Genomic DNA, 72,089 nt, shown 5'->3' on the forward strand with positions numbered 1-72,089 from the left:
TATTCACATAGCAAGGGGTGGCAAAAGCCACACACACTCTGGCTAGGCTGATAAATGCCCTAGGGCAGATAGCCCAGTATGAACCTATGAACCTATGGAGATACAAATTGTACAGGACACTAAGGATAATCACAAGGCTGTCTTAACTGATGGTTGGAACCTTGTTGGGAATTCACAGATATGCTCTGAATTACCAAATATTACAAACAATACACCAAACCCACACACATTGCCAACATCCAACCTGACAGGTTCAGTGCAAACTCCCCCCCGCCAAAAAAAAATGACAAATATCTATCCCAGCAGAGTGCTGGCACCCTGATATTGCAGATGCTGGGGTAACAGGCAGCATCTTCAAAGCAAAACACACAGCATCAATGGTAAGAGATGGTGTCCTGGGCTGTGTCCAACATGAACTCCAAGAAGAATGGAATGCCAAATAACACTACTGCTCAGTTTCAGCCTTACCACAGGATATGTACCCAAAGAGCAGTGTACAGCAACAGTGGTCCCTCTCCACAAAGGTGGTGCCCGAATGGATACTGCAAACCATCACCCCAGAATCCTGACAAGCTGGGTCTGCAAAGCTATGGAAAGGATCATCATGGACCTCAGAAATAAAGATATTGGGAACCTACAGTCACTGGACCCTACCCAGCGTGGCTTTCTTAAGGGCAGATCCTGCCCCTTAAACATGTCTGACTCATTTGAAACAGTCATCAAGGCCATTGATGAGGGGAACGTGGTCCACGCAGCCTATCTGGACCTTGCAAAAGCCTTCCATACAATACCCCACGTGTTCATTATAGATAATCTCACCAGCTTAAATATAAAACCCTATGTCAGTAGATGGGTTGCAAACCAGCCCAAGGACAGAAATTACATGGTCAGACATGCTGCAGCCATGTCAGACTACAAACCAGCTACAACTGGCATCCCACAAGGCTCAGTCCTGGGACCTCCCTTGTATGGTATTTATTTCCCATAGGTACAGGCCAACATGGATGGACTGTGTCTGAACAAGTTTGCAGAGGACTACAAACTGGGCACCTTATCTGACCCTCCAGCTGACACAAGCATCCTACAAAAGGGCCACATAGAATCAGACAACTGGTGCCAGAGCCATGTCATCAAGCTAATTGCAGAAAAGTGTATAGTCATCCCCTGTGGATAAACAGTAAATGCCCACCAATTACCACATAGGTGTTAACCCATTAAGTACTTTAGAAGCAATAAGAGACCTGTGGACACAATTTGATAGATATCTTGCATTTGACAACCATGTGACAGTAGTGGTTAAAGAAACATACCATATACCCACCTAATCATGAAGGTAGTCAGATCTAGATCAGAGGAGGTCATCTTGCCTCTTCAGTCATCCTTCATCAGCCTCACAATTGAGGACAATGGCCCCTGTGGGATGTACCTCAGCAGACACCTCCAGCAACTGGAAATACCCCAAAAGTACCCCACCAGGAGGATCAAAGAGCTCAAATAGATGTCATGTGTTGCCTGATTAAACAAACTGCAGCTCCACACAGTGCCATACTGCCTGCCCAGAGGCAATCTGCGCCTGATGTATAAAGTCATGTCCAAGCTGGAATCAATGAACATGCTGCACCTTGTACAATCTGAATGCCAGTGAGCTATGCACATGAGAGACCTGAACCCCAGCACTGACATACATAGGACATGCTGTAGTGATTGATCCATAACCCAGAAGCTCACTCTACTCTTGAGTAAACTCCCAGTACAGGTTAGCCAGAGAGTCGCTCATTGACTCTCCTCAACAGGAATCATGATGAGTGGATGGGAGATGGTAGGTTTACCCTGGGTATCACTGTTATGTCATGGGTAGACAGAGGCACAGTATACTAACCTTGAAATATGTCATGTCAAATTCCAGTTACAATGTGTTGAAGGACAAACACACTCTCTGACTAGCAGTAGAAATGGCCTAGGGCACATCGCTAGTGTTTGTCAATGTCCACCCAAGTTGTGGAATACACTACCAATGTTGGACAAGCCTGGTGTAAGTAGTCCATATCCGAACAAAATGCAGCATGGTCATATGTGCACAACTGGCCCTTAACCAGTCTGGTGTGCTCACTATGAATATTTAAAGCAGTGATAGGACTGAAACCCAGGATACTGTCCACCACGGTGAAAGTACTGGACCAGTACACTATACAATATTACAGTGTATGGTCACTATGAAAGGATGTTGACAACTGTATGCAAACTATCCCATGGAAACCCTGCAGGCACAGTATAATCCCTGTCGGGTTCAGACACAAAGCAGTTGGGCAGTATGTACACAACATGACTCCCAACACACAACTATAAATGTGAAATATTGTTGAAGTTCACACACACCCACAAATGTGGTTGACTGAAGATCTCAACATATGGAAAGCACACACTGGGCATGCTCGCACACTTTGATAAATGAGACATATGTCAGGCAACAAGCCATGGAATATGCCTGAACTGGGCATGCTCACACAATTAGGCCATGTCTCAATTTAGCAGTTGGCCACATATATCTGGTATTTGTATGTGTTAAACCAGGAACCAACCACAATACAGCAATCTGCCCAGTGCACACAGTTAAATGACTACAGAGACATAAGTTAAATAGTGGATCCCACACATATTCAAACATCTTCCACAGATACACAAGTTGTACATAGAAACAGGGAAAGCTATGGCAATAAAGACCTGCAAACAGCTTATCAGCAACAAATATTGTGCATCTGAAAATTAAACATATGGGTGTAGAGGTCAATACTAGGCTGTTTGCCCTAGGGAATACAAGCTTAGCCAGAGTGTGCTTGGCATCTGCCTCCCCAGTACAGTAGGCTACTGTGCCTCTGTAAAGTAGGCCACAGAAGGCACCATGTAAGGCTAGTGTGCTGTGCCTCCATTAAGCAGGGACACAGTGGAGATCCCAGGGGTTGAATTTGCAATGTCACATCCATGTTTGAATCCTACAAATGCTCAGTGTGTGTTTGGGTGAGGTGGGTTAGTGTGTGTTCAATTCTGTGTGAAAGAAATGTCCCTTTTGCCAACTAGAAGAACACACTGCATGATGCACACTCCTCTTTCTAAACACTGATGATCTCAGTACCCTATAAGTACAGCAGGAGAAGAGAAACCTCCCAGTAATTCGGAGAGCGCGCTCCGCTAATGTGTCTCTCACAAGTGTTATAACATAGTTAGGTAGGCGTTTGAATCCTGCAAATGCTCAGTGTGCGTGTGTTTGGGTGAGGGGGGTTAGTGTGTGTGCAATTCTGTGTGAAAGAAATGTCCCTTTTGCCAACTACAAGAACACACTGCATGATGCACATTCCTCTTTCTAAACACTGATGATGTCAGCACCCATAAGTACAGCAGGAAAAGGGAAACCTCCCAGTAATGCAAATAGCATGCTTTGCTAATGCATCTCTCTCAAGTGTCATAGCATAGCTAGGTAGGGGTTTGAATCCTGCAAATGCTCAGGGCGTGTGTTTGGGTGAGGGGGTTAGTGTGTGTGCAATTCTGTGTGAAAGAAATGTCCTTTTGCCAACTACAAGAATATACTGCATGATGCACATTCCTCATTCTAAACACTGATGATGTCAGCACCCTATAAGTACAGCAGGAGAAGGAAAAGCTCCCAGTAATGCGAATAGTGTGCTCCGCTAATGTGGCTCACTCAAGTGTCATAGCAGAGTTAGATAGGGGTTTGAACCCTGCAAATGTTCTGTGTGTGTGTGTGTTTGGGTGAGGGGGGGTAGTGTGTGTGCAGTTCTGGATGAAAGAAATATCCGTTTTGTCAACTACAAGAACACACTGCATGATGCACATTCCTCATTCTAAACACTGATGATGTCAGCACCCTATAAGTACAGCAGGAGAAGGGAAACCTCCCAGTAATGTGAATAGTGTGCTCTGCTAATGCGTCTCTCTCAACTGTCATAACATAGTTAGGTAGGGGTTTAAATCTTACAAATGCCATGTGTGTTTTTGTCACACAGTTTGTCCATGTGTGTGGGGTGTTGCTCTTAATATTGTAAGACATAGATCATATCAGTAATGTCAATGCACACATGAGGTATGTGTGTGCCACATAGACATATGCACCTGTGACCTGAAATAGTTCCCATGTGTGAAGCCTACCTCATGTGAATACATGTAATTTGCATTACACAACTTTATGACTGTGGTTTTCTGTGCAGGGGCTGCTTTTGGTATGTTTATATACAGTGAGAGTAGTCTATGGTGTCATCTTACCAGCGAGAGATACACTTCTGGTCTGGAGCATATAGTCCACATGTTGGTGATGAACAGGTGCAGCATGTATTCCCCACTTGTGGGAGTGGTAACAAGTCATTCCATAGCAATTGAGTGTATGGCTTCTAGGAACTTTACACCTAGGGTGTTGGAGCTACAGTAATGCTCACAGTCTATGTGAGGGTAAATGAAGCTGCCCAATATATTGTTGTTTGGAGACACCTGCAGATATACATGTATTCTTAAGTAGGCCAAGTGGGTTACCTGGGTTTGGGAGTGTGGTGTGTGCCAGGCTATGAACTGGAAGGCAGTCTTACCCACTGTTAGTTGCACATGGATAGTCTCTGATGCTTCGTGCTGTGCCACCAACCTGGAGGTGTGTGTATCTTTGATGAATATTGATACTCCCCCTCCTGTTCTGTTTCGGTGTAAGTTATGTGGCCGACAAGCATGGTATGAGGTATAACCTGCCAGTGCTGGGGTGCTTTTGGGGGCCTTGAACCAGGATTCTGTTACTGCACAGATATTGATGTTCTCCATGCTAAGGACAGTTTCCAGTGCATGCATCTTGAGGTTTACACTGCTGGCGTTGAGTAGCATTACTATTAGTTTCCTATCCCTTGTGATAGCTATGGAGGTGGTCTTGTCTGTTGAGCCTTGCCTAAAAAAGGCACTATGGGTGTATCAAGAGCCTTTGCCAATATCCAAAAGCCCATGGGTGACAGGTGCAAGCTGTCCCTAGCAAAGCAGTGTGGCTTGTTGAACATGTCATCCCAGGCTGACAGGCATTGGATCCCCTTTGAATGACACTGAAACATAAGCCAATTGTCTGAATTGATCAGCTTGTCTACATATTGTGGCATCATTCTTGGTGAGGGTAAAATGCTACTCAAGGTCAGGGTCATACCAGTCTGGGCCACATGCTCAGGGAGCTCCTCTATGTCTCTCATCATGTAGTCCAGGGAGGTATGTCTCAGGTCATTCACACTGGCATGGACACTGACTGAGTCATATTTGTACATGCCTTGGAGTGACCTGTGTGCTTGTGTTATGTGGCAGATCATAGCACCCGACAGGCATCTCACCGTGACCTTCTCCTTGTTCAGCCTGGTGAGCAGGACGTCAGTGTACCTGACAATTGAGGCACCCATCACAAGTGTAGCAGGTGTGTTGTTTAGCCTTACATGCTGTGACTGTTCGGCACACTGGCTTTGTGAGCTATGTGTTGCACTCGTTCTATTCTGGGGTAGCGGTTGCTTGTGTGTCTGCTTTGGAGGTGTCTGCTGTGTAGGCAGACCTTTATTTAGAGACTCCGAGTATAGTTGTGTGTGTTTATTTGTTTGGATTGCTGTCATGGTAGGTCTATGTGAGACTGGAATTGTAGTAACCGTGGTTTCCTTCTCCTCCTGACAAGTTTTGCCAGTACTGAGTTGAGAGAGCTTAGCCTGCAGTTTGGATATATGGTTGCATCTCTCACATGTGGTGGAATTTGTTGGGAGGAGGAGAGGGCTGACTGTGTAAATGAGGCAGTTGTAACATTGCCTCTAGATTCCCAGATTCACCAGCTGGACCATGGAGGAGATTGACAACTGACATTTGAACATGCTAGGATAGTATTGGGAATTCCTTTATAATTAACAACAAAAAGGGCCAATGGGGAACAAGGTACGCAAGGTGAGTTTGTGAGGGTGTAGTACTTTTAATTTGTTAGTGCTGGCATATATAAATGCTTTAGTGAGCAAGTGCCAGGTATTTCATAGGCTTGTAAATGCCCTCGGGCAGATAGCCTAGTATGAACCTATGAACCTATGTATTACAGGTAACTTAATTGCATAAATGACAAACACTAACTTTCTGTCAAGTGAAACAAGGACATACATACAGTAAGCAATGCACATGTCACTAGGGATCCACAGAGGCACTGTAAAGCTGCATTTCAGATGGAATTAGTGTTTCAGGGAAATAGCAAGCAAACAAGCATACAAACAAAGCTACAATCAGCAGGCATGGATCTAGTATATGCTACAGCAAACAAGGTGTACCAATTTCAGAAAGAAACAGTTCAAATATGCAGGCACTATAAGCCTTTAGCCAGAAATTCCCAGCTCAGATGGGCAGAGTCCAGCCTCTCCTCCCACATGAGTGCAGACCATGAACCTTTGTAATGTCAAATAACTGGCTTGAAGCCCAACTGCTTAAACCAGAACTAATACACTGAGTCCTCAATCAGCATTCCCCAACTTAGTAGGCTGTATGCTACCTGTCCTGCCACCACAGTATCCCTGACATTTAATGAGACTCACCTCCTGTCATAGTTAGTTGTGTGTTTTGGGGCTGTCAAGCATGGTATGAGGTGTAACCTGGTAGTGCTAGGGTGCTCTTGGGAGTCTTGAATCTGTTGTCTATTACTGCACAGATATCAACATTCTTCATGCAGAGTAGAGGTTGTACTGCATCCATCTTGCGGTTTACATGTCCACCATTGAGTATCATAACTTCCATTTACTTATCCCCTGTGCTACCTATGTAGGTGACCTTCTGTTTACAGCCTTACCAGCAGAATGCAAAGATGTGCAGATCTTACACTATGGTAATTAATAGGGGTGTACCAAACAATACAATGACAATCATACTGTTAATGCATTAGGCATGCTGGGATATACCCACAATGATATCATTACACTGTACAGTTGACAACATGATAATATTACTACACATCTATGTGGTCACCCTGTGCATCAGCACCATGTTAACCCATCCTGCATCGATGTTACAGATTGCAGGAGGTGGCACAGTTTCATCATATGCACAGGGTGTGTGCTTGGTATGCCTGAGTCTGCCACTGATACAACCAATCGACATATATGTGTGTGTGTTAGTGAGGGACAACAGTAGAAGATGGGGTAATGTTGATGCAGTGTGTGCGTGTATGTGTTAGCCCTAGGTGTTAGCATTATGCATGTGTGTATGCATGCACACAGTTCCACCTTGTGGCCATCATATACAGGTGTTTGTGGACAGCCACAGACTGTACCTGCCAGGTCGTACAGATCACTGTCTCTGGCCACGGACATGGTACCTGTGCCTGGCAGGGGTGCTACGGACAGTATCAGGTACTAAGCCAGACTGGGTACTGTCATCAGAAGCAGGTGGTTGTTGACTGGAGACATGTCCCTGCTGGGACTGTCCAGAGCCATGTGCACGTGGTCTCCTAGGGCGGTCTGATGACAGCACAGACCCAGCATTGCTCGGGCTGGTACTGGCACTATGGGAGCAGCCGCAGGTTTGTTGTCATCCGAGATGACTGCCAGCTGCTGCTGTTGCTGGCATTCGTCCACGTCGACACCTCAACCGCCCTGCATTGCCCTGGCTCATGGACATGTAGTTGTGGAACAGATCTAATGTGTTCCCCCAACGTCTGTCAATGACTTCGGTGAAATTACGGATGGCAGCCTCAACGTCACGCATAGTGTCATTCATAGCAGTGTAATGTGTTCTCAGCTCCCTCAGACCCTGTCTGGTGTACCGTTTCATATGTGGCTGTGCCTGCATTACAGCCCGGAACATAGCTGAGTTGAAAGACCTCTGTGGGCACGTCTGACAGGGGCAGTATGACCACGGATGCTCCCATGAGAACGCCTGGACATCTGCCTGTGTGGTACCATGTCAGGACTCTGGCCATGGATGCTTTGAGGGGATGCATGTGACACTGATACCACATTATCCTGGTCAATGCCCACTGTATGCTGTCCATCACCTAGGGATATTGGTGACAATGGATGTATTGGCAGGATGACTGTGCGCATTGATGGGGTTGTCAGCTGTGCACTGTCGATTGGCTGACCAACAACGGACCCTGGCACACCTCCCTGTGCCATTACACAGGTATCATCATTATCACTATCCCCAGAAGCAGATTCAGGTTCCCTGCTGCACACCACCAGAGCAGCACCAGAACCTGTGAGAAGAAGACAGGAAACACAGTTTACAATGTGCGCACAATGTTACCACACATGCACACATGCACACATGGGCACATGCACACATGAACACATGGGCATATGCACACATGGGCACATGCACACATGGGCACATGCACACATGCACACATGCGCACATGCACACATGGGCACATGCACACATGCACATATGCACACATGCGCACATGGGCACATGCACACATGGGCACATGCACACATGCACACATGCACACATGGGCACATGCACATATGCATACATGCACACATGCACACATGCACACTCCTCAGTACATGAGATACAAACAAACAGACACACCTGCAATCACACACATAGCAATACCATGTTAGGGTATTATAACTATTACTATCATAAGTATTAAAGGAATGTTATTACACGCTCACCAGCATGGATTGGCCGCCTTGCTGATTTACCAGTGGGACCTGCACAAATAAGACATTCATTGTCAGTGGGCACAACTGTGCCATTAATACTGTGAGTATGATACAGTTCAGTAGTACAACAGTAGGCTTTCACAGGTCTACAGCCGATATTGAGAATATCACTCTTGCACAATAATTACCAGGATAATAGCTACAAACACAGTACACACCTCACACATGCATAAACTACCAGTGTAGAGAACAGTCAACTATAGATATGGCATGCTACCTGCACGCTCCAAGTCCTCCTGCTGGGTGGCTCCAGCCTCCATCATTACACATGTGTGTGGATGTTGTTGTTGTTGGGCTGGAGCCACAACACTTAGGAGGAGCCCCTCCAGTCTGGTGAGTGGGGGGTGTATAGCCACCCCACCAACTGTGGCAAGCTGTTGCCTGTGGATATCAGACGCACACTGACGGACATTTCTAATTAAATCACTGCAGTGATGGCGTACCTGCTCATATGTCCGGTTGTGCATGCCTATGTCATTTACCCGACGGACAATGTCTTTCCACAGTGCAACCCTCTCCTGCTGGTTCTGGCTGGTGCAGGAAAAGAGTGTGGCAAAATCCCGCACCAGGCTCTGGTGTATCTCCTCTTCCTCTGCAGCAGAGTATGTGGGATTGCGCTGGTGCACCATTGCCCTGGAAGGAAAAGAAAAATATGTGAGCAAGTGATATGGCACACATAAAACTCTACTGTAGTGATATCACTGAACTGCCATATATAGCATCTGTCTGTCTATTGGGGGATACACATGTGAATGACAACATATCAGTGCTCAGCCAACAACTCTGTGACAGTGCCTGGCACACTCCATACAACAAACAAGTATACTCCAGCAGTCGGCACACTGTTTGAGGTCCAATGCACAGCCTCACACTGGGGGTATGTATCAAGGTAATGTATGAGGAACATTGTCAACCCATACAATGCATGCAATTCACAGTACAAATGTCACTGATAATGCACCATAGTCTTTGTTGCCATAACCATACCTGCACCACAGTCACATACAGGGAACCACAGCACAACATATGGCAATGTAGTATGTTTGCATCCCAATACCTGACACATCTTTCTCTGGCCTCACACCAAGGACACACACTACCATGACAGACACAAAGTCATGCTGAGCAATCACACCATTACAGACCTTGCACACAGTCAGTGGCACACGCATTCCACCTCACATAGTTGGTATTGCAATGAGTACATGTGTGTGTGCATTGTGTCATAGGCAGGTAGTATGCTATTGGGCCTGGGCCTACAGCAGCATACTGTTATGCTACCCTGCCCCTTAGGACACATGTAATGTGGTTGTACTTGTTCCTGTCAAACAGTCACACAGGGTGACTCATATGGCATACTACCTATCTGCATAACATTCAACAGGGGTATGTCTGACATCTACTAATGGGGATCCTTGATTCATAATGCTGGGTGGTTTATTCCAGGGTATGGCCTATTTGTGGGTAGGAACCTGTACCTCCACCATGTGCTCTTTACTGCGGTGCCAAGGATGACAGACATAGGTCATTTATGCTGAGGATATTGTGAGGTGTTACTATGGTTTTGGACAACTGTTATGGGTGTGACTTAACTATGTATATCCAGCAGTGGTATGCTCTGTGTCAGTAGTTTTAGAGGCACTCTATCTGTGGTTTTGTCAGTCACTCTGCATAGGTAATGTGTTTGAGGGCATTATCACTGTTTGTTAGGTATGACTGTATCCTTCTCCCTTTCTGTAGTTGTCATGGGTGGTACATACCATGATGGACATTGTGAGGTGTAGAGGGGTACAGTGACCTACATTTCACTAGCTGACACACCATTTCTGCTGACATGTACCATGTACAGGTATTACAAGACTGGTGTGCCACTGTGAATATCACAGGGGAGGCTATTGTACACTTGTTTCCCATGTTCCCTCCTGACACATCCAGTAGTAGGCAGGCAACCACATATGTGGTGGTTAGTGGTGTAAGTGTTTTGGAATGGGGTATGGTACTCCTGTATATGCACTGGTGTTCAGTACATGCGTTTGTCACCAGGCACCTATTGCAATACATCTGCACACATGTGCCTCTCTCAGTATATATATATATATATATATATATATATATATATATATATATATATATATATATATATATATATATGTGTGTATAGAGAGAGGGGGGGGGTGAGAGATAGAGAGAGAGATATTCATATACATACATATTTGTACACATTCATATCTGTCTGTATATGTGTATGTATCTGTATATATCTATATATGTATGTGTCTATTACATAATATGTGTATATACATATTCTATCCATCTATCTATATATGTTCATAGGTTCATAGGTAGGTACTAGGCTATCGGCCCTAGGACCCATACAAGCCTAGCCAATAAATGTACCCTGGCTTTCACCACCCAAGAAAGGTATTTTCCTATGCCCCTGTCGGGCAGAGCCACAGACATGATCCCCTGGGTGAATTCCCCATTTCCCATCCAATCATCAAGATCTTTCTTGAAGAGTGCTAATGAGGAGCTCTGTTTGACATAGATAGGTAGTCTGTTCCAGAGTATGGGAAGTGTCTGGGACAGGACTCTATCCCTCCAGCATGTTCTGTTTATTGTGGTGACAAGGTTAAGGTCCCTAGAGCGTGTAGCTCAGAGGGATTGGGATTTCTTTAAGTGGAGCATGTCCAACAGCTGTAGGTTTGACATAGCTGTGTATGTTAGGCAGAGATCACCCCTGAGTAGGCGATATGCCATGGAGTCAAGCTGTAGTTTTTTGAGACGGTCTGCATAGGGCATCTGTTTGAGGCCAGTAATCCTCTTTGTGAGGTATTTCTGTGGTCTTTCCAGTTGTTGTAGTTGTCCTGTGAGGTACATACTAAAAGGGGCATTGTACTGTATTATGGGTCTAATAAGTGATGAGTTGAGGGGAACAATGACCTCTTTTTTCTGGATGGGAATCCTTTTGTGATGAGATGAGCCACGTAGAAGGATTTCCCGACCACTGTGGTGATGTGATTATCAAAGGAGAGACTACTGTGCACCTGTGTCCCAAGGTCTATTATCACATTTTCAGCATTAATAGACTACCAGCTATGTGGTTGTTCATGGGTACAGAGTTTATACCACGGGGATGACAATACAGATTTTGGCATTGAGCTTCAGGCCATGGCTTTGACATCAGGTATCTGTCTCAGTGAGGGCCTTTTGTAGTTTGCCCACATTGTTAGGAGTTGCGATTATGGCTCCTAGTTTGCAGTCATCTGCAAACTTTGTTAGCCACAGACCTTCTGTGTTAGCCTGCACTTCAGAGAAGTAGATACCAAACAGGGGAGGACCCAGGACTGAACCCTGTGGTACTCCACTTGTCACTGGTCTGATGTCGGATTTGGAATACGCTACTTTCACAGTGTGGGTTCTGTCCGTGAGCCAGTTGGCAACCCATCTTATGACATAGGGATTTATACCTAGTTTAGTGTGCTTATCTATAATTCCAGAATGGGGGATGATGTTGAAAGCCTTGGTGAGGTCTACATAAGCTGTGTGAACCATTTTACCATCATCTATGGCATTGGTGACTGCTTCAAAGAAGTCAATCAGGTTTAGGAGACATGATCTGCCTTTTACAAATCCAAACTGAGTAGGGTCCAGAGTTTGGAGATTACCAATGTCTTTGTTTATGAGTTCCATGATGGTACATTCCCTGGCCTTGCAGACCAGGCTCGTCAGGCTAATGGGGCGGTGGTTACCGTGGTCCATCGTGGCTCCCCCTTTGTGGAGTGGGATGTGTTGTGGTGCACCATTCAGTGGCTACAAAGCCTGAGGTAAGGCTATGATTGAACATGGTACTGCGGTAGGGTGCCAGTTCATTCAGTGGTTCATGTAGAATGCAGCCTGGGATATTATCAGGTCCCATGGATGCTGTGTTCTTGGCTTTGGAGAGTGTGTATTTTACCTGTGCAGCCATGATTATAGGGACTTTGCATTCTTCCAGTATAGAGATGGGCCCTCTAGGGGGTGAGAGGGGTGTAAAGTTAGCACTGAACCTATCTGCCAGGATGTTGGCAATATCAGTTGGATCTGTATATTTAGTGCGATTATGCTGTACCTCAGAGCAGATCTGACTGTTCCCATTTAGATTCTTGACATAGCTATAGAATGCTTTGTGGTTGTCTTTAGAGTCAGTAGCAATTGTGTTTTCGTAACTAGCTTTGGGGGATTTTATGAGGGATCTCAGCTTCTTACTGAGGTTGACCAGGGAGTTCCTCCAGTCATGGGAATTTACTTATTTTTGCAACAGTTTCTTTCTTCTGATGTAAAGTTTGTTTATGGCAGAGGACCACCAGACTGGCTTCCTTTGTCTGGGGGATAACATCTTGGTTCTATTAGGGATAGCATGATCCATGCACTCGTGTAAGTGCTTATAAAGTGCATTTGTGTAGGATTCAGCAGTCATACCTCTATTGTCTGTCTGCATGGGTGTCATGCAGTTTGCCACTTCTGTCTTAAGAAGTGTGACATTGGCTTTTGAGAAGTTTGTTACAATGGTGTCCTTAATTGGGGCTGTGGGTGGGATGTGGATGTCTAGGCTGATTACCTTGTGGTCGGATCTGACCAACAAGGAATTGACCTCTGGTGTGGAACACCGGTTTCCCATGTTGGTGATGACCAAGTCTGGGATATTGCTGCCCCTGGTGGGGGTGTGAATAAGTTGATCCAAGGCACTGGTATTTATGAATTCTAGAAAACGTTGAGCAATAGAGTTGGTACAGGAGTAGTTTTTCCAGTTAATGGTGGGGTAGGTGAAATCAGCCATTATTAGGGTGTTGGGTTGTACCCAAATACTTTCCAGTGTATCATGAAATGAGGGTCCTGGGACATGATGGGGGGTCTGTAGCAAGCTACGATTTGGATTGTGGTCTTGCCCAGAGTTAGTTGCAATTGGATACCTCAGATGCATTATGTTGTGCAACTAGCCTGGAGGTGTGGATATCCTTAATGAATATGGACACGCCTCCGCCTTTAGTACTTCTTTCTGGGTTAGGTGGCCAAAAGGTGGGGTGTGAATTGAAGCCTGGTAATGCAGGGGTGCTCTCTGGAGCTTTGAACCAGGACTCTGTCACTGCACAGATGTCACAGATGTCACCATTTACAGTGGTGAATTTGTCATTTGAACCTTGCCTGACAAAGGCAGTATAGGGGTGGCATGAGTCTTAGCCAGTATCCAGAATCCTGAGGGCGACAGGTGCAGGCCATCTCTGGCAAAGCATCATGGACTGTCGATCATGTCGTCCCAGGCAGACAAATGCTCGATCCCCTTAGAATGACACCAGAAGCTTAGCCAATTGTTAAGGTCAATCATTTTGTCCTTGTACTGTGGTATCATTCTGGGTCTATCTATTTCTACATCCCTCTCTATCTATGTATACATATATGCATATTATATATAGATACATATATAAATATACATATAATATATATATATATATATATATATATATATATATATATATATATATATATATATATATATATATACCTTTTTATTTACACATACGAATACACACACTAACATACTGCTAAACATTCATTACTGTACAACCTACATTGTACGTTGCACTACAACCTACATTGATATGTGCACATAGCATCCTTCACATACATATGTATGCCCAGCCTTCACTAACAGTTGTAGTATGTCCCCTGCCCTATGCACATCTATATATATATATATATATATATATATATATATATATATATAGATATATATACAGACTGCTAACACATATGGAGGGTTCACAGTATGTAGACTATTACATTATTAGTTTACATTACCTTTGTTGGACACTGCTATTTTTGATGGCTTGCTGCTTGGTAGCCTGCTGTTCTATAATGTTGTAGTTTCGGCAGTCTGTGTCTCTTATTCGTTTTTTTATTTTTATTTCTTTGTTTTTATTTATTCTCTCTCTCTCTCTCTCTCTCTCTCTCTCTATCTCACCCTCCGGCTGTTGCAATGAATGTATTGCATGTGTGGACTGGGAGTACAGGCTGCTTTTGTAAGTATATGCAGATGTGCATGTGATGGCCTCTGCACCAATTGTTAGCCAGCATTTGCTAATTGCATGCAGCCTGCTGTGTGGTAATTGCAGTTCTCACTGTGATTACAGGACAGTGCTATAAAATGTTAGGTGAGGTAGGCGTAGCCCTTTCAGATTTTCAAGGTGGGGACCATGCTGGTATGCTGTGGACACTGTTGTGTGAGCGTAAAGGTCGGTATGTCTCTCATATCAGGCTGTGTTGTAGGCACTGACATGCATGTTCTACTGACACCTGACTATTGCTTCCTCCAGTTTATTCTTCTCAGTGTGTATGTTAACTGACACCTAATAATACTAATACTGTTTAAATGGGAGTATGTGCTTTCCTGTGGGACTTGTGGAGTAACTGGTTTACAGCAGTGGCTCTTGCAATTTGTTGCTATGGCTTCACTATTTAGCCTTTACATTCACTCCTTGGAGGCCTGCTAGGTGTCTTTACTGGAATGTGTTGCTATGGCTTTCCTATTTTCCATTCCCATTCACTCCTTGTAATGCTTGCTATATTTCTTTCAGCAGCTATTCATTATATGTTTGTTGTGGTTTGGTGGTACTGCATGCAGTCTGGTCTGGCCAAAGTGTGGGGCTTGACACCTACAAGGGTATTTTATTTTGCTGCTGAGCAGTAGTGGCACCTTGTACTTTGTACTAACAGTTATGGATAGCAGGCACATGAAGTGCTTGTAAACTGCTATACTGTCCTTCTGTTATTAGTTGGATACCTCCTTTGATATTTGTGGGTTGTACACCTACATGTGGGTGTGTTTGTGGAAGCTATTCTACTGCTATTCACAAAGTGTGTGACAGCAGACAGAATGATATGCCTGTGAGTTTGTGACACTTGCAGGCCTCAGATGCTCACTCTCAGGTGTATCTTTTATCAGCCTCAGGGAATGGTCCATATCAGTGGGATACACCCGTGATATATTTCAGATATTCTGCAGTTGTGACTGTGGGGTATTTTGAACATGTGTATTAATACACCATTTCTGACATGCACGTAGTGCATACTTTCAGTAGTTGACAGTCACCATTACGTGGGACAAAACACCTTTCTGCCTACTGTTAGCACATTTCACAGGGAGTCAGTGGGGCAAAGTTAACATTTGTTTTCAAATCAGGGGCATCCCTGTAAATCAGTCCCAGTTGCGGGGTCTGGCCTCTTACCTGTTCAAATATGGCAGTGTTTATCCTGCTCTGACAGTGTGTGTGGTTTGCAAGATGCTACTGTCACATTATTACCTACTTGCTACTGACTAGCATGGCTGTTTCTCTTCTCAAACTAATGTTATACAAATCCACAAGAATTGCCAGTAAAGATACAAGAAAAGCTTTGTGTAATAGCCTTCCTATATTCCCTTTACATTCAGTCCTACTATTTCATGATATATTGCTTTCAGCACAAAGTTCTTATATATCAGTTATGGCTTAGTGATAAGTCATGCAGACTAGTGTTTCCTGGGTTTGAGACTGACAGAGGAATTTTATTTTGCTGCTGAGCAGACTACAGGCCTTGTCATTCAGAGTGACTAAGGCACTTTTAAGCAGTTGTAAGCAGGTTAGCGCTGGTTCGCGTGGAACTCACCCATGCGCACTGTCGCTTAGCTTCGCGCACACATGCTTAGCTAAGCACACACAAGCACACTCCCGCTTACAACTGCTTAAAAGTGCTAACTCTCGTGCACACCTGCACTAATTTCTTTGAAAGAAAAGAAAATGGGAAGATAGGACAGTGGTGAAAAAGGGGGCACAAAGATGGTAGGACAGTAGAAAAACAAGCTCGGGATTTGCAGGAAGGATGTAGGAAAGGCCCATAGCTGCCCATTTCTTTATCAGCAACAGCTGTGCATATGTCTGTAATTTGGTGTGACATTTGAAACCTTCCACCCCTGAGAGAGGGATGAGGACAACAAAATATGTTGTACAGCCAATTGTAATTACCACTTCACATTGTCCAGCAGACATGTCTGCAAAATGGGCAGCTATGTATGGGGCGTAATTTTTTTGTGGGAACAGAGTGCCCTTTTTTTTTTTTTCAGGTGAGAGTGGAATGTGAGGTACAGGAAGTAGGTATACTTGGGGAGGTAGGTAGGGGAGGTTAACAGACAAGACAAACAAGATGCATACAGGGGTGGAGTATGACACATGTGGGGGGGAAACACAATTGATGGGGAAGGATGTTGGGATATCGCGAGCCCATGAGCCCACAGATGGCAACAGTGGAACTGAGATCCCCACCCATGGGCAGTTGCCACTGTGCCTTCACAGCCCAGGACGGGGCTATGCTGGGGGCTGTGTAGGATGGGCAGCAGGGACACCCGTGAGTTGTGCCACCCAAGCCTCAAGCTGGCATAGGGGTTCAAGCACAGAATGCCTGATCTCACTACGCACCACAGACCGGACACTTTGGAGGGTGAGTGGATGGTCTCCTCCATCCACACTTGCAGAGGGGGGACGAGCCCCATCCCCTGCAGCTCTTCCACCTGAAGGTGGCACAGGGCCACCAGAGGAGGTTCCGGCCTGGGCACTAGTGCCAGGTGCACTCGCCAGCTGAGGTGGGAGAGGTGGGTGTGCTGGAACCCGCCTTCCCTGTTGTCCTATGTTTAGAAATATTTTATGACATTTTGGGTTAGTAACAAACAATACCATTCAAAATTAGTTGTAACAGCATGCAGCAGTATTCCCATTAACCAAACACCCATGAATTCCAAACATTGAACAGCAAGCATAACACATGCATATTTTGAACAACAGTACACAATCCAACAGCATGCAGGGTCAATTGATGGCAACAGGCCATCAGGTTTGGATATGTGAACAGGGCACATGCAGCAACGTACATGCAAATATGTTTGAACCAACAGAACAAATGTCCATAGGAATTGATTGTGAATACACATACCCAGTTTGTTGTGGAATGGCATTATTTGTGAATACAGGGTAGGGTGAAGAAATATTTCATTAACAACTTCAACTACATATACATATGCTGTACATCTCTAGTAGCTGCAGATATATATACCCTACAGGTCTTAGTACAGTTTCCTATATGTAACCTTAGGAATGTTGGTGATGGGACTGTTACTGATACATTAATATACATTGCATTTTTATTCATACACATTTCATATCTGGCTATGTTCAGGTACAGTATCCTGCTACATTTCATGTATATGGCTCTAGACAACTGTGGATGTTCATTATTTCAAACAACCATACTATCTCCATATTGCAAGGGTACAGCAACATATACAAATTGTGGGACAGACACATTCCAGCTTCAGTACTTTATTTCAAACATTTCACTTTTTGGTTGTGGCTGTCTCATTCATTTCATTATGTACTGACTGCAGTATACTTTATTCAGAAGCTATAACAGCTTTCTTGGTCGATTCATACCTCTTTCTCACACTCACTTGTTTTATTTTTACAATTCAAGTTGGTACTTTATTCTAGGCGTTATTAACATGTCATACCTAATTACAACAATCTTTTCCAACAGACTCACTTGTTTCATATGGCAGATTTTCTAAGGGGATGTGTTTGACACATGTCTATTATCTTTAGCTTGTTTACCACTGATTTTCAGGCTGCTGCAGGTTATCTGATATTACACTTCAGGTGGGTAATCACTATTTCAGACTTGTTTACTTTTTATTTCTGAATTACAGGCTGCATCACTTATCTAATCATACAGTACTAGCAGAATCTTTCTTCTAGTATTATTTGAACTTTATTAATATGTGACTACACTGACCTCTTTTACAAGCTGTCTCACTTATATTGTATAACAATTACAGGAATATAATTACTAACCTGCCTGGTGGTGCAACCACTCCAGCCTATCACCATAGGCTCACCGATTCATGGAACGCACACCTGCAGCTGTAATATAAATGAAGTAATATTGGAACATACATCTCCATAATATCAGCTAGGATAATTCTTTACATACATAATTACATGGATAATTACTCAGTAGTGGGGCATTGGGCATTTGCCGGGCCTCCTGGATCCAATGGTTAGGTTGGTCCTGCTTCCATCTCTTCAGGTCCGCATGGTGGTGACGGACTTGTTCACCAGTCCTTGGTATGCCTGTGACACTGGTGAGATCATGTGCCAACCGGTTTCACGCCTCTGCCTTATATGCACCCCACAGAACCTGGCCCTGCATGAGTTGAGCCTCATGATCATGGACTAGGAGCCAAACCATGTATTTGGACTCCTCAACACCCCACCTCTGTGCTCGAAAGTGACTACCCTCTCCTACACCTGCCATCCTGACTGCAAATAGGTTCCACAATCAGTTATGCTGTGTATTCCCGCCTATGGGGCTTATATATGCCATTTTTCCCACACTTATCTGTGATTGGCCATTTTGGAAATGTATCAGCTTCACAAACCTGCTTTGTCATGCTTCTATTTCCATTCATTCCTATATATATATGCTAATACTGCATTTTTCAGTACAGCTGTCATGGCTTAGTTGTTCAGTACTTTGACTATGATGCACAGTATCCTGGGTTCGATCCTGGACATTGCTTTTTTTTTTTATTTTACTACTGTCTAGACAGGCTAGGAGGTGTGTCTGTTTAAAGGCGGCATTGATACAGGTTGCTCAACGTTGCCCGCCGGTTGGCGCACTGGGCAGCTCTGTGCAAACAGGTTATGCTGGTTAACACGTTATTTGGCTGTGAGCATGCATATTACGCTGTGAGAAATTTTGCGCAACTACGGGCACACACTTTCAGCGTGTTAAAGCACTGCTCGACTCTGAGCACTCCTATTACACCTGTTAAACCACTGGTCACCTGCGGGCAAACATACTCAGCTTGTTAGAGCACTGCTCAGCTATGGGCACTTATAAAATATTTTATTTTTTTATTGTGTCAGAGTTCTTCATAAAACATGACCCATTTCATTGCATTTTACTTAAATTATAATTGTATATATATATATATATATATATATATATATACATATATGTCAGGGGATTGTTTCATGCTTATTTCACTAAAAATAAAAAATGATGTTGTTGGGGCTCGAACCGTGACTGCCTTCTCTTTTGCCGATGTCTCTACCGCTACGCTATTGCTACTTGGCTTATTTTGCATATTTAGACCTTATATGCTTTTTCAATGACTGTTAACTGTGGCTGAGCGAAGGGCACACCCGCTCAAACGAGCGCAATTACGGGCAAACATTTTTGAAATAAAAAAAAGATTAAACTGTTCATTTTTACATTTTACATTTCAGTTGGGTTAATAGTCTGTAGGGGCATGTGTGCTGTTGTGTTTCTTGACATTTCCGTGGACTTGCTCATGGGAGTTTCCTTTTGGGATTGTGATTCTTCTGGGGGCATGTCCCTTTGCAGGTCTTGCCATGCGGACACGCCCCCAACATTGCTACATGGACCATGTTAGACTAGGGTGTGATTCAGCATGCCCTCATGAATATGCATGGCATGCTGACATCACCCGTTTAACTGCAGCCTCCGTGTAAGACTTGCTAGCTCTTACACGGAGGCTTCGTGAATCCTGCAGATAGTCACAATTATTGCCAATGGTCTAGGTGTAGACACAGATATTTATGACACACGATAATGGAATTGTTGTATGGTCAGTGTGTAAACATATGGCTCATTAATGTGTGTAATGGCATTATTGGAGGGTTGGTGTGTAAATATGTGGCTCATGGATGATTCAAGAGTACATGACAACACAGTAATGAACATCAGCAGCAAATCAGTCATATCCAGTGGTGCATCAGTATAGCTTTTATCACAAATGCTGAACCTATAAATGAAGTCATGCCAACACAAAGGAAAAGTTTTCAGAAGTCAGTGTGTGTGTCACTGTATTTCTGAAAATGTGGTAAAAGTGTCCATAAGAATAGTGATGATCACAAGTAAAATGTCACATTCATATATGACATGGGTGACTTGAGAGTATCATTTTAACACTGTTATCTGTGTAAAGTATCATTTTTTGTGGGAAAGGTATATAGCAAAATGTAGTACTGCTATACATACAGAAACAGTAAACAACAATACAGTAACACAGCACTGTATTGGGATGTGATAGTGAACATTATGCAGATGTCATCACCTCATGTACACATGTACCACAGAAGCACAGCTCATAAGGGCTTAACATGGGAACAGGCAGGCATACTTGTGATTCGAGTACACGCATTGTGCATGTCACAATATCTATAACACATAACATGTGAAGAATATTTCAAACAGCAATGCTGTCTGACACACATGGACATTTAAACTCAGATAATGCACATGCATGGTCTGTACTCAAGGGTTTATGTGAGTGTGAGTGTGATGACATTGTGCAACCTGTCACAATTGGCTAGAAAACTGTACTTGGCACAATAGTAGGAAGTCATCTTGATGTACATGAGATTGAGATACACTATTATGTGATCATCTAGCCTATGAGATTCAGTGTATTTGTGGACCACATATGCACATCACTTCATCAGCAATGTCATCATTTCATCAATAATGTCATGATGCCGTTCTCTGTGCTGACAATGTTTCACATGAAGTACATGTGATTATCTGGCATACAACAAGGTATGTTAGGAATGGTATGGCATACTGTGATGAAAGGCGATACTGCCAGCACAGCTCGCTGGAATTTTGTAAAATTATTATATGTCATTGGTGAATATTGAACTGATTTATACAAGATGTTTGTGTTACAAATGTATTAGAACTGTATGTTATGTGTATATAAAACTGCTTGTACGGACATGTGTTGAAAATGTATTTGTAGAGTACTGCATTTGAAATGTTACCACAGTGTGCCCTACTGGAAGAGAACAGAAATGCACATGCAGTATTGTAACTTTTAAATGTATATATTTTAACAGTGAAAACTAGAATACAGGAGGTTAACCTCAGTCCAGCAAACTTTAAAAAAAGCTGAAATTAAGCAACTTTATAAGCTACACAATAAAAGAGGATTCTCTTAAGTTTTCAGTGCAGTTAGAGACACAAAGTTTATACTAGAAAGCTTTCTGTATTGTCTTTGGAGTGAATGAATTGCTACTTTAGAAGCATGAAGGAATATAATTGTTTTATGACTTCCAGCATCTGCCAAATATCTGAGCAAAAGTTCTTGTCTGTATATTTTTAGAGGTAGATGCTAAATGTTGCCAGCTTCTAGCAATGGGAGTTTTGGCCTGGGAACTAGAAGTCAGATGACCAGAAATGGTGTAATTCTGCAAGATATCTCAATAGTAATATTTTAGATATTAACCTGAGAAGTCTCTCTTGGTGTTGCAGCGGTTAGCGTTGTCGCCTCACAGCAAGAGGTTTTCCGGTTCGATTTTCAGCTGGGGTGCATTCTGTGCAGAGTCTGCATGTCCTCCCTGTGGTCGTGTGGGTTTCCTCCGGGTGCTCTGGTTTCCTCCCACATCCCAAAGACATGCTGTAGTTGGATTGGATACTCTAAATTGGCCCTAGGCATGAGGGCATGCATTGGGCACCGGGCTGGCAACTCAACACTGAACAACTCTACTGCCAGTCATGAGCAGGCAAGTGATCTGCTGTGGTGACCCCTAACTGGGAAAAGCTGAAAAGAAGAAGATCCTGATAAGTCTCTTAGTGAGACAGAGCATTCTGCATTATGTCCTGGACCAGAAAAAAAACAAGATCCACTCACCACATCTGCCTTGCTCTAATGAAATAAGTCTCTAGGGAACAGTATAACTCTCTTAGATACAGTCAGGAATATAGTAAAGCTTAGTTTAGATTTTCTTTTTCTTTATTTGTGTGAGCCTGTACTGAAATGTTATTGTAAATATTTCCTATGGTTTTGAACTCTGATCCCACTGTGAATATATATTTATTTTTAGCGATACCACAAACGAATGACTCCAATGTAAATCTGGAAAACTTTTATTCCACTTAGGACCAAAGTCATAAAAGTACAAATGCACTCAGTAGTCTTTTTCTCTAGCACCTCAGCAAACTTGCCTTTACAGAGTAAAGATTTTAGTTATTCATTACACTTCCCCTTATATACACATAACAAGAACACTCCCATTCAATTATTCAATTACATAACCATTTAAAGCTCAAAGTACCTACTCTAAAAACATACTATTTATATAAAAAAACATTTCAAAATAAGATAAAATTCTAACAATTATAATAAGCTTTTCCATGAACAGTCATGATTAAGCCCATTTGGTCTTAATGTATTACATTTTAATATAAGACATAATTCTTTTTTCCTTAATATTTGCTTTACATGCTGTTCACTAAAATACATTTTATTTTGAATACTATCCAACACTGTAACTTTTAACCTTTCTGGTTTGCCCTCGTGATAATTATAAAAATGTAAAGCTAAAGGACTACTTTCTTTCTTATTTTGTGGTAAATGTACTATTTGTAAGTATATAGTGCAACAGTTTCAAACTATTAATGGGGTTTTCTTTGAAACAAAGGGGGCATTTAATTGTAATTCAGTACAAGTTATTTATGGTATAGAATGTCCTTGTAAAAAATTTTATATAGGTGAAACAAAAAGATCACTGGCATGCAGAATCAAGGAACATACTAGGGATATTAAAAATAAGAAAGAAAGTAGTCCTTTAGCTTTACATTTTTATAATTATCACGAGGGCAAACCAGAAAGGTTAAAAGTTGCAGTGTTGGATAGTATCCAAAATAAAATGTATTTTAGTGAACAGCATGTAAAGCAAATATTAAGGAAAAAAGAATTATGTCTTATATTAAAATTTAATACATTAAGACCAAATGGGCTTAATCATGACTGTTCATGGAAAAGCTTATTATAATTGTTAGAATTTTATCTTATTTTGAAATGTTTTTTATATAAATAGTATGCTTTTAGAGTAGGTACTTTGAGCTTTAAATGGTTATGTAATTGAATAATTGAATGGGAGTGTTCTTGTTATGTGTATATAAGGGGAAGTGTAATGAATAACTAAAATCTTTACTCTGTAAAGGCAAGTTTGCCGAGGCGCTAGAGAAAAAGACTACTGAGTGCATTTGTACTTTTATGACTTTGGTCCTAAGTGGAATAAAAGTTTTCCAGATTTACATTGGAGTCATTCGTTTGTGGTATCGCTAAATCGTTTGTTTGGACTTTGGTTCTTGTGGTTTTTATATATTTATTTTTGTCTTGTTCTTTTATTATTTATTATTAAATTAATTTAAACCTTTCATTGTGGCTGATCTTTGTAGAGATATTTAAGTTTTGAGAGTACTTGCATATTTATTTGGTGACACTGTGTAGGCCACTTCTAATAGTCTTGCTCTTGGTCAAACTTTCATTTGTATTAGTATTAATATTACACTGTAAAATTGGGCACTCTTTGTTAACAGTCCTAAAGTAGCTGATAAGGAGTGACAGGTGGCAGTGATAACCTTATAGTCTGGGCAGAAGGGGGGCATCATTAGTAAACCTGTGCCAGCCTTTCCCAGGTGTGTGTGTATCTGTAAATCAAATCTCAGCTATTGCCAGCACAGCTAGCTGGAATTTTGTAAATAATTATATATCATTGGTGAATATTGAAATGATTTATGCAAGATGTTTGTGTTATAAATGCCTTAGAGCTGTATGTCATGTGTATATCAAACTGCTTGTACAGATGTGTGTGTTGAAAAGGTATTTGCAGAGTGCTGTGTTTAAAATGTAACCGCCGTGTGCACTACTGGAGGAGAACAGTACATGAAGTATTATAAGTGTTTAAATGTATATATATTAATAGTGGAAACTGGAATACAGAAGGTTAACCTCAGTCCAGCAAACTTTAGAAAAATAGCCGAAATTTAATTACTTTATAGGCTACACATTAAAAAGAGGCTACCTCTTAAGTTTTAAGTGCAGTTAGAGACACAAAGTCTGTACTAGAAAGCTTTCTGTATTGTCTGTGAAGTGAACTGAAGCATGAATGAATATAATTCTTTTATGACTTCCAGCATCTGCCAAAGAGCTGAGCAAAAGTTATTGTATCTATATTTTTACAGGTAGCTGCTAAATGCTGCCAGCTTCTAGCAATGGGGGTATTAGCTTGGGATCTAGAAGTCAGAGGACAAGAAATGATGTCATTCTGCAAGCTATCCCAGCAGTAATATTTTAGATATTAACTTGAAAAGTGTCTTAGTGACTCTTAGTGAGACAGAGCATTCTGTATTCAGTCTTAGACCTGATAAGAACCATTCACCACATATGCCTTGCTCTAATGAATTAATTTCTAAGGAACAGTATAACTCTCTTTGATACAGTCAAGAATATAATAAAGTTGAAAAAAAAAAAAGAATATAATAAAGCTTAGTTTAGATGTTTTTCATTATTTATGTGAGCATGTACTACATTGTTATTTTAAATATTTCCTGTAGATTTGAACTCTGATGTCACTGTGTTTTAAATATTTACTGGTATCTACTTCACTTCACCTAAAACTCATTGAACTGACATTCACTTCACCAAGACCAATTTACCTAAAGTTAACTTTACCTAAAACTCATTTGACCGACAACTGACAATGCTGAATTTCTACATTTTAAACCATAGACATGCACACATACAACACCAATAACTATCTCTTTCCAAAACTTAAACACAACTTACTTAACCTCTTAACAGAAACCAGACAATATAAAACCAAACTAGGTGGGGGGCTACGCAGCCCACACCACCCCATGTGGGGGGTTGTTCCCATCACCCCCCCCCAACTACATATGTTCATTTCAGGATCAGGCTACAGTGGGGAAAAGGGCATACACCTTTTACTTGCCTTACAGTACTCTACAAACTGCCACTACTGCCACTACTAAAACTTGGTGAAATGAGAGTCGGTCAATTGAGTTTTAGGTGAAGTAAACTTTAGGTGACTTGGTCTTGGTGAAATGAAAGTTGGTCAAATGAGTTTTAGGTGAAGTGAAGTACACCCATTTACTGTTGTCTTGTCCTTCTATTATTTATTATTAAATATATTTAAAGCTTTCATTGTGGCTGATCTGTGTAGAGATATTTAAGTTTTGAGAATACTTGCATATTAATTTGGTGAGACTGCATGTGCCACTTCTAATAGACTTGTTATTGGTCAAACTTCCATTTGTATTAGTATTAATATTACACAGTAAGATTAGACATCCTTTGTTATGGGCACTAAAGTAGCTGTTGAGGAGTGACTGGTGGCAGTGGAAACTACCTTATAGTCTGGGCAAAAGGGGACATAGCTAGTAAACCTGTGACAGCCTTTCCCAGGTGAGGTGTGTGTGTGTGTGTGTGTTTGTAAATCAAACCTCAAAGATTGTGTGTCAGCTAATTGGGCAGGGACACCAAACACTTGTTTGTCAGAGAGGGTGCTGGAGGTCTTGGCTTGATCACTCAGCTGAGATCTCAACTCTATAGCTGTGCCAGTGGGGAGTCATATTGGGGATCTGGAGGAAGAAGTAGAAACTAAACCCAGAGTGACTGTGGTCTCTGTGTGCTCTTAAAGGAAATTGCACTTAATGCAGAGAGCTGCATCTGGAAATACTGTGTGTATACTTATCATCCTCTCAGTGAATGCCCCCCAATGTTGTCAGAGGTGAGGATTGAGGCTCCTTGATTACTGGTCCAGTGGAGGGTCATCACACATACCATGCAATGAGGCACATTAACATAAATAGGCAGATTACCTGTTATGTGTGATAAGCGTGGTTACACTTGTTACAGGAAATATAGTAGTGGCATACAAAGCAGTGTAAATCACAGCTTTGTCACCATGGAGTGTAAGCTATCTCAAAGTAACTGTGTTGCACTAATGTTAAAGAAGTATTGGTTGATAGCAGTGTGTTGCACTTTGCACAGATGTTATATAACAGAATGAATAATGGATCCTATGTGTCAATGGACACAGAACAGGTATATCACAGGCATTGTGCAATGTAAGATGGATAGACTAATAGGGTGTGGGACAAGTGCTGGCACTATATGCAATAATGTCAGTCTCCTACACAAGTGTTACCATGTAAGTATGACCTACAGGTACAAGTACATGTACACAAACAATGCAAATACATGCACTGTGTAAAATATACTTAACATGCATATCACATGCTTACATGTTGGGAGCATAGTGACAATAATTGCATGACTGATGGACCTAAATTTCCATGATAAAGTCAGAAATAACACCTCAAAATGCATGTGGTATAATGTAAGCCATCTCACAGACAAAGTCCTGTTCCATGGTCTGCAACTGCTTCCCAGACATATCTCAGACAAGGTCACTCATCTGGTTTTGACACTATTCATCCAGACAGATGCAGAACTCCACTGATTCAGTATTGACCAATAGCATCTAGTGGTGTGCCTGATGGTACTGGTGCTGGTGTTAACTATCCATAATCCTAGGTGGACCCCATTCACATAGTATATGGCGGTCATCTTGAGGTTCCTCTGCATTTCAACATATGAGACATAGATATTACAGTTTTGTTATTAAAATAAAATGCTGTATACCAGTCTTATACATATGATGACTCTGTTGTGCTGCATGTTTACACTGTGTGCTCCTCTCCTCTGGTTAGTAGGCTGTACACTTGTCTATGGTGAACTATGTGTATGAGTAAACTTATTTGCTACATTGCAACGCATTCAAACTATATAGCAACATATTCAGTAGGGCAGGTGTACTGGGCCCATGAGGAAAGCATCACATATATCTGCATATCGCACAAGAAGAATGAAGTACACCCAGCATTACCATTTAAGTACAGTTCTTATCAGCCACTGTCTAGCACCAAAGTCTCTGGCAATGTAAGAAAGGTGATTGGTATGTGTCAAATGAATCAAAATGTTAAGTGAAATGAACTGTGTAATAACATGGAATGACATAAATAGTACCCTATCGTGTCATGACAAAAGAATGATTATCATACATTATCACGCTGATGTGCCCTGCTACCATGTGGAAATAGGTGCTCTGTCCATTACTAAGCATACCTCGTAAATAACGTTAAAAATGGTAACACTGGCAATGATCACACCTTATGCATGATACTGAAGCTATTGTTGCTGTTTAAAAAGAAAGCCTCATGACTTGCCATCATATGTCTATGTATGATGGTCTGAATGTATCCCTGTAATGCCACCTGCAAATGTTGTAATATATTATCATAATGACATGATGCTTGCTCACATGTAACATCGACATACATTATTGTGAGCATGTTAGAACACTTCATTTATCATTTGTTGAGCAGGAAAGTCCGACTAGGTTCCACAGAGCCTGTTTTCAGCAGAGGTCCGGGGAGAGATGCTCCAGACGCATGTCTTTAGAATGTGGGAGGAAACCAGGAAACCCACACAAACTCCACACAGAAGGCACCCAAGCTGAGAATCAAACCAGAGAGCCTCTTGCTGTAAAGTGACAATGTTAACCACTGCACCACTGCACTGCCGAGCATCCATGTAAGTTATGCAAACATCCACAAAGTAATTTGTGTGCATCTTGTGTGGAGCTATGAAATATACTCTGCTATTTGTAATTGCATACAAATAGTAAATCTAACATGTACAACACAGAAAGAGGTACTGCAACAATGAGTACATGATGTTAGAAATATAATGTCTTACAGCACATTGAACAAGCATATGCAAGCAAACAAAACAGCATTCCTATCTGTCAGTGGGTGGTCATCAGTCATTCATTTACTGTTTTACATATGCAGTGCACAATGTCCATAACCAGGCATGTGCCTGTTTATACAGGCATAGAAATCATTGTGGGATACATTACATAGGCCAGTTTACACTTGAGATATTGTAATGCATATCACATAATATGTGAAATATTTCATGAAAGTCTGATTTTTTGCAGTATGGGTAATGTACATATATGTATAGCAGATGATCACAGAGGACATAGCACTGGTACAGCAATTGATTGAAAGTCACCATACCTCATTAATTATCCCTGCTCAAATCAAAAATGCACACATCCTATATTGATTATTCATATTAGGTATACCCAGGATGATATATTTTCAAACGTCCCCATTTGTTTGTAAAGACATTGTCAGTGTCCACACACAGTATAACTACAATACATTTATATATACCCACCACCTGAAATGCAGATACCACAACAATGTTATGTGCATTATTACACAGACCTGCCACTGCTGCAAATAACAGTACATATAGCAGTGTGAACCCCCCCAACAGACACACACACACACACACACACACACACACACACACACACACACACACACACACACACACACACACACACACACACACACACACACACACACACACACACACACACACACACACACACCCAACATGACAACCTCAAACCACTGCAATCGCCCTGTTATCACAGAAAAATAAATGTAATCATCATGCAGTCATATACTGAGCAACAACAACAGCAGGCACAAGTTATTTGTATTATTTATTTATTTAAATTGTGTTAACCATATTAGTCCCAGTAGATTAGTAGCCTTTTTAGGGGAGATCTAAGTTGGCATTCATACTGACTAGAGGAAAATTGTCCATGGCCTTGGTTTCAACTCACATCTGAGGGACAAAGCTATTTGTCAAGGAAGCCCAAAACAGTTGTCACAGATTGTAAGGCATTTAAACTGAGTGGGTTGATAAGCAGCTCAATGAACAACTGAAGTAGCTGTTTTCTATTTACAAAGCTTTAATAGCATTCCTCCAATATCAATGTGTACAGTACCACCTTATGGCTATCATGACTGCACTTAGTGGTATAAGTGTGAAATCAGACCAGCAAATACAAAAAATGATGATAATATTATAAATATATGGAAACAATCTTAATAGCAGCTGAAAATGTCTCATAGGCATTGATAATTACTAAACAATACTTGATAATCAACTGTACTACTAATGGACAGAAGCAGCTCATACATTCTTTATCTTTGTGTTTTTTTAACTGTATGTATATTCTGCAGCAACATGTTACTGTGGATTTGTCCATCAGAATGCATTATGACTGTGTTGTCAGGTGGACATCTGCAAACTGCATTCATATTCATTTATTTGTTTATTTACTTACTTAACTACATTGTTGTCCTGGGTAGCGCATTGACTGATGCTGACCAATTGCAGGCTCAGCCTGGGTGAAATGCTAAACATCTCTATATGGGCTGGCATAATGCTTAAGGTATTTACCTCACACACAAAAGATACAGGGTTTGATTCTCACTATAGGAAATTGTCTAGATTAAAATGTTATACAAGGACAGCTAGCCTAGCACTTACCTTGCTATCATATGAAGTTTTCAAAGGGAGCAGGGTTTGATTCTCAAATGAAGTGATTAGGTAGGTTTAAAAAGCCCCACATGAGCAGTTAACTGAGAACTAACTCATGAATTCAAAAAAACTGAAAATCAAACTTACAAATTCACAAACAAAAAATACAAACACATAAGCAATAGCAGGGTAGTTCAGACTAATTACATAAAAAAAAAACATCTGTATATATACATTCTAGTGAACAAGCACAGTGTAATGCACAATCAAGCAGAGTATAATGTACAATATATACAATAGTTTCTAAAGTGGGCAATCTTCAATAAATATTGAGAGAGGAGAAGAGACTTGGAAAGGAGATATAGTGTGTTAGGTGATATGTCCTGTGTTGATGCAGGAGCATTTGTCTTAGATGAAACAGTGCTTCCTGGATTTGGAATATGTGTTGATTTATTTTAGAAGAATGGGGAGAGCTTGCTAAAAAGTGCCTGAGAGGAGAAAGCATGTGCAGTGCTGTGGAATTTGTTTCTTTGGGTAATGAGAGCTGGTATGGCCTGTGAGTAGTGTCTCGGGTTGTATGAGGAGTTTTTTTTATGAAGTCTACCCGCAAGTGGAATAAATGTGTGGAGCTAGAGCATTTTGTAGAGTTGGGATCCTAAAAGTAGTTTAGTTCTTTGTTTTAGGGGTAGTCATTTGGCTTTTTGTAGGGTGATACAATGATACCCACAGAGAGGTGAGCTTGTAATGAATTGGCAGATGCTGTTAGAGATAGTCTGTTGTGCAGTGATGTTTTTCTTGCAGAAACAAGCAAAAAACTGGAAGTTGTTATTCAAGATGAGAAAGCAGAACTCCTTTTCCAATGGCTGTTCTGGTTGAATAAAAAGGGGAGATCTTCTTGACCTAGAAGGGGGGAGGTAGTTTATTTTGGCTCTCACTTTGTCTATGTAAAATTGGAAGTTGTTTCTATGGCATGGTATGCTGGTACCTGTATGCTGTTGTCTGCAAATGGACTGCAACAATATGTACTGTGTATACTTATATATACATGTTATGTTAGTGCTATATGCATGCTTGGTCAAAATATATATAGCCATTGTTGTAGTGTTTTGCAACTACAAGTAGATTTTTTTTTTCTTTCACCGAGTTGGTGATGTTTATTTATGTGTGTATGTAGTTTAACAGTAGATTTGCGTTATGTTCTCACTTCTACAATGGCTGTTGCCTGCAAAATGTCTGCAAACATACATATATCTACTTGAAGTTGGTCATGTGGATTTCAAATGTGTTAATGCTGATGACACAAGGTAAATAATAGGTACTATTGATGTAATGACCATTGCAGATGTGTTATTTTATTAATATAACATGACTTTGTCAGACAATACTATGTTCATTAGTGGCTGCATTTCCATCCATACCAGAGTAATACTTGTGCCTTACTTTGCTTTCTCAATGGATGAATAGAAGTTTTACAGGTTTTTGAAGTGTGAAAGAAGGCCAGCAGGACTAATCTTACATTTGGCCTAAGATGCATCAGTATAGTGTAAGTTAGATGGCATTGGAGGTGGACCATCGCTGCCTGCCCCATCTGATACAGAAGAATTTCTTTTCTGTCTACATCAGCAATAAAGTCATTTAAGTATCGGAGGAGGAGGATTGAGGTGAGTTTCCTTAAGCATGAAGATGTGGCATCTCTATGAACTATTCTGCTGAAATAGCCAAGCATTGGTAGTATTCAAAGTTTACATTACTGCAATGTCACATGTTATTTAGCATCATCAGTGATGACAGACCAGGCATTTTTTATAGTAAGCCTGCATTTTTGGGTTGCATACACAGCTTTGCTGTTCTCATAGATTTCATTACAGGCCTTTTACTTGCTAGAATATCACTGCCCAACCAGCTAGTATGTATACTTTTTTCCTGTTCTAGTTATCAAGATTCAGTGTAGAAGCTGTGTGTGTGTTTTTTTGCTACCTAGGTTATATTATGCAGTGTCAAGCATGTGTAATTATATTTTAGTTTCAGTCATTACAGCTCATCCACATCCTGCACCCTCACATGGCTCTAGCACTGACCTTGACATGAAGAATGTCATAGAGGGAGACAGCATAGTCAGAAACACACAGGACACTATGCATGGGGAGCCTGCTTCAACCCCCCAAATTAGACAGTCTATCTGGACAGTGTGTACAATCCAGAACAGAGGGCAATGTACCTGAACATGACACTAACTGGTGACAGAGAATGTGAAGTCCTTGGTCGCTTGTTCCCTTTGGGCTCAGGCAGTGATAATGACATGTCTCCATATCAGACATCTGATGTCCATAGAAGTGCATGTACTCATGTGCTGAAGGTATATGGCTGTATCTCTGATGGTACGTACATGCAGTTGTAACAGCATGAATGTTTGCAATGCAGTCATGGCACAGAGATGCATGCAATGGCTATGGAAATGAATCATGTTGCACAACAAATCCATATTTGGGGGGATGGTCATGAACGAAGGCACGGCAAGGTCATGGCTGACAATGCTCAACAGTCTGAGTCTGTGGCCAGTATCACCTGCTCTGAATTGAATTGAATATGCACATGTCCAGTGCCACAGTACTGTATAGACCATATATGTTCTAACCTATGTCATCTCTATGCCATCTGTGGGTTTTAACATAGTCATGCATGACCCTTTAGTAGAACTCAGTCCTGAATGATGGCTCCACTACATTGTCCATTTGTAGCAGTTTTTGGTCACCATATTCCCGCACAGACAGGTGTTAGAAGGAGCTCAACAACCACAGACATTGTCACTAGCATTATGTCATGCAACACACGAGATGCTACCACAAGATGTCCATTAAAACAACATGGAGCTGAACATTCTTCACAGGGCAAGGAAGGGTAGCCCAGGGATGTAGTGAAAGCCATAGTCGTGGCTGGCCTTATTTACATTACTGTATCAATCATAGTTGTCCCAAGGTGTGTGTTGGTACATACCCATCCAGTGGTGATGATAAATGCTGTGCTGTACATAGCACACTGTCCATGTCTGTGGTTATTTTCATGCCTGGTGCCACAGTAAGTAAACCCTTTCCAGAGATTGTTAGCAAAATTTGCAACTGTGTGATACATTCTCTCTCTGTTAATAAAGTATGTACAAATTGCACAGTAACTAGAGTAATAAGATGCACAACACAGTCTGGGACTACCTTCAGGGGATGATGCACAATGTAGCGCTACAGCACTCATTGCACATTCATACACAGTAACATGCTTTTAACTTATACATGTGCTACTGTAACACTTATGACAAATTATAGTAATGTTTACCTCACAAATGTACACCGGCATGCACAGTAAGTCACATTTGTGATGACCATTGAGTGGCATGGTTATGTATGTATGTACTGCCATAAAAACTACTAGCAAAACGATGCAATGAATAATTATATCATACATGCACATCACGGTCTTACGAGGCCATCATGCAGGCACACCCACTTGCATATGTCTGCACTTCTTCTGACATGTACTCCAGGACATAGTGTGATAACCTTGCTACCTCATTAATTTGCTTTACTTCTGTCTCGCGCATATTACCCATTGTGGTTGAAAAGTAAGATATGTGTACAAACATGCAACAAACTTTTCACAATGTCTCTATTGTCATTGCTGGATAAAACCGTCCTGTGATATGAAAAGTGTGCAATTACATGTAACATTAAATTGATAAATATATCCACAAGACATATGCATTGAATGCTGTGTACACATCTACCATGTTGTCCTTACTTTGTGTATGAACTTGCATTATCACAATGCTGGCACAATGGCAATATGTCTTCAATTTTTCATTTTTTACTAATTAAGTGTACTTGTCTTAGCAAGTCACACACACTCTTAAAATGTACAAATATGCTTGTACACTGCCACTGTCAGATTACTGGCACAAAATACCTGTGGCCCATATACACACATACATACCCTCAGTATCGATGGCTCACTTGCTGGACTAGTGATTCAGATATCAGTTTTGGCATGTCTCAATACTGCCAATGTTATGGGCTAGTTAATATGTCTATGTTGTGGTGTGAGCATGAGCCTGCCTGTCATACATTGGTTATAGGATCATAGAATCATAGAAGGTTACTAGGCTATTGGCCCTGAGACCCTTATATGCCTAGCCAAGAGTTTAGACCTTTTTAGACAATCCAGTGCCCAAAGCCCCTGTCCAGCAGGGATAGAGGTGGAATCCAAGGAGTGTATTTTCTATTTCCCATCCAGTTATCCAGGTTGCGCTTAAATGGGATAATGAGGTACTCTGCTTGACATGGAGAGGGAGTCTATTCCACAGAGTCTCTGGGACACAAATATGTCCCACCAACAAGTCCTATTGCTATCACAGACCAGACTGAGGTCACGCATATGGGTTGCTTGAGTGGAGCTTGACTTAAGGATATGCAGCAGTTCCATCAGGGCAGGGTCTGAGATTGCTGTGTATGCCAGACAGAGGTCACGTCTGAGGAGTTTGTATGAAACTGAGTAGAGGAACATGGCTTTTAGCCTATCTGTGTATGGTAGATGTTTGAGGCCCTGGATTCTCCTGATGAGGAGCCTCTTGTGGTCTCTCCAGCTGCTGCATGTGCTTTGCAAGGTACATGCCAAAAGGAGGTGTTGCACTCAATAATTAGCCTTATAAGGGAAGTATACAGGAATGTTATGACCTCTTCGTCCCTGGATGTGATACCCTTACTTATGAGGTGGGGCATGTAGAAAGATTTCTGTCTAATGGAAGCAACACATTGGTAAAAAGTCAGGTTGCTATCAACCTGGGTGCCAAAATCCCTCACTACTGATTGTGTACTTAGGACGTTGTTATTAATGTGATAATATGTGTGGACATCTCTCTTCCCAATGTGGATGATGACACATTTTTTGGCATTCAGCTTGAGGCCATGTTCCTGGTACTAGTCATTTGTTTGGGTGACACCCTCTTGGAGGATGTTCACATCACTTGGGGAAATGATGACTGTGCCTAGCTTGCTGTCATCTGCAAACTTGATCAGTAATAGTCCATTGGTTTTGGCCTGCACTTCAGAGAAGTATATCCTGAATAACAGAGGCCCCAAGCCTGATACTTGGTGTATGCCACTCGTTACGGGTATACTGCTTGAGGTGGCTTCCCCTATTTTGATTAGGTGGGTTCTATCAGTGAGCCAGTTTGCTACCAGTCTGATAACATATGGATTGATGCCTAGTTGAGAGAGTTTATCTAGTATGCCTGAGTGGGGAATAGTGTCAAAGACTTTGGCCAGGTCATGGTAGGTGGTGTGCATCTTCTCCTCATCCATGGCTTTGGTGACTGTCTCAAAGAAATTAACCAGATTTAACCAACATGACCTCCCCTTGACAAAACCAAACTGTGGGTTCGAGGGTTTTGAGGTTGTCAATGTCTCTGTTAATGAGGTTCATAATAATCTGTTCCATGGCCTTGCAGACCAGGCTAGTTAGGCTGATGGGTCTATAATTTCTAGGATTGGTGGACACTCCCCCTTTGTGTAAAGGGATAACAGTGGTTGTCCTCTACTTGGCTAGGACAATGCCGGTACTCAGGCTTTGGCTGAATAGGGTGCCTAATGGTGCTGCAAGTTCATGCAAGAGTTCATGTAGGATGCAGCCTGGGATGTTATTGGGTCCCATGGAGGCTGTATTTTTTGCCTTTGAGAGGGCAGTGATGACCTGTTCCCTAGAGATAACAGGTGGGATCAGGTACTAGGGATGTCCTGATTTACTGATCCAGGACAGAGGGGAGAAGTTTTCACTGAATCTATCAGCCAGGAGATTGGCTATATCTACAGCATTTGTGTATGTGGTGTCCTTGACCATCAGTTCTGAACAGATCTGGGTGCTTCCTTTGAGATTGCCAACATATATGAAGAAGGCTTTATGATTGTCTCTAGTAGATGTGGCCAATTTGGACGCAAAGTTGACTTTAGAGGATTTCACTAGTGCTCTTATTTGCTTCTTCCTTGGATCCGACTCAATCATTGCTAAAGCTCATGGCAACCAAAAAACTCTCAAGGTTTTCTCTTACCCATAATGCACCAGTTGGGCACCTGCTCCTTCTTGGTCCTGGACAGCAATATTTTCCTTTTGTTATATAGTTTATTTATTGCAGATGTCCACCAGACAGGTTTACTCTTCCATGCCGAGGATGATTTTGTCCTGTCAGATATTCCTGATTCCATCCACCTATATAAATGTTCGTATAGTACTTTGGTGTAGATATGGACATTGTTGCCAATTCCTACAGTGGGGGAGGGGGCCGTGAAGCTGTTTATACCATCCCTCAGGAGGTTGTTACCCATGTACAGACCACATATTTTCATGTGCCTATTAGGTGTGTTAATGATTTGCACACATATTTCAGTTTACATCACATGTTGCTCTATGTAGAACTGCATCTGTGGTGTGTCATGACTTAAACTTCTGAGTCAGATATTGCCAGGTTGCCAGAGTGTGCATATATACCTTTAGCCTTCATCACCCATGTCTTTTTAGTAACTCATCTGTGTCCTCCTTAGCATGGCTAAAGCCTATGTTTCTTCCACTTCAGATGCCTGGAGTTCACCTACACCTAGAGCTAGCAGAACCTATGCTTGGATGCTATCATACTGTGGATCATGGCATGCATGGTTGCAATCTGTGTAGCCTTTTCTTGTGAATACTGCAGATATATCAAGGTGCATCTAGACTCATGAATGTATAGTTCAGCACAGCAAATACTCTCTCAATGCCATCACTTTTCATAGTCTGTGCTGTATTAAATACATCTTCAGCAAGTATAAATGGGGCTCTAAGTGAGTCCTGGTGCCAATAGATAACTGCAGTTACCAGTTAGCAATGCACTGTCATACAACAGTAAAACATGTCCAAATCTTGCCATAGTGTTATTTCTACCTAGTAGTAACTCCTCATGAATACTGCGGTGGTGGTGCTGCTTTAGCATTGTCGCCTCACAGTAAGATGCTGTCCTGTTCGATTCTTAGCTAGAGCGTCTTCTGTGGAGACATGCATGAATGGGTGTACCTTCGTTGAAGGTTGTGCGTCAGAGTTGGCAACTCGGCATGTAAAAATCTACTGCCAGTCATTAGCGGACCGGAGTTCAGCTGTGGCGACCCCTAACCTGGAAAAGCCGTAAGACACAACAACAACAACAAAAGTAACTCCTCATGAATGTCCTATCCCTGAACATTGCTTAGAGGGTACTTTCAAACCATATGTATGCATCGTGGACATGACTGGAATGTGCTATACTCACATTAAAGATGAGGCAGTCTGCTACACATTATCTGTCAATTGATAGAGATCTACCCCTTTCAAGCTGCAGTAGAGTTTAACACATGTATTGATTGCGGGGTTGCAATGTGGGTGCAACCTATTGCACCAAAAATGTGGGGAAGCTGGCACTGGCTTAGAACCATTCCATTTTACTCTTTCATGCCCATGGTATATTCAGAAACTAAATATTCTCATAAACCTTGCAGTACATGATTGCTAAGAATTGCCCTAAACTACGAGTGATGCTGTATGGGACACCTGTATAGTATCAGCCATGTGCTGCTGGAATGAGCCACTGGACAGTATACCAAGGCTCAGGCATACCTTATTTTCCACTGGAACTGGGCTACCTTTCAGAGTCTGAGATGACATCTAGCATCCACATACCTCATACACTGTCTGTACCAATTCTTTGTCTACTCTATGCCTAACTTTAATTTTCTTCTCAGAGATCTGGTTTAACTACAGCCTGTTTTGATGCTATGCTGGATGGCATCTTTAAATCAGATGCATTTTCAGACATCATCCTCTAACATTTTCTGCAGTAACCCTGCCTGCTATAGCTTATTACTAGGATGTTGAAATTTGTTATACTATGATGCAATATCCACAGATAAAATAAATTATGTACTTGCAGAAAAACTATAGTCTTTGCTGTATATGTGACTGGTTACAATGGTATGTACCACCATACCGCTGACATGCTGTGTTTTGGAATAGGGCACACTAATCAGTGAATACTGAAATTATTCCATACCATTCCTTATAATATACATACAATTTCTTCAAGTTTTGGATTAATCTGATTTACTATTCTGCTGAATAAATCAGGGAACAATCAGAGTTCACGAAATCAGCATTGCTTCAGTTTTTGATGGTAGCCAAGAGGCCTCCTCTCAGTACTCACAATGTACAAAATATGACATGCTATTCCAGATGGGCAGTGCAATGGTGCAGCAGTTAATGTAGTTGCCTCACAGCTAGATGTTCACCACTTCAGTTCTTGGCTGGGGTATCTTCTGTGCGGAGTCTGCATGTCCTCTTTGCACTGATGTGGGTTTCCTCCCACATTCCAAAGACATCTGTCTGGAGTGTTTCTCTCTAGGCCTCTGCTGAAAATAGGTTCTGTCCTAGTCAGAGTTTCCTGCTCAACAAATGTTAAATAAATAAGATGTAATTTTACACAAAGACAGACATTGTGAAGCACATCTTAATTTATTTTGCATACTTCAAATTGATGCTCATGAATGAAAGAATGCCACGTCTGGCACACTCCTGGGTACTGTGGTAGAAATGTGTGTGTGTGTGTGTGTGTGTGTGTGTGTGTGTGTGTGTGTGTGTGTGTGTGTGTGTGTGTGTGTGTGTGTGAGGGTGCGTGTGTGCGCGTGTGCGTGTGTGTGTGTGTGTGTATGTGTGTGTGATATTTTGTAAGTACTTGCTGGTTTAACTGCTAATTTCATTGAAATGACAAATTAGTGTCAGGAACAAGATTTTATCAAGTAATTGTGATAAACGCAGTATATGAAAGACAATCCAGAACAAAGAATGAAAATTTCACAATGAATGGGTTGAATGAGTAAAATTTGCCTGTGTCACTCCCTAACAGCTCTGGCAATAAAATATCTGATTTATTTTACCTGAGTATTAGTAGAACTGCTAGCATCAGTTGAAACATTTCTGGAAACAGTGGTAGATAATTTTAAGTATATTTTTGGGACTGTAATAGAAGCCTAATATGTATAATAAAAAAAGAAGTGCACTATTAAATTCAGTTGATTAGCTTGAATAAATTACTTAGTAGAAAACAGTACTCAATGTGGATTACATGATAAATAACAAGGATATTTCATTCTTTTATATTCTTTCCTTTTTGTTCCCTGCCTGGATCATCTGGCCACTTTCTTGTTCTTATTTTTAATTCATTTTCCCACTGCCCAGCTATAGTCAGAAAAAAAACTGAGCTGATGTAATCATTCATACACGTGCAGCTTTTTTTTTTCTTTGCTATTTCCTACCCATAATTCCACCTCTCATTCCCACAGTACTATGACTTTGATGGAGACCTTCACCTGCTGATGATCTGCTAATGCTGTCTTCATACATTTGTTCCACCACAAGCCATATCCAAATCCAAAGATCTTATTTTCTTTTCTTGAGACGGGCAGTTTGACAGAATGTCACTTATTCTCACCTACCCAAACTGACTTCTCAGAGAGTGCATCTGTTTCTTGCATCACAGACAAAGCTTCATCCTTCTTTGTAATAGAGCCCAGTCTGTTTCATTTTCTTCTGTTTGCTATAGTATGATAACTGCATTTCTAACTAATGTCTCATCTTTTGAACTTTCCCAAAACTCTGGTTTTTAATACTTGTATGTAATGATGCAGTATGTTTGACACATTGTTTGATAAAGCTCCACTCATCCAGTACTACTCAGAGCATTTTCCGTGTCTTAGAATGCTAAGGAATTCTGTTATGAAATATTGCCACAGGACAGAAAAATAATCTGATTGTTATTCATTGAAGTTCTCCACCCACATGCATTAAATAAATAGCAAAACATTGTAAAATCAGTTTTGAGAATGGAGATTACAACAGCTAAGATTTATGATATTGAGCAAACTATCAAAACACTGTGGTGAAAAATGTGCAGTTACAGCATGGTCCCTCTTCATGATTTCTTAAAGAAAAACTGTTTTAAATTATCTCTTGATGTACTGCCAATTTGCTTGGGACACTGTTTAACTAATACCATTACGACACTTAAAAAGTAGCCTAGAAGAATGTCTTTATAATTATGGATAAAAGCCATGCAAGTCAGATGTACATCAGTGATAAATATTTTTAATAGTATCAAAGTGAAGTGAGATAATAAGATTATAAAGACTAAACTGCTGAATAGCCAAATACTGACAAAAAAGTAAATCACTGATGAAAGACAAAATTTATCAGTTTTCTTACATACCCAAGCCGGAAAGATCTGCATGGCCTTTCAAATAACATGATATATAAGACTCAACAACAAGTGACCACGAAGAGGAAATGATCTGAGGAAGAAATGAGGTTTGGAACATGCCAATTTGTCCAGGGACATCTTCGGGGGGGGGGGGGGGGCTAGTAGCAAGAATAGGAATGGATGAGGTTTGGGAGGAAGTGAGGTAGGGGTAGGGAGGTTCTTAAAGGATGTTAGGCAAGTGTAACTGGAGTAGGAGTCACATGTTGGCGTGAACTTGATAAGGTAAGGTATGCCCAGACCACCTATAGGTATTCCAGGAGAAAAGGTAGGCCATGGGGTACTGATTATAGGTAGGTGTTTTGAGATATATATTATTATGGAAGTTTTTTTTTCCTCTTATGACATTGGGAATAGGCTAAGTATTTGTGTTTAAGTAGGGGGTATGTGGTCTAGATTGGGCTGGGATTCATAGTATGGGTATGTGGTGTCTTGGTTTGTCCCCTGTTTACTCTTCAACAGGTTTGTGGTTGAGATGTATGGTCGGATCCCCTTATTTTGAATTTTGTCACAGCTACTCCGGGTTCTCAGTGGTGGTTGGTGTGTTTGCCTGTTAAAAGCTGTAGTGTTTTCTGGTTCTGTCAGCAAAATGCGGGGTTAGCAGTCCCTGATTTAAATGTGTCGGGAACCAGTGGTAGTAGTTCTGCTCATGCACAAGAACATAAAGGGTCTTGGGGGATGGGGGACAGTGGTGAGACTGGGAAGTGGCTGCTAGTATGGCTCCAATTACAGTTATAAATTAATGACACACATGGTTTGAGTTTTCCTAATGTTGATGGTTTCGCTGGTGGTTAGCTTTTCATTTGTATGTACCGGCAGGGTTGGTTTACAGTGCAGTGGTGAAGGATAGGTTCACTGGCTTTGGTTTAGCAGGAGAAATCATTCTTGTGGCACAGGCATATGAGCGGTTGGAGTTAGTGGTTAAATAAAAAAAAAAAAAGTGTCGCCAGGTTAATGGCTCGCTAAGTTAGTGCAGGCTAAAGGCAGGAAATAATAACTCATTTGAGTTTCAGAATTTATACCCTTCTTCGGGGGGGGGGGGTTAGTAGCAGGAATTGGGAGGATAGGGTTAAATAGGAATGGATGAGGTTTGGGAGGAAGTGAGGTAGTGGTAGGGCAGGTCTTAAAGGATGTTTCGCAAGTGTAACTGGAGTAGGAGTCACATTTTGGAGTGAACTTCTGCCCGCCCTCCCTTCCTCTTTTTTATTAGTGGGGATGTGGTTATGTTTAGTTTGGATAGGGCAGAGAAGAGGGCTAGGCTTGCCCTCTTCTGTTCCCCCTCTGGTGTTGGATGATCAATTCAATAAGCTAGGAAAGGAAAGTGAGCGGTTATGCTTCTTGATATGTACATAAGATTTGGTTGATGGTATAATGCATTGAATGGTAATGAAATTGAGTGGTTACGCTGCTTGATAAGTACATAAGCAAGCAGAGGAAGCTGCTTATTTGGTTGATGGTATAATGCAATAAATGGTAATGAAGTGAGTGGGTACGCTGCTTCATAAGTAGGTGAGTGGAGGTATGGACGCTGCTTACTGATCAGGATGAGCAGGTTTACACTGTCCTGTCCTATGATAATGTTACATGGATGCTATTTCACCTGTATCATGTTTGGTTGAAATGAATGAATATTGGTCAACATTTATTTTTATGGAAATTAATAAAGGTCATCAAATGTCATTTGGTGTGATGTGTTTCTTCAAGGGTACCAGGACAAAAAAGGGAATTTGGGTATTAGGCAATACCAGAAAATGTGTAGGCTATCAATGTTTAAGCTGACTAATGCTGGCCAGTGTAAATCCTGCAAAAGCAGGAATGTGTGGACATACTGAGAACACAGTGATACATGTGATGAAGATGAAAACGTGCAAAAAGTTCAGGAAGGCATTGGAAGTCTATAAACTAAAATATACATCAGCAACAGCGACAAGGATGTGTACGCAAAGACAAAGAAGATAGAAGTTATGCATGGGGTGCAATCCCCTAGAAGGCAGATATGAGAAGTAATGCAAAGCATGATGTTCACAGAAAGTGAACAATAGACAGAGAGGGAAAAGATTGTATAGCATAAAAACATGCATTGTGACATGGAGATATATAGTACCTGTGCAACAGGCATAATAAAATGAAACAATGCGCAAAGGTTGGGGCGGTAAGCACCAAACATGCAACTCTTCCATCCCATGGATTTATAAATTAAATATTTATCAGAAAGGAAGTAACTAAGTGTATTCCCAAAAGGTTGATGCCATTTTGCACAGTGATGTGCTCCTAATATGTAAGAAATGCAAGTTCCAAGAGTTCCACAAGATGTGGATGAGTCCCACAGCAGTTGTGCACATATGTTGTAATCCCAAGCTGCAAAACAGTGCTGTAACTTATTCAGCAACAGAGGTTTGCCATTATTCAGCAGTATCAATTGGAGGTGTTGCTTCCTTTCATTTCCCTAAGAACCACAAAAGTAGAAACTCAAAGCCACAAAGCTAAGCTCCAAAGACACCACAACATGAACAGGTTCCCCAAAAGACTGTTCATTTAGCGCTTTCTTCAGGTTGTATCCTATGACTTCTTCAGAGTAAATAAAAAACAGTACTGCACATATCTAAAACCACAATCACATGATATAAAAACCTCCAATATCTAAACACTTTTAATTAAGAGAGTCAATTACTAAATTAATCCATTAACCCACACAAGAATAACCCCTCAAATACAATATGAACGCAACCTTAAGTAACTAGCAATGCTGAAGTTGTCGTTGAGCCCTGGTGGAGAGTAGGCATTTAGTTTTATCTGCCATAATAATTATGTAGACTCCACCATATCAGCCCATGGCCCTTCACATTGGTCCTTTTTAACTCCTTCAATGACAAAGAACTTAAAACTATGTCCTGGACAAGCTTCTAAATGCCTAAAAAGAGCGTTTCTAGTGTTTTTGTTACTCACATCCCTTACATGCTCATATATTCGTTCTCTGAATTTCCTTATAGTTTTCCCTGTATAATATCCTTCACATTGGGAACAAACTGCAGCATAAATAACTCCAACAGAGTTACAATTGTGTAACCTCTTTGGTACAATATTGTAGTGATTAATTTTGATGTTTTGTGCTACCAATATATAGTTGCATTGTGTGCAGAAACCACATGTTTTAGTACCCACTCCCCTGGGTCTAGATGCATCCTGCTTGCACCATTCCAGCATATTCTTAATCGTGGATCCCTTCTTATATACAATATATGGCTTATGCCCTAGTTTTCAAATAGCCCATCTTGTGTTAGAAATACTTGCCAGTTTTTATTCAAGATATTGTGTATAAACTGGTAATCCACAGAGAACCTAATAATAAAGGAACAATGATAGTCCCTCTTAATAACAGGAACAGAATTCTCTGTGTTAGTTAAACTTGCTCTGTCTTTTACATTTAGCAATGGTGCAAACACCCCATTCCATTCTCCCTTTTGCAAACTATCTCATTTCTAATTTTTTTCTATCAAACCCTTGGGGTATTCTCTAAAAATGAACATTTTACTTAGCACATTGCACTGCGTTACAAAATCAGTGTCCCTAGTAACCACACATGTAATTCTCATGAACTGCCCCTTCACTATACCTTTTTTTACATGGTCAGGATGGCAGCTATGAAAATGTAAAAGACTATTGCTATAAGTGGGCTTCCTATATATGCTGCTAACATACTGCTTATTTTCAAAATCCTTCTGAATTTCAACATCCAAATAGTTAATGTTGTCACTTAGTGTTTAGGCATTGGAGGTTTTTATATCGTGATTGTAGTTGCAGTTTTAAATATGTTCAGTACTGTTTTTTATTTATTCTGAAGAAGTCATATGATACAACCTGATGAAGGCACTAAATAAACAGTCTTTAGAGGAACCTGTTGGTGTTGTGGTGCCCTTTCACTTCTCATTTCCTGGAAAGCAGGTAACTGCTGATCTTAAAGTATAGCATGCTTTGTATCACTGGTACAGACCAGTCCAGCAAGTAAAATGACAGTCATGCTGTTTGGCTAAAGTGTATATATGGAAGGATAGTACAAATCTGAAAAAAAAACTATCCCATAATATTACTTTGAGCCCCTTGCAATGGTTAGATAAATTTTTGGAGCACTAGTGCCATCGTGTCAGGATACCATATATTTATTTTAATGACCTTGCAGTATGCTATGGTCACATGGCAAGTGTATTTCATTTACCTTTGGTATCCCAGGACTGGTCATATCAGCTAGGATACAGAAGATGAAATGCAGCTGGTTTAGCTGCAGTAATAGCAGTGCAACAGGCAGTTGGATGATCACAAATTTTCATCAGAGATACATGGTGAAAGTCTGCTTAATGGGTAACATTGTTAGTCTGTCACCAGTACTGAGTGATAAGGCAGAGCTTCACGATGATCTCTTTGGCCATAAACTTAATAAGAACCTATGAACCTTTGAACTTAAGACTTTGACATATTGTATGACACTGCAATCTATGTTATAAATCTTGGAGAAGTCTGAGTGGAGGACCTCCACCATGTACTCTGTGTAAGTTGCAGAGGTAGCATCTATGGCTCTTATGAGAAACATCACTTTGAAGAAAAATATAAATAGCATTCTTTTAATAATGCCCAGCAGTCACAGCAGAAACCTATCTGCCCACCCTTTCGGTTCATATAAACTACTCTGTGTGCTAGAATATTCCAGCACCACGTTAGTAAAGAAACCAATGAGTACAATACCTAATTGTAGCTTATGGTGACATACTAGTGAATACTATACAGTTGTTCAAACATGGGGCATGGTTATGAATGCCTTCTATGTGATCCACATCATGCACTTTGACCTGTTTCATAGGTTACCATCCACCATAAGGAGATGGAAGAGGCACTTCTTAGCTGTGTGTTTGGGCATGTACAGTCAGCCTCTGCTGTTACCCATGTTACTTGTGAAATATTGTAATCAGTGAGTGCTACAAGTGTGAGCAATGGTTGCCTCTACCTGTGCCACTGCACCATTCTGCTGTACAGTCACACTATTACTGCTAGAGAAAAGTGCACAAGTGTGAGCAATGGGTGCCTCTACCTGTGCCACTGCACCATTCTGCTGTACATTTGCACTATTATTGCTTGAGCAAAGTGCACAAGTGTGACCAATGGGTGTCTCTACCTGTGTCACTGCGCCATTCTGCTGTATAGTCACACTACCACTGCTAGAGCAAAGTGCACAAGTGCGAGAAATGGGTGCCACTTCCTGTGCCACTGCATCATTCTATTATACAGTCACACTATTACAGCTAGAGCAAAGTGCACAAGTGTGAGCAATGGGTGTTTCTACCTGTTCCACTGCAACATTCTGCTGTACAGTCACACTACTACTGCTAGAACAAAGTAGACTTGCAGTGTTGGATTACTGTCTGTTGCCAAATCCTATTTCCTGAAGAAACTGTCTGTACTATGTATGTCTGGCCCATCAATATGTATCTTTGACTTCACAACCTCCTTCTGTACATGATATTATGGGAATGGTATAAATGCTGTGACTTGACTGTAGACATCATCACCAGAAGTATTTTGCATTTTGACACCACTAAGTGAAAGAACAATTCCCTCTCCCTCCATTTCTGGCCTCACTTTTATTTATTTAATTTTGTATGGCATGGCATGTCCTGATATGACAGTTTCTGTGCAATGTCATGCAGTGTTGAGCCCATTGAACCTTCCAGATGTTTCCTTAGTGGCCAACACAAAGCAATACAGTGCAGACACATCACTGTTATATATAGTGATACATAGTTGTACTGCACATTGCATCATCCTTGTTCTTCTATATTGTATACATCATCTGCCTACACAGCTTGTCACTCCTTACTGCAACTACGGTATTTTCATACATCCCTTGCTATGTTCCTACTGCATTGCAATCATTGCACAGCACCTGAGATGGATTCTGTGAATGATCATGTTTTGTTGCTACACCTGCTATCTAACCCACTGTTCAAGTACCTGCCCTGTTGTACAAGTGCTGCACCTGACCAGTGGCCTCCCAAGTTTAGACTGTGGTTGTACTGCAAAGGTGTCTCATGTTATTTTGAAGCAATGACTCCCATTTTTAACTCCTCCAGCATTCAGTGTATTACACTGCTAATTGCTAACTGTGCACTCTCTGTAGAATGGGCTAAACAGATATTACAGTGAAAATGACATTTTCATGGGTAAAGTGCCACATGATGAGAGAGATTGCTGCCATTGGCTGATGATGATGTCACTTCCATCACTCTGCTACTCTGTTTTTGTGTTGTCGGACAGTGTTCCTCCACATTCAGCATTATCTCCAAACAACCTTGTTTGTGCACAACCATTTCCATTTTGCTCTATTTTTAAGGAGTTTTGTCTGTTGTCAGTCTCTGTAAACCTTTCCCTCCTTATTTTGTTGAACAGGCTGGTTGTCATTGTACATGCCTCAGCATGTCTGTTTAAATTGAACAGGTCCCCTCCTATTCCACACTTTTCCCTTTCTTATTATTGACAGACTAGGAAAGACTTAACTCATAAGCAAAAAGTATGTTAGACAGTGCAGTGGTGCAGTGGCAGCCTCACAGCAAGAGGTTCTTGGGTTCGATTCTTGGCTGGGGTGCCTTCTGTGTGGAGTCTGCATGTCCTCCCTGTATTTGTGTGGGTTTCCTCCCACATTTCAAAGAAATGCACCTAGAGTGTTTCTCCCTGGGCATCTGCTGAAAATTGGCTTTGCTCCAAGTTGGACTTTCCCGGTAAACAAATGTTAACTAAATAAATGTATGCACTCAGACTGTCAAGACAAATGCCTTCCTGTGCTGCACTTGCTACACATAGTGTATGCACACATGGGGGAGGCCTACACTGTACCTCATGTTCTGAAAGTATACTGAGTCAGTAGGGAAGTGATTGCAATCCACTATACAGCTGGTTAAATCTCTTTGGGAATTTCAGAACATTCAGTTCTTATGTATAGAAACATTGATCCAGTTGTGCAGCACATGAGGCATTTGATCCACATCAATGTCTAGAGAATATTAATTATTTGGAAACTTTGGAAGTGTTTTGCCTTCAGGTATATTCTTTTATAAGACAATGCAAGATCTGACAGAGTCTTTACGCAATCCATTTCAGATAATTATTACTTAAATGATCTTCCCTCCTTCTAATTTTCTTTTTTTCTTAGTGGCACCTCACAACTCTTCATCATTCTCACTTAAATATGAAACTTTGCTTGTGAAAACCTGGGGAAATTCATGCAGGAAGCACAATTAATCAATTTGCATTCATTCATTCATTGTTTTTGTTCAACAGGATGGCTCCGCTGGACATCACAAGATCCTTTTTAATGGAAGCTTGAGAAGAAAACTTCCAAAAAGTTAAAAGTAAACATGTATTAGAAGAAAAAAATATGGTAGTACAAGAAAGCCTTGCTATAATAGTTAGCAAATTCTGTGAAATAAATAAACCATAAAAAGTAAGCTAGCATTAAAAATTGGCATTGAAGAAGGGAGATAATATCAGGTATATAACCAAATAGTTGAGTAACAAGTAACAATTAAGTTAGAGTGAGAAAGAGAGAAGACTAGAGAAAGCAACATTCTTTACCTGGTTATTATTGACATAGGGCTAGCATTAAAAATTGGCATTGGGAAAGGGAGATAATATCAGGTATATTATAGCAATAGTCCATGCCTGGGTGTGGGTAATTCTGGATTTACCCACAGTTGGTGTGGCTTGGTCACGAGAGCGAAGCCTGAGTGACCAAACAAAGCCAACCGTGGGTAAATCCAGCATTACCCACACCCAGAAGTTGGTTATTGCTATTATACAATGACATTATTTAAGAAAAAAAAATATTTTCTTAAATAATGGCATTGTATAATGCCTCCTTGCTGCCCTTCCACAGCTGTCTGGTATTCTGCGGCAGTTCTGATGTACTGCACATGCATATGCCTACGCAGTACATCAGAGTTGTGGGCAAAAGCAACAGAGAAAGCAAGATCTCCGTTGCTTTTTACAAACTGTTTGTAAAAAGAAACTGTTTCGCTATGTTAAATGGGTTTAACATAGCGAGACAGCTTTAAAAAAAGCAACAGAGCCATTGCTTTTTTTAAAGCTGTCTCGCTATGTTAAACCCATTTAACATAGCGAAACAGTTTGTAAAAAGCAACGGAGAAAGCAAGATCTCCATTGCTTTTTACAAACTGTCTCGCTATGTTAAATGAGTTTAACATAGTGAGACAGTGTGAAGCAATGGAGATCTTGCATTCTCCGTTGCTGTAAAAAAAGAGTTATAGTAATGGAAAAAGTCCGGGCGACTGGACCTTTTTCCATTACTATAACTCTGATTTACAACGTGCATGCTGACCAATCAGCGTGCACATTTTTTGAATATTAATGGGGGTGTCATTGTATAATACCAAATAGTTGAGTACCAAGTAACAATTAAGTTAGAGTGAGAAAGAAAGAAGACTAGAGGAAGCAACATACTTGACCTAGTTATTACTAACATAGGCAACTGTTGCTCTACACCAATAGTCAATTCCTCCCTGGTTAGATCTGACCACAAACTAATCACCATGGAAATCCACATCTCACTCACATCCCCTGCAAAGGTATCCACCATGAAAAACTTCTCCAAAGCTGACTTTGGACTCCTAAAAACAGAGGTGACTAACTTTATGGCAGCCATGCCAATGGAAAATACATGCATGACTGCCGAGTCATACACCAATGCACTGTATGAACACGTACATAAATGCATTGAACTAGCCATACCCAAGAGAACCAAGATGCTCTCCTCAAAAAAAAAGGAAGCCAATCTGGTGGTCCCCTGCCATTAACAAACTCTACAACAGAAGGAAGAAACTGTTGCAAAAAAAGGTGAAGTCCCAAGTCTGGAAAAATTCCCTTATTAGCCTCAAGAAAAAGTTGAGATCCCTCATAAAAACCTTCAAAGCCAGCTATGAAAGCAGAATTATGGCAGAGACTAAAAGCAACCACGAAACCTTCTATAGTTATATCAAGAATCTCCACTGCAATACCCAGATTTGCTGTGAGTTACTGCACCATGGTACCTCTCCCCCAAAGGACCAGTCTCAATACCAGAAGAATGCCAGGCACCCAGCATTACTGCAGCACTGGTTAAAGCTGCATTGTCCAAGGCCAAGAATACAACTTCCATGGGACTCTACAATATCCCTGGCTGTGTTCTACATGAATTACAAAATGAACTAGCAGCATATCTGTGTGCCCTGTTTACTCACAGCCTCACCTCAGGCTTTGTCCCTACCGAATGGCACACTGCTACAGTCATCCCTCTCCATAAATGAGGAGTGACTACAGACCCTGGAAATTATTGTCCCATTAGCCTGATGAGTCTGATATATAAGGATATGGAGCACATCTTCATGGTCCTAATTAACAAGGATATAGTGAATCTTCAAACTCTAGAACCAACGCAATTTGGTTTTTTGAAAGGTAGATCATGCCTGCTCAACCTGGTTGACTTCTTTAAGTCAGTCACCAGAGCTGTGGATGAGGGTAAGGACGTTCATACAGCCTACCTCGATCTGGCCAACACCTTTAGTACCATTCCTCACTCAAGAATTATTGATAATCTCACAAAACTAGGCATCAACCCTTACGTTAGGTGGGTTCCAAACTGGCTCACAGACAGAGCCCACAGTGTGAAAGTAGTGGACTCCTGGTCAGATTGCCAACCAGTCATGATTGGAGTCCCACAGGGATCGGCCCTGGGTCCTCTCCTGTTTGGCATCTACTTCTCAGAAGTCCAGGCCAACACAGAGGGACTCTGGCTGACCAAGTTTGCAGACAACTACAAGCTGGAAGCCATTATTAACTCCCCAAGTAATGCAGACATCCTACAGAAAGGCCTCACTGAGACCAATGACTGGTGTAGAAACCATGATCTTAAGCTTAATGCCAAAAAGTGTGTCGTCATCCCCTTTGGAAAAAACTCAGTTCCCACTAATTACCACATCGATGGATGTCCACTGAACACTGAAGACATTATAAGAGATCTGGGGACACAGGTTGACAGCAACCTCTCCTTCGACCACCACATTGCCACTGTGGTCTGAAAGTCCTTCTATGTGGCACATCTCATTACCAAGGGTTTTGCTTCCAGGAAGAAAGAGGCCATCATTTTTCTCTACTCTTCCCTCATTAGACTAATCATAGAGTATAATGCCCCATTTGGCATGTACCTCACTAAACACCTGCAACAGCTGGAAAGGCCACAAAAGTACCTCACAAAGAGGATCCTAGGCCTTAAACTCATGTCCTGCATGGACAAACTCAAAAAATCCAGCTAGTCTGTGTCTCATATCATCTACTAAGAGGCAATCTCTGCTTGACTTACAAAGCCATGTCTGACCCAACTCTGTTAGAAATACTACATCTAAAGAAATCCCAATCCCTCTGCACCACACGCTCCAGAGACCTCAACCTCATTACCACAATCAACAGGACATGCTGGAGGGACAGGTTCATAACTCAGTGACTGCCCATGCTCAGAAATAGACTTCCCATACATGAAAAGGAGAGCAGCTCACTGGCCCTCTTCAAGAGAAATCTTAATGAGTGGATGGGAAATAGAAAGTTCACCCCAGGGATCACTCCAGTGGCTCTACTTGACAGAGGCACTGGGAACTAACGTCAGGCGGCACAATGCTGGTGCACTTCTATGGGCTAGGCTTGTAAAGGCTCCAGGGCCATTAGCCTAGTACACAGCTATGAACCTATAAGAAAGAAAGAAGGGATATATTTTTGTGAAAATGAGAGTAAGGTGTGTTTAATATATCTCTGGTGATGATATAAAGTTAGTGGGAAAAGAAAGTACAGCAGAGTAAAAGAAAAAGGGTGTACACTAAGTACAGAAACAGAAATTGAAAGAAATTAAAGTTATTCTGGTGAGCAGGCACAGGAGGAGATCTAGAAATTGAATATAAATCCCTTTCATTTTTCTTTCAAGAGATTGGATGAGGATATTTACCTTATTGTATGTGGGAGGTAATTTCACATTTTTGATACATACGAGAAATATAAGAAGTCACCAGAGCTGTTAGGGGACTTATGACAAGAAGGATTATATCTGCATAATGACATGGCCATGGGGTAGAGTACCATTATAACAGAAAATTAAGAGATGGACATCTGTCTGGAAAAACAAGTGTAACATGGTGTAACTATAACTGTGATAGTCTGAGGTAATTAGGGAATCTGAGTCTATGTCATTTTTTAAGGTTAAGCAATGAGACAAATTCAGTGACTATCAAATTAAGCAACTTTTTGTATCATTATTTGATTTTCCTCGTTAATATATTAATGTTTGTGAGGACAGAAAAAGCATTGATTAAACATGATGGAAAGTAGGATGTGGCAGTGGTTTATGAGATTGTGCAATGAGAAATGTAGAAGATCTCCGTATAGAGAAGTTCTAATTTGTAATGAGTTTTTCCCACTACATATTGGATATCTATATTGTGATACCAATAGTTTAGTTCCATAGATTATTTTTATCTATTATTTTGTGAAGAGAAAACTTTAATGGTAGACTTCACTGGAGTAGGACTTTAATGTAAAGAATATTATTTCAGATTGTTGGGATTGAGAAACAACTGAGAATGAGCAAGCCAAGCTTCAATGGATGTGAATGATTCATGGGTGACAGAATGCAGTGAAGACAAAGAGCTTGAAGAACAGATTACAGTAGCATTGTCAGCATAATGAATAAGGTTAGCATTAGATGACAGAGGTACAACGTTATTGATTATAAAGTTAAATAGTAAAGATCTAAGGATGGATCCTTATGGAACCCCAGTAGCTACTGCTAAAAATGCAGAGAAAGCTGAATGTCACTTAACTGCTTGTGTACATTTTGAGTGGTAACTAGTAAACAAGTTAAGAGTAGGGCTAGAGAAGCCTAGGGAAGAGAGAGTGTGAAATAGTTTTGGATGAGATACAGTATCAACAGCTTTGGAAAGGTCAAGGAAGGTGGATGACACTACTTTATTATTATTTCTTTCTTGGTAAAGAAAGTTGCAGAAAGAAAGGAAGGTAGTGGTTGTGCTATGGTTAGGACAGAATCTGTGATATGAGGATGAGAGCAGATTATTTTACAGCATGTAGTAAAGAACCTGACTGAAGATACATCTTTCAAAAACTTTTTATAAATCTGAGAGGAAAGCAATGGGATGAAAGTTTGATAGTTTGGTGTAAGTACCACCTTTATGCAAAGGAATAATAAAAGACCACTTCCAGAATTTAGGAAGAGGGCCTTCATATATGAAATGCTTGATAAATATGGCAATGGAGTAAGAGAGAGGTCTGGCAGCACATTTTAAGTATCTGGCTGGAAGATTGTCTGCATATAGTGTGTTTGACTTAAGTTTACTAGACATTTATATATGTATGTGGCTAGTAGTTGATAACTTTCATCTAAAACCCATACAATCGAATTTCATAAAATCTAACACTACAAATCACAAGAAAATAAAATCCCCTCCACATATAACGACACCAAACTACCAAACACACTTTTTACTACGTTTCTGCAGGGGGGCAAGCCCCCCTGCACCCCAACACCCCCCGTAAATTAAATATACCAACTCACAGATCGCACTACAGTGGGAAAAAGTTAATTTCCTAACCCCACTGTATCAAGCCCACCTGCAGAAACGTAGTAAAAAGTGTCTTTGGTAGTTTGGTGTCATTATATGTCATATGTGGAGGGGATGTTATTTTCATGTGATTTGTACTGTTATGAAAGTCAGTGTCATGGGTTGTAGATGTTTTGGGTTTTAGATGTTCTGGTCTCAATGTTATGAAAGTAGATGTTATGGGTTTTAGATGTTTTGAAGGGGACCTATATATATATACATATATATATATATATATATATATATATATATATATATATATATATATATATATATATAAACACTATATATACATATAGGTTCACATGTATATACTTGGCTAATGACCACGAGGGCCTTTATAAGCCTGGCCACACAATCGACCCCAGTTGTGTCCCCACATAACATGAGCATCTATTTGAAGGGTTATGTTAGTTAGGAGTTTGCTAAGGTTTAATGGGGGGTATGTTAGTCAGGGAATATTTGCTATCAGCCTCTGTCTATTTGTGACATGGGGCCAGACTGGGGATATATTTACACACATATACACACATGCACGCATGCGCACACACACACACACACACACACACACACACACACACACACACACACCATATAAATATATATATATATATATATATATAGAGAGAGAGAGAGAGAGAAAGATCAATATATAACTCTCTCTCTCTCTATATATATATATATATATATATATATATTTTATAGGTATACTAAGAATAAACACAAGACTACTAAAGGTGGATAAAGTAAAAAAATAAAACCACAGGATAGTGAGCATTATCACAACCACCACGGCAAGGCACAGAAAGAAATTAGAACATCCTACGAACTCTTGATTCTTAAAACCAAAAATGTAATAAATGAATAACTAAAAACTGGTGTTAACACTGAAAGATAAGTGCTTTCAGATACACAGCTGCACCCTTTATCAAATCTAGTAACTTCTCAATGGCTAGTATACAGCTCAGCAAGCTCCTGCCTGGTTCCCTGTAGAGTTCTACAGCAGCAGAGAGACGAAAGAGAGATTTTGGAGTGATTAAGTATCAGTTTTATGCATTTTTTGCTGCATTTAGCTAATTCCACCTAAAACACCAATTTTCTAGAGTTTCTGTGATTTAAAAAGCTTGTTTCAGCTACATATTGTACTTATTTTACTGACTGCACTTTAACAAAGTCATTTGTGTGTTTAAATTACCTGTTAAACTGTTATAGGCTACACACTCAAGCGTGAAAGCCATTTCTGTCCATTTAAAGTGTTTTTTGATTGTATCTGCTTTATTTTCTGAAACAAATATATATATACTTGTTTTCCCACCTTTCTAAGCTAGTATAGTCCACTTTTCAGGTTAGTGCTGAATTCAGGGCTGTGTTCCAAGTTTCTGTGTTTGTCCATACATTACTTGGATAGAAGGAAGTTTCCCTGTTCACTGTGAGACAGGGAGCTTTGAGCAGCCTATCTGTCCCTGGAGGAGTGGTTTCAGCCCAGAAATTAGTAGTTTATTGACCATTTTGGGCTAATTTCTATCTCTTTCATTTCCCTGCTATAAAACCCACATTTGCAAGGTTTCTGTGCTAAGTATACAACTCAGTAAGCTCCTGCATGGTGCCCTGCAGAGTTCTACAGCAGCAGAGAGACAAAAGTGAGATTTTGGAGTGATTAAGTATCATTTTTCTGTATTTTCTTGCTGCCTTTAGCTAATTTCTCCTAAAATGCCGATTTTCTAGAATTTCTGTGATTTACAAAGCTTGTTTCAGCTACATATTGTACTTATTTTACTGCCTGCACTTTAACAAAGTTGTTTTTGTATTTAAATTACCTGTTTAACTGTTGTAGGCTACACATTCAAGTATGATAGCCATTTCTATGCATTTAAAGTGTTTTTTGATTGTATCTGCTTTATTTTCTGAAAAAAAAAAAAAAAAAAAAAATACTTGTTTTCATGCCTTTCTAAGCTAGTATAGTCCAGTTTTCAGGTTAGTGCTGAATTCAGGGCTGTGTTACAAGTTTCTGTGTTTGGCATACCTTATACAAGGAAGTTTCTCTGTTCACTGCGAGAGAGGGAGCTTTGAGCAGCCTATCTGTCCCTGGAGTAGTGGTTTTAGCCTAGAAATTAGAAGTTTATTGGCCATTTTGGGCTTTCTATCTCTTTCATTTCCTTACTGTTAAACCTGCAATTGCGCTGTTTAGCGCACTGGCAGCACCGGTTAGCTAGGGTATAACTATTCCCGGCTCCACAAAGTCTACTCTTCAATTTTTCCCTTGGAACTAGACAAACTTTCAACTTAAGCACTCATACCATTCACTTCTCATACCGGCATTTGCTCAAAACTCATAGCAAGCACTAATAAACCTTAGCACTAGACCCCCCCCCCTATACTGCAGAGAAGGACAAAGGTCTCTATTTGACCTTACCAGCCAATCAGTAAAACAGTTCACTGTACCTATCTAGGCATGTCCAAAGGGCAGTTTCAGGTGTACTCTCCGGTCCAACAGGTGAATCTGGGTATTTTAAGGCAATGTTGCAATTGCCTCATGTACACAGACAACCCTCTCCTCTTTCCACCAAATACTAATATATGCGAGAGATGCAATTATACAGCCAAACTGGAGGCTAAGCTCTCTCAACCGAAGACTGGACCAGGCAGTCAGGAGGAGAAGGAAATTACTTGCATCACACCACCAGTCTCACATAGACCTATGAAACCAGCACTGGCAAAAAACACGCATAAATACACGAAAACATACTCAGAGGCTTTAAATAAAAATCTGCAAAAGCAACAGAGACCTCCAAAGGAGACACCCAAGCAACTTTCACCCCCCAACACAAACCATGAAACACATACTTCACAAAACCAGTGTGCCACACAATCACAGCCCAAAGTAACATAATCAGCACACTAGTAATAGGTGACTCTATAGTCAGGCACACTGATGTCCCACTCACTAGGCTGAACAAGGAGGTTACTGTTAGCTGTCTGTCGGGTGCCAGGATCTGCCACATAACACAAGCACTCAGGTCACTCCAGAAAAAGTACAAATATGACTCTATCATTGTCCATGTTAGTGTGAATGACTTGAGCTGTACCTTCCTGGACTACATGAAAAGAGACATGGAGGAGCTCTCTGATCATGTAGCCCAGGCTGGTATGACCCTGACCCTAAGTAGCATCCTGCCCTCACCAAGAATGATACCACGGTATAGAGAAAAAAATGATCAATTTCAACAATTGGCTAAGCTTCTGGTGTCATTCAAAGGGGATCCAATGTCTGTCTGCCTGGGATGACATGCTAGACAAGCTATGCTGCTTCACTAGAGACGGCTTGCACCTGTCGCCCTTATGCTTTTGAATACTGGCCAAGGCTCTTGCCACCCCCATAGTGCCTTTTTTAGGCAAGGCTCAAAAGACAAACCCACCGCCATAAATAGCACAAGTAATAAAAAACTGAGGGTAATGCTACTCAATGCCAGAAGTCTAAACCTCAAAATGCACGCACTCGAGGCACTCCACAGTATGGAGAAAATCGATATATGTGCAGTAACAGAAACCTGGTTTAAGGCTCCAGAGAGCACCCCAGCACTACCAGGCTACAACTCATGTCATACATTTCAGCCACAAAATATGGACCGAAATACAAAAGGTGGGGGAGTATCCATATTCATCAAGGATACCCACACCTCCAGGTTAGTGGCACAGCACGATGCTTCAGAGATCATCCACGTGCAACTAACAATGGGCAAAACTGCTATTCAAATTATAGCTTGCTACAGATCACCCACCATGTCCCAGGACCCCCACTCTGCATTCCTGGAAACACTGGAAAACATAAAGGTCCTACCAAACACCCTGATATTGGGTGATTTCAATTACCCAAAAATTAACTGGGAGAACTACTCAAGTAGAAACTCCCTTGCCCAACATTTCCTAGAATTTATAAACTCAAACACCCTGGATCAACTGGTCAACACCCCCACCAGAGGTGACAACATATTGGACCTGGTCATCACCAACATGGGCAACCAGTGTTCCACACCGGAGGTCAACCCCTTGCTGGTTAGATCTGACCATTAACTAATCACTCTGGATATCCACATTCCACCATCACCCCTGGTCAAAGAAACTACTGTGAAAAACTTTTCAAAAGCAAACTTCACATTACTTAAGACCAAGGTGGGAAGTTTCAAAGCCCCCATGCTAAAGGATAACACTGTCCAAGCTGCAAAATCCTTTACTAATGCACTCTACGGGCACCTACAAGAAGGCATGGATCGTGCTATCCCAAACAAAACCAAGACTCATTCCTCCAAGAAAAGGAAACCAGTCTGATGGACCCCTGCCATAAACAAACTATACAATAGAAGGAGGAAACTAGTACAGAAAAGACTAAAATCCCAAGAAGGGAAGACATCCCTGATCAGTATCAGCAAGAAACTACATTTCCTCATAAAATCATCCAAGGCTAGCTTTGAAAGAAAAATTGCCATGGACTCCAAAGATAACCATAAGGCATTCTTTAGCTATATCAAGAATCTAAGGGGCAATTCTCAGATCTGCTCGGAGTTAGTGCAGAATGGCACAAAATACACTGAAACGACTGATATAGCCAACATACTGGCAGACAGGTTCAGTGCAAACTTCAACCCCCTCTCACCCCCAAAATGGCCCGTAACTATACCAGAAGAATGTAGTGCCCCTGAAATCACAGACACTCAGGTTAAAACAGCCCTCTCCAAAGCCAAAAACACAGCATCAGTGGGACCGGTCGGTGTCCCAGGCTGCGTCCTACACGAGCTCAAAGATGAAGTAACCCCTCACCTAAACACACTGTTTCAACTCAGTCTCTCCACAGACTACATGCCCACAAAGTGGCGCACAGCAAGAGTTATTGCACTCCACAAAGGTAGAGCCTCAACGGACCCCAGGAACTATCACCCTATAAGCTTGACTAGCTTGGTTTGCAAAGCTATGTAGTGCATCATCACGGATTTCATTAACAGAGACATTGGAAACCTCTGAACACTGGACCCTACCCAGTTTGGCTTTGCTAAGGGCAGATTATGCCTCCTAAACCTGGTGGACTTCTTTGAGACAGTTACCAAGGCTATAGACAAGGGAAAGATGGTCCACACAGGTTACCTAGACCTCGCAAAGGCCTTCAACACCATTCCCCACTCAGGTATTATAGACAAGCTCACCAGCCTGAACATAAACGCCTACATCATGAGATGGGTTACCAACTGGCTCACAGGACTGAACCCACATGGTAAGAGTTGCGGGCGGGAGCTTGGTCTGACTCTAAACTGGTTACAAGTGGCATTCCCCAGGGCTCAGCCCTGGGACCCCTCCTGTTTGGCATATACTTCTCAGAGGTACAGGCAAGCACAAGAGGACTATGGCTGACCAAGTTCATAGATGACTGCAAACTAGGGGCTATAATTGACTCTCCGGCTGACACAGACATCCTCCAAAAGGGCCTCACTGAGACAGATACCTGGTGTCAAAACCATGGCCTCAAGCTAAATGCAAAAAAGTGCATAGTCATCCCCTTTGGAAAAAACAAAGTACCCACAAACTACCACAAAGGTGGTAGCCCCCTAAATATGTAAGACATAATAAGGGATCTGGGGACTCAAGTAGATAGTAACCTCTCCTTTGATAATCACATTGCCAAAGTGGTTAGAAAATTCTTCTATGTGGCCCACCTAATCACAAAAGGGTTTGCATCCAGATCGAAATAGGTCATTGGGCCCCTCTATGCATTACTCATCAGACCCATCATAGAGCACAATGCCCCATTTGGGATGTACCTTACAAGACACCTGCAACAACTAGAAAGACCACAAAAGTACCTAACCAAGAGGATCACTGGCCTCAAGCAGATGCCCTATACAGCTTGACTGAAGAAACTCCAGCTGTACTCAGTTGCATACCGCCTGCTCAGAGGTGATCTCTGCCTGACATACAAGGCCATGTCCAACCCAGACTTGATATCCCCTCAAGCCACACACTCCAGGGATCTAAACCTCATCACAACAATAAATAGGACGTGCTGGAGGGATTGATTCCTGTCCCAGAGACTTCCCATGCTCTGGAACAAGATTCCAATCTACATTAGGCAGAGCTCCTCACTAACCATCTTCAAGAGAAACCTTGACGAGTTGATGGGAAACAGAAAGTTTACCCTGGGCATCACTTCAATGGCTCTGTTGGACAGAGGCACAGGGAACTAATCTAAGGGGTCGGCAAAAGCCAACACCTTCCAGCTAGGCTTATAAATGCCTTCGGGCAGATAGCCTAGAACCTACCTATGAACCTATGAATCTATGTAAGAATTTAAAAGTCAGTATCAACCAATTCTAGTTCAGTGTTTCAATCGCCACCCTCTCTGGGCGGGTTGGAGAGGAAGACATGCGTTAAGACCAGGAGGTGTGACTGCACGTAGGTTTCCAGTCCAATGCATCTCAACTGTTTCTGTTCTTAAACAGATATTACCACCCCATGGATCTGCTAATACAACGTGTAACACTGAAAGAAGAATATTATGACAAGTATTTAGTGCAGTCTGTTTCATTAGAGGATTCTTCATATCTTTCAAGCATATGTCACTTATGTGCTTAGAAATACTCAGCTGTCTATTAATTTTACCAACATATAATGAAGTACACTGCTGGCAGCAGGCAATATAAATAACATTTTTGGTTTTACAATCAGCATAGCCATTCACTCAGTATGCTCTTCAAGTAGTCAGATATACAAAAGCATGCCTTTCCAAGATGTATCTACAGGAAGTGCATAGTCCTTAGGGAAATGTACCCTGTCTATTTGTCAAAGGCTGATCTCTTTTCATAGTCCTATGACATATCAGCCATTTAAGATTCTTGTCATTTTTGAATGCAAAAGAAATGGTTTCACCCACTATACTCCTAATACAAACATCACTGCTTAAAATTCAACAACTATCTCTTATGATGTTGCAAGCATAACAGACATCGCTTGAATAAGTTAGTGTCACTCTTGTCTTCACCTGACATTCAGTATTTGCAACCAACTGTGAATCGTTCATAACCTTGTCTGAATAAAAAGGCTTCCCTGTAGTGTTCTTAAGCTGTTCAGCCTCTCCTAACTTATCCATCACATCATTCTTATAACCTCTCTGTAAGAAACACTGACCTAGAGCTCTGTTTGCACTGGATAGTTCTTCATCATTTGTATGCAATCTTGAATATCTAAGTAATTGACCTTTGAGCACATTATCATAAATATGACATGGGTGCATACTGGTACAATCTAGCAAACTGTTCCTTTTATATTCATAGTGATGTACAGCTGTCATAATACCTCCTCCTTCATCAAAGCGCACAGTGACATCCAAAAAACTCAACTGTTCATTCAAATACTGCATAGTAAATCTTAAAAAGCCCATAGTAGATTCTAAATATGTCTCAAACCTTTTTAAATCTTTTAGACTGCCTTGCCATAAAACACAGATATTGTCGACAGACCTCTTGTAATATCTTTTATGAGTTTAAAACCTCATTATTGGAAAACACATGATTGTTCTCCCAATCAGCTAGAACTAGATTTGCATATGTGTTAGCACAGGGGGTGCCCATGGCCCCCCTATCTCTGCCAATAAATATCACCTTCATATAAAAACACAGTATTGTTCAAAATCAGTTCCAATAATAGACAGAGGAGATCTACATTGCCCTTATAGTCATGCACATTGTGTAATAAAAGATTCTTAATTGCTGTTATGCCAAAAGTATTTGGTATCACAGTGAGCAAGCTATGGACATCTAAGGTAACCATATAGAAGGAATCAAAGCCATTCAATGAAGTAGGACATTCATATAATGTTTAAAGGAACAGTTTAGCATCATTTAACACTGCTGATGCAGACTTTAAGACATCTTTCCATTGCCGTTCAATGTATATCGATATAGGTTTAGTTGCCAACCTTTGCCATTCACTATAGGTCACATAGGTGGATCTTTGTAGTTCATATGCATCTTGGGGTGACCTTTAATAGAGGGAATAACTGGACTAGGCACAAATAAAAACTCATAGCGTGTCTCATCCAATATACAACACCAGTAAATCAGAAAGTGTTTCATGTAACGACTTAATCATTCTTTTCAACTGTAACACATTCACCAATTCAAAAGTATAGAAAACCCACTTAAGCCAAACACAGATCATCGAGATGAAAATAGCGAAATGGCACTTCATCGACTCCACAGATCTTCGACAGGTTACCCATGGAAAGAAGGCAGTCAGCCAAAAATAAAAATAAACCACAGCAAAACACTATGAATCCCCACAAGTGGGGGGCTGTGCCCCCCTCACCCCCCCCTAACTAAATATAACAACTCTGAGATCGCACCATAGTGGACAAAGGAGCAAACTTACAGCTGTTGCCCAACTGCCTTCTTTTCCTTAGTAAACTGTCGATGATGTGAGGAGCCGATGAAGTGCCATTTCACTGTTTTCATCTTGATGATCTGTGTTTCACGTAAGTGTGTTTTTGATACTTTGAAAAACAGATGACAGCAAGACCATAAATCAAAACATTAAAGCATGCACTCCTAGGGCTGAATGACCATTCATCACTAATCACTACTGATATAGCTTAAAATCACTACTCTTTACTTTGTTCATTTGGTGTGGCAATTTTGAATAAAATAAAGAGAGGCAATTTTAATATATATCATTTGTGATCAATGGAGGATAGTTGTTCAGCTGCAGCAGCACATATTTTAAAGTTTTGATTTATTTCACTATATCATTGACCTACTATGGCAATACATGCCAGAATGTAACTGGCATCCTCTAAAGTACCTCAGTCTAGATGATGCAGTTGAATTTTTTAATACTACCTTCCTGAACATCCTTAATTACCATGCCCCCATAAGATTCTCCAGAACCAAAGCACAACCTTCCACATGGCTACAGAAAACCACTACGTCAGAAATGAAAAACAGGGATAAAGCCTGGGAGCACTGGCGCAAAACCAAAACCCCCTCAGCTAGACAGAAATTCCTAGAACTATGCAATAGAGTCAAAAAGCTGATAAAACAGGACAAATCCCAATACTACCAGTCTGCCCTAGACTCCTCACAACACAGCCCCAAACAGTTCTGGTCCTCCATAAACTCCATCCTCCACCCAGGTAAAGTCAGTACCCCCCCTCCTAACATCCCTCACTTCTCAGAAAATATTGCTTCCTCATTCAACACACACTTCACCCAAACCATACTATCACTAGCTAAACAACACAAACCCCCTCCCCTGCAACCCACACCTTCAACTAGTAATCTCCCCACTGCCTTCTCTTTTTCTCCTGTACCTACCTCCAACATAAAAAACTCTTAACTAAACTTAAACCCACCAAATTAGCAGCAGACAGCCTCCCAAGTGAATACCTACAAATCGCAGTTGATGCTCTGGCCTACCCAGTATCCATCTTGATTAACCGATCTCTGTCAGAAAGTTACGTTCCCACACTGTGGAAAGTATCACATATAATTCCCCTCCACAAAGGCGGACCCTCCACAGAACTAACCAATTACTGCCCCATAGCTATTCTCTCTCCACTCTCCAAAATACTAGAGAGATGCATACACTCTCAGGTCTCAGACTACCTCCTTATTAACAACCTCCTTTCCAGTACTCAGCATGGTTTCCAACCAAACCATAGCACCACCACTGCCTTACTCTCCTTTACTAACACTGTCCTTCAGCATAAAAACAATGGCTACTTCTCCTCTGCTACTTTCCTAGACCTATCTAAAGCATTTGACATGGTCCCACACAAACAACTTATCTCTGTCCTCAATAACCTATCCTTCTCACAATCTGTCACCAACTGGTTTCAGAGTTACCTGTCTGACCGCCAACAATCCGTTGTATGGCAGAATGACATATCTCCCCAACTACCTGTCTCCATAGGGGTTCCCCAAGGATCCATCCTTGGACCCCTACTCTTCTCTGTTTACACCAATAATCTAGCCTCTGCCACCAAACATGGCACACTCATACAATACGCAGATGACTCGACCATCATCTGCTCAGCCCAATCCCTACCAAAACTGCAAAAAGTCACAGAGGAAGCCTTTTCCTCTGTTGAAACATGGTTATCCGATGCCCGATTAATACTCAACCCAAACAAAACTAAACTACTCATCTTCCAACCCACCAAACATACTCAAAACAACTCTCACTTTAACATCACGGCAAAAGACAACACCACTATATACCCAACTGAACACACCAAATTGCTAGGAGTGGAAATAGACAATAAACTAAAATTTGACATTCACATATCCATGACTAAAAAAAAGTCCACAAAAAACTAGGAGCGTTATACAGAAATAAGCAATTTCTCACCAAAGCAGCAAAGATTTCAATAGCAAATTCCCACCTTATCTCCACCCTACTTTATGCCTCTCCAATATATACCAACCTAAGGCAATATGATCTAAACAAGCTAGAGACCTGCTACAACAAAATCGTCAAATTCGCCACAGGGGCATCCTACCGTAGTCACCACTGTCTCTCACTTGCTGAACTGGGCTGGCTTGAACTCCCTAACCTCCTTCAGTGGTATCAACTCTCACTCACCCACAAACTAGTAAACCATCCACTAAATGTCCCATCCCTCCAGAATCTACTCCAACCCTATCGTACCACCAGACCACTAAGATCCAGCAGCAAAAATCACTTGCAGATCACTAAGGCCAATAACTCTGCTGGTGAAGCACTATTCTCTTGCATCATAGCCAAATTATGGAACTCACTCCCACCCACAATTACCTCCATACCATCATACACCCACTTCAAAACTTTACTAAAAGCGCAACTAAAAACATGCTGGCTATGCCCTTGCAACTTCCACTCTAATATCATCCACCCCATCCAACCACTACCTTTCTTTCCACTCCACTAACTACCTTGATTATAGCAAGCTCAGATGCTCATAAGCCAGTACTTATTATACAGCACAAACTGCTTCATCTTGTAACATTTGTTAATGTCTGGTATGCACTTCACAGATAAAGATTCTAGTTGTCTACTGATGTACTATGTTCTTCATCTGGAAATATGTTGTAAGTAATTGCTATGTAAATTGTTATTCACTATGTAATCCAATGTATATACTGTCTGTTTATTTTAACTGTGGAGCTTTTCTCCCAGGGCCTCCGCTGAAAATGGACCTACGTCCAGTCGGACACTCCCGGTCAACAAATTTAAATAAATAAATAACTAAAATAATAAAATAAATATGCACTATATCAACCACAAACTGTCAAAATGCAATACACTGACATGCTGTTATGCATGCATTGAGCCTGAAATAAGGCTTTAACATGGGTTAGAAGCAGTGCAAGCCCTGCTTTCTTTCTGTTACAGCTAATGGATGAGCTGAGGTACTGAGGTTAGATTGTACATGAAGCATACTGCAATCAAAACCAACATAAAGGCTGCAACCCATATACATACATATATATATATATATATATATATATATATATATATATATATATATGTGTGTGTGTGTGTGTGTGTGTGTGTGTGTGTGTGTGTGTGTGTGTGTGTGTGTGTGTGTGTGTGTGTGTGTGTGTGTGTGTGTGTATGGGTTTACCAGAGAATATCAAAACCCGAGATGATCAAAGACAACATCATCGAGATGAAATGAACGAAAACCCAGTTCATCGACAGACGGGATCAGTGAGGATCTTCCCAGGTTAAGTAACCTGTTGGCCATGAAGATGAACTTTGCCTTTTTCCCAACTGTAGTGTGATCTCAGAGTTGTTATATTTAGTTGGGGGGGGGGGGTCAAAGCCCCTCACATTGGGGGGTGTGGGGGCATAACCTCCAACATTTTGGATTTAGAATGGTGCTGTTTTGGTTTGTGTGTGTTGCTGACTGAATAATTATTTACCCTGGGAAGGTCCAGTCTGTCAATGAACTGGGTTTTCGTTTATATCATCTTGATGATGTGGTCTTTGATCATCTTGGGTTTTGACATTCTGAAGTAGACCCATATAAATAAAAATATGTCTGTATATATATGGATGCTGTCCACTCCTGTCTCAGCGTCTTTTGCCATAGGTATGTAGTGTTTACTTGATTTTATTTTATCTTCTCTAAAGCAGAATTGTCACAGCATTAACTGTGTTCCTCATAGTTGTAATATTTTTTGTTGCTTGCTTTGTAAGCCTGTAACAGCTACTTAGTATCTCGCCACCCACATGGAGCCATTTCTGAGCATGCTTGAACTCAGTTGTTTGTTTTAAACCTGTAAACGGCTTTTTTAGTACTACGCCACCCACATGGAGCCATTTCTGAGCGTGCTTGAACTCAGTTGTTTGTTTTAAGCCTGTAAATGGCTTTTTTAGTGCTACGCCACCCAAGTGGAGACACTCTGAGTGTGTTGTAGCTTAATCTTTGTCTAGCTGTTCTTTAAATGCTACAATTAGATTTGACTCAGATTAATCATTTCTTTAGCTGATCTCCACGTGCTGTAAGTTAGATGTGTCCACTAATACTCTTTACTTTGTTATACACAGTTCCGCATACCCTGCTTATTTTATTTTTTTTTTGCAAATAACTGCTGTATTTGTAATTTGATACCCTCATTTGACACTTCTAAGCATTCTCTAGCTTTGTAGAGTTCAAGGTGCTTAATTTGCTAATGTGGGTAATTTCCTTCTGTTTTTATCTTTATAACAGCATGGGGGTCTTGCGTATGTACCGATTCAAACACTGTTGAATACGGAGACATTATATTTGTAGCCTGCATTACTGACAATTAGATTGTTCAGACAAGAACAGCTATTTTGAATGTTTGTTACCACTTGGTGTAATCTTCTAGTGATCTCTAGCTCTCTAGAGTCCCAGGTGTTTAAGCGCTATCACGGGCATACTGGAGTTGCTCATGCTGTAACATTGGATTTTGTTACCTACTCAGTGCAAAATTAAGCATTTCCCTTGCTCCGTAGAGTTCCAGGAGCTTTATCGCTACAACGAGCATACTCATGTAGCTGTTTCTGTCGACTGCTACATACCACTACTCCATGTGTAGCTCTAGTAGCATAATTCAAGTTTGTTACTCACGTTGTGCAACTTTATCATTTCTCTAGCTCTGTAGAGTCCCAGGAACTGAATCGCTAACACAAGCATAACTGAGTAGCTGTCCTAGTTGTCTGCTGCATACTTCTTCTCCTTGAGTAGCTTAGATAGCTGTAGTATGATTTGTTACCCACATTGTGCACCTTTAAGTATTGCTCTAGCTCTGAAGAGTTCCAAGAGCTTAATTGCTAATGCGGGCATACTCGGGTTGCAGCTTTAAGCACTTCTCTAGCTCTGAAGGGTCCCAGGAGCCTATCGCAATCTCTAGCATTCTCGAGTCGCTACCCCTGTTAACTGCTGCATTCTATTACTCCATTGAGTGAGGCATGTAAAACTAGTTGTATTCTCCTAAGTGTTTTTTCCTACTTGGTCTAACTGTTTTTTTGCACATTCCTTCAATAGTTGGGTCGAGGCCTGCCTGCTATCTGCCCCAGCTCATACATGAGATTATATTGAGTAAACTGTACTGTTTTCCTATGGTAGTTTTCTTATAAATGGCTATACAATTATTTATATGCATCACAGGTTGAATATAGCTTATATCTTAAATGTGGATGATAGTCCGACTGAACCTACAAACAGTGTCCTGCTGCAGTATTGATTTACAGAACTGTTGGTTTAAATGTGTTACCCATTGCTGCTACTAATGATAAGGGAATGTTTGTATGCTCACTATATATTTTGTGTCTTTGTGTAAGCTTTGTGAAATAGTGCCATAACTACCTTGCCATGTGCTAACTTTTGTTTCTCTACACCACTTTGTCTCTCTCTCTCTCCCTTCAGTACCCTGCTCTCCTTGTGCTATTCCTGCACTAGTCTCTAGGAACCTACCTATCTGGTGGAAAAGGACCCTATCCAAATCCCTGCAGTTTCATCTCACAGCCTTAATTCCCTGCACCCTCTCTCAAGAAAACAAGAAAGTATGTTGTCTACTTCCTGCCAGTAAAATTGTAAACCATTTTACTATTGCTTTAGGGGATCAAAAGCACGCTCCTGCCAGTAAAATTATTAACCATTGTACTATTGCATTAGGGGTTCAAAAGCATGCTCCGAGCCGGGACAGCCAGCAGCCTCTACCCCCTCTCTTATCTACCTTATTACCCACGTACCTCCTATCCTTCATAGTAACCCCTTTTAATTGCAGTCACCCCTTCCCAGTTCTAAGCCGGCTAGCTCCCTCTCATACTTACCTGCAATAGAAGATCTGGCCACTAGGTGGCACCCTTATCACAACCTCTACCTCCTGCATACCCCCTGTTTTCTTGTTTCATTACCTTAACATTTCTGATGTCCCAGACCTGCTCTTAATTCTCTCTCCTCACCCTTTACTACAACTGTCTACAACTACCTATTCCATCATATACTCCTTACTTATCTCTACTCTTACCCATTCCTGACTTACCTAACTTATCTTCAGTATCCAGCTTTGCTGATTGTTTCTTCTCCAGCTGCTTCACTACCTGTCTCAACCCACTCCATTCGCTCTGCAGGCTCACTCCGCTCCCCTGCCCTACCCCCAATTCCCACCCACCCCAGGGGTCCTACTCTTATACCACTTAACCACACCCTTTCCCCCTCCCATCACTCTCAGGGATCCTTACCATTGGCCCTCACACTCCTATTCATCCTTCTCTAACCATTCCCTATCTCTCCAATCACACCCTTCAATTCTCCCGATCCACACCTACTTTACTTCCATACCTGCAACAAGGCACCTAAATACTAATCCATCCAAATGTATAAACCATCCACCCCAACATACTTACACTTGCAGTTGTTACTTCTACTACTTATTCCACCACCTTTAACTTTAGCCTACATACTTACCTCCTATGAAGACTCATTATATCCACACCTTCATTACCCCAATAAGCTAACTACCTCTTGCTCCCTATCAATACTCTCTAACCATGTCAACATAACATCTACAACCCAGCTATCTACTGGCAAAATTTCATAGAATACTCCACATTAGATATAACACTCTCAATCCCAGAAAATCTCCACATCTATACAGCAGATTCCCAAATCCAAACTTTCTTATAAAACTCCTCTCATTAAAAGATGGAGGCATTCACCCAAATCCAGGCCCAACAACAGTTCCTACCATACAGCTCCTTAATCCCAAACAATCTGACATTCATTCTCTTACTCAACCAACAAACTCACTCTTTATAGCTCACCTCAATATACATAGCATTAATAATAAACTCTCACAACTCCATGTTCTCTTGGAAGTCTACTCTTCGACATTCTTTGTTTAACAGAAACCTGGTTAAAGCCTGTAACTAAAGACAATGAAATCATCCCACCCAGATATAATATATTTAGACTTGATTGTGCAGCCAAGAAGGGTGGGGGTATAGCTATCCTATATAAATCAGGGTTACAGATTACCACATATGACTTTAAACCACTTGTAGATTCTACTGCAGAAATTCTTATTTCCAAACTTCAACTCAACACTTTCAAATCCATCTATATTGTCTGTATCTATCTACCTCCTGGCAATAACAATGCCAACATAGAAGATATCCTCTGCTGGCTATCTCAAAACTTGCCCCAAGAAACCATAATCCTAGGTGATTTTAGCATTGATTGGAATTGCTGTAGCAGCAGCCACCCTACCACCCACATTAACCTATTTGGTTTTTCTCAAACCATTACCTTCCCTAGCAGGATAAACAAGCCTAATAAGAAAGAAAGTACCTTGGATTGGATTCTCATAAATAACCATACCCATATATATGAATCTGCAATCCTCCCTGATGATGTAAGTGACCACTCACTTACCTATATCATCAGGCATAAGACCAATGTTTCCATTACAACCACTTTCAGGAATATTAGGTCCAAGAAAAACTTTAACCCTGATCTCTTTCAAAGCAAACTAAGAGCATGCGACTGGTCTCCCTTAAAATAGCTCCCATTGGAGGAAGCTGTTAAATACTTTAATTCCAAATTCCTAGCCATTCTAGATGACCATGCACCAACCCGCTCTATTAGAATTAAAACTAAATCTGCCCCATGGCTTTCAAAAGAAACCAAACAAAAAATCCACCTCAGAAATAAATACTGGGCCAAATGGTGAATGACTAAAAACCCTGTAGACTGACAAAACTTCAGACAGCTGAGAAATGACACTAAGAAAGCTATACTGTCTGATAAAAGACATTACTACCTACAGTTCCAGCAAACTAAACATAATAACCCACAAAAATTCTGGGTAAGTATTAACCAACTACTACACCCAGGTCAATCCATTACACCTAACCCACAAGGCACAGACCAGGAGAATCCTAAGCATAGTGCCAATGCCTTCAATACTTTTTTCACTGAGACCATTCAAACACTTGCCATCAGCTATCACCTAACAACTTAACTATACCTACCTCTAACACAACCTCACCCCTCCATTTCTCTTCCAACCTGTCCCTACAACATATATTCTTACACTTATCCAAAAACGTAAACCATGCTCTCCTACAGCAGACCAACTACCTGCTGAATATCTACAGAAATCAGCCAAATCCATAGCCTATCCCATTTCCATTCTGATTAATAGAACCATTAGTGAAGGACACATCCCTAGCATCTGGAAAGTCTACCATATTATCCCCCTTCATAAAGGTGGAAACTCTACTGAATTCTCCAACTACCGTCCCATAGGCCTACTTTCACCTTTGGCAAAACTTATGGAAAAATGCATCCATAGGCAATTGCTAGACCACCTAATCCAAAATAACTTACTTTCCAGCTGTCAACATGGTTTCAGACCTTCCCACAGCACTACTACTGCCCTCCTTTCCTTTACTGACTGTATTAACAAAAACCCTAACTCCAGTATACTTTCCTCTGCACTATTTATCAACCTGTCCAAAGCATTTGATATGGTTAATCACCAAATACTTATAAATTTCCTCAAATCCCTGTCACTAGATGCACTCACTATAAAATGGTACCAATCCTATTTAGATAACAGATAACAGGCGGTGCTTTGACACAACATTCTATCTACCCACCTGCCCGTTAACCTTGGCGTCCCTCAAGAGTCCATATTACAACCCCTTCTTTTCTCCGTATTTATCAATGACCTTCATCTAGCAATCTCCCAAGCTACATGCATACAATACGCAGACGATTCCACACTTATATGCACAGCCGCATCCACTTCCAAACTTCACTCCCTTACCCAAAAGGTGTTTAATACAGTAGAACAATGGTTTACACAACATTGCCTCCTCTTGAACCCCAAAAAAACTAAACTCCTCCTTTTTAATCCTACTCGTAAGTCCTCCCCAATAGACTTCTCAGTTACATCCACTAATTGTACTCTTATATCACCAGACCCAATTACCAAACTACTTGGTATCACCATAGACAACAGTCTTAACTTTGACATCCATATCAACAATACTATAAAAACCGTTAACAAAAAACTTGGCTCTCTCTACCGGATAAAACCCTTCCTTTCACCAACAGCCAGAACAACTATTACTCACACTCATCTAATCTCTACACTCCTCTATGCCTCACCCATATATACTAATCTATCTAAAAATAACCTCACCAAACTGGAAATCTCCTACAATAACATTGCCAGATTTGCTACAGGCAACCCATTTAGATCCCAACATTGTTATAATCTTAAGCAGCTAGGATGGCTTGAACTTCAGAATCTGCTTAAATTCCACCAACTAACCATTGACCATAAGACTCTTTACCAATCTTCTAGTACTCCTATACTATCTACCCTCATCATCCCCTATAATAATCTGAAATCCTTGCGCTCATCACATAAACTTCTTGTAAATACCTCTAAATCTAATAACAGGGCTGGGGATTCTCTTTTCACTAATACTGTTGGAAAATCCTGGAACTTTCTCCCCAGTGAACTTTCCTCAATTTCCTCTGCATCACTTTTAAAAAACAGACTGAAACTTTTCCTGAGAACACACTGGTTATTCCCCTGCACTAAACCTGACTAATCATCTTTCTCTTCGAACTAGGTACTGCCTACCCTTTACTTCTCAATAACAAGTTCTACTTTCCTTATTAACCACAATACCATTTCCTATACCTAACCTTTTTCATCCTCTGTGCTTACTTATAGTGTGACAACTCTTTATTAATATAATTATACAACAAGCCACCTTTTTTGTTGTATTCTGCATTCTACCTGTAAATTGCACTGTACCTGCTTTTTGCACTGTGAAGTAGTCTGTCCTCTTTGTAATTTGCATTGTACCTGCTTTTTGCACTGTGAAGTATTCTGCCCTCTTTGATAATTTCTGTGTTAACCTGTAATGTTCATTGTAAATATAAATGTTTTTATTTCTTCTTTTTTTTCTTTTTTTATCCTCAGAGCTTACATCCCCAGGCTATAGTATGTATTCTACTTGCATTGTGTATTGTACCTACATTTTGCAATGTGAGGTATTCAGACCTCTTTGATAATTCTGTGTTAACCTGTAACGTCATTGTAAATATAAATGTTTTTGCTATTTTTTTTTTTGGTTTGCACGGAGCTTATCTCCCCGGGCCTCTACTGAAAATGGACACATATCCAGTTAGAGTAGCCCGGTCAAAAAATGTAAAATAAATGTAAAATAAAATAAAATAAATATATATGGATTGACTATACAATCTCGAAATACTGAAATGTCGAATTTCAATATTTCGAGACTGAATAGTCGAACACCCACATACACAAAAACCCATTATCATGAAAACCGCGACCATTCACACACACACACACACACACACACACACACACACACACACACACACACACACACACACACACACACAAACCAGGACATAATCACAC

Source organism: Protopterus annectens, chromosome 10.part0, assembly GCF_019279795.1.
Source record: "Protopterus annectens isolate FY-2018-M chromosome 10.part0, PAN1.0, whole genome shotgun sequence".
In the NCBI taxonomy this organism is placed as follows: Eukaryota; Metazoa; Chordata; order Ceratodontiformes; family Protopteridae; genus Protopterus; species Protopterus annectens.